Genomic DNA, 72,089 nt, shown 5'->3' with positions numbered 1-72,089 from the left:
AGAAGACAAGACGACTGGGTGAGTGCCTTACCAAATCTTCTCCAAGCATACAATAACAGTATACATAGTACAACGGGGTGAGAGGTGAGAGAGAACCCCCAGTTGTGTACTTAACTATTCTGTGTGTCCCAGCCAGCAGCCTGTGTGGAGCAAGAGAGAGGAAGGAAGTCTACTTACACCATACTTACTGTATGTCGTTTCCGCTGTAGAGGTGAGAGAGAACCCCCAGTGGTGTACTTAACTATTCTGTGTGTCCCAGCCAGCAGCCTGTGTGGAGGAAGAGAGAAAGAAAAGCTTACTTACACCATACTTCCTGTATGTCGTTTCCGCTGGAGAGGTGAGAGAGAACCCCCAGTTGTGTACTTAACTATTCTGTGTGTCCCAGCCAGCAGCCTGTGTGGAGGAAGAGAGAAAGAAAAGCTTACCGACATCATACTTGCTGTATGTCGTTTTCCGTTAAATAAGGGTTAAATAACTTTAATTCATATTGTTTACTCATTGCCTCCTCGTTTTTAGCGGGGAACTGGCTTATCTGCTGCTCAGAAACTGCTTGCATAATATTTGCAAAGTCTATGAATCGCATGTATACACAAAAGGCTAATATTTTAACAAAAAAAATGTTGGCTTGTAAATAGTTTGAAAACGGTATTAGCCGAATAATTAAGTTGCTAATGCTAACCATTACCAAGTTACCTGTTGTCACTTTTGTTTGTCCTCTTGAAAATAAATCTGTAAGTTTGGCACATTTGGCAGCATCCTCCTACAATGGCTTTTTTCTTCAACCTGTTTTTTTACGCCCTCCTCCTCTCAGACGCGTTTTGTTACCGTAGCGCCGGCCCAGCCTACCGGAGAAAAGTTTTGGAAAAGACGTGCTATGGACCGAACCAACTCTATGGGAGGGGAGGGGAAAACTCCTTCACATGGTACAACCCATGCAGAGGCTGCGCGCTGCAGTGTCAATGCGAAACGTGTGAAGTGTCATTAAAGAGAAGACAGACTCACTAACGTGACAAATGTAAAAAAAAAAAGAACCTCGACCGGCCCAAAAGTGAAGCGGCCCACTGGGAATCCTCCCGGTTCTCCTGATTACCCACTCCGGGCCTGATCTTTGACATAAATCAAATACTGGTGCTATGTTCATCAGGTTCATCAACTATACACTATGGGGCAGTTTCCTGGACAGGTTTTAGATTAATCCAGGACCAGGCCTTAGTTATATTAGGACATTTAAGTATAAACACGTTATATTCTGATATTAAAAACATTACTAGTGTGCATCTTGAGACAAAACAATGGCACTTGATATCTGTTAAAGGGGTGGGGGGTGTTCAACAGTATTTCATGCATTCTGACTTATTAACACTGTTTAAGCGTTGGTTTTTCTAATGCTAAACAAATGCAAAGCGTCAAAAAAGCAGCCGGACGTGTCACAGAGTACCTCCGCGCCGAATGCACCTCTCCAGGGCCTGCACAAGTCTCGGATAGATGTCTCCTCGAATACAGGTCCAGCCGACAGGTTCAGGGGTAAGCCATATGTACCACTTATGTTTATGGGCACTTACCCTGGAAAACCAGTCAATCAGCAGGAGAGCGAGAACCGAGGACGCTAAGTTCCAGGACAGCTTTGTTCTTTTTTATCAAGACTCAACAATGGCACGAAAGAAGCTTGCCCCTGGATGCAAAGAGAAGAAAGCCAGCATCACGGAAACAATGGATATAGTTTGTTTATCCAGGGTAGCAGCAGTGTGTGTGCTTGTTTAACGCTGGATTTCATTGAAAAGTCCCAACCGGGTCATGAATTGCATATGGTAAGCAAGACCTCTGTGTTATGTTGGAAATAGACGCGTAAGTGCACACTACATAAACGACACGAACACACAGTGAATCATAAGTTATCCAGTCAGTGTTGTATGTTGCATGACTTGTGACTCGCTCCTACCGCAGCTCGTAACTCCTCTTTCCAAATTTTTTCGTACGTTTTCAGAAAGAAATATAGCTGATCTATCTTTTTTAAATCTGATAAAACCAAAGATTCTGTCGCGATATGAAGGATGCAGTGGCAGCTGGTGATGTCTTTTTTTGAAGCGCACGATGAGAAGTTCGTAATAACATGTATGTAGCTTGTCATGTGTGTGGTTCGTCATTTCAAAATATGTGTTCGGCGCTGTGAGAGATCGTGTGTGCATCACGTGTCATGCCAAAATAAGTTCCTGCTGCCTTGAACTTGAACTTGAAAGGAGACGCTCGCCTGTGCCAGATACTCGCACAATCTCATGCGTAATCAGAGTTTACTGTTAAGGGAGTGTGTTGCGTGTATTTAGGGAACGTGAGCGTCTCTTTTATCATAAATGGTTTTGACGCGTCTCCTGCAGGCACTTATTTTGACAAAACACGTGATGCACACAGGATCTCTCCACAAGCATGACACACATTTTGGAAAAGGGAACCACACACGTGACAATCCGAACACTTATTTTGAATTAGCGCATCCTCGGAAGTGCAGTCACGAGCCGCCACTGGAAGGATGTAATACTACTCCATAGGCACCCCAGATGAACACCAGACATGCAGAAACAACGTGTGTCAAGGGATCTTTAAGATATGTCAGAGCAAGATGTTTTGAAAGTGAAACTGACATGTTTGTCAAGTATGTAACGCATTCTTGAAATGTGACCTGCATTTAACCCATCCAAGTGAGTGTTGAACACACACACTTCAAGTCATAAACACACACATGGAGGAGTGGGCAGCTATGCCTACAGCGCCCTGCTAGCAATTTGGGTTCAGGTGTCTTGCTCAAGGGCACCTCAGTCACAACCTGCCAGCTGCGAGACACAAACCGGCAACTCTTGGGTTCAAGCCCGACTCTTTAACCACTACTGCCCCAAGTTTTTAAATGAAGGCTAGGATAAGCCCTGTCTGGGAAACTGCCCCTATATATTTATTTAACTTTAATATCTCTTTAAATGTAAACCCTTCTGATATCTAAAGAGCACAGATCAAGATTACAACATTAACAAAGCATTTGAGTTTGGGAATTAACAGAGCCCTCACTATGTAGAGATAAAATCTACTGTCTACGAGTGCACTTACTTTCTATGTTCTATTATAAAGTCCATAGAGCCAAAGGTCTCCATAGTTACCTACCACCTATGTATATAGCCCAGCCCACTGCAGTGATGACCTTTCAGTCAAACACTGGACATGCATGGGGCAGTCTACCAAAATATTTAACTTTCCAAAGCACCCGCAGACATAAGGCTTATGGCTGTGCTTTTCGTCAGAGAGAAACAAAAGGAAGGAAATTATTGATGGAAAATACATTAATGATGTCCTAAACAATACAAGCAAAAGCATATAGCTTGGAAAGACTAATAGGTGTCTGTATGCACAGTATTTAATACTTATCTACCCTATCGTAAACTTACACACTATAAATGTCAAAACGTCTCTTCTTTACTTATTCACAATTTGAATCAGGCATAAAAACATACTTAGCAAATTAGGTTTACACCCTTGTTTCAGAGATAAATCATGTAAATTTGTAGGCCTATGGACAGTATGCACCTCCATGAAGATGGCCAAACAGAAGAGGATTGAGTTTTGATGTCTAAATCAGGCACTGTGGGAGTTGAAGAAGGTCAAGTTCAAGTTCACTGTCAGTGACTTTTTAAGTTAAAATGTGTTATTTAGCATGACATTGTTTCACCACAGCTGTTTTAAATCTACCTGTATCTCTTTCCATCATTTTTCCTGTAGTTACGAATAATGGTGTTTTTTCCTATGGTGTAACAAGATTGTTTCTTTTCTTAGCATTACAGGTTGTACAGCACCACCAAGTGGTTTGAGAGGAAAAATGTAGGAGTAGAATTACAGGAAAGCCCCAGCACATGCCAAACCACAATGACAGAATCCAATCATACTGTGAAGTTGAATGTTTTCTTAAGCAGACAAATTACAGAAATCATTGAATCTTTCAAAGACAATATTGAAAATGATGAACAAAAGTAACAGACATTCTTATGTCATTCTTATTCTTATATATAAGTGAATTTGAAAGTGGCACGGTTGTTGGTGCCAGACGGGCTGGTCTGAGTATTTCAGAAACTGCTGATCTACTGGGATTTTCACACACAACCATCTCCAGGGTTTACAGTAAATGGTCTGAAAAAGAGAGAATACAGTGAATGGCAGTTCTGTGGGCGCAAATGCCTTGTTGATGCCAAAGGTCAGAGAAGAATGGCCAGTCTGGTTCGAGCTAATAGAAAGGCAACAGTAACTCAAATAACCACTCGTTACAACCGAGATATACAGAAGAGCATCTCTGAACGCACAACACGTCGAACCTTGAGGTGGAAGGCCTACAGCAGCAGAAGACCACACTGGGTGCCACTCCTGACAGCTAAGAACAGGAAACTAAGGCTACAATTCGCACAGGCTCACCAAAATTGGACAATAGAAGATTGGAAAAACGTCGCCTGGTCTGATGAGCCTCGATTTCTGCTGCGATATTCAGATGATAGAGTCAGAATTTGTCATCAACAACATGAAAACATGGATCCATCCTGCCTTGTATCAACGGTTCAGGCTGATGGTGGTGGTGTAATGGTGTGGGGGATATTTTCTTGGCACATTTTGGGCCCATTAGTACCAATGAGCATCGTTTCTGACCATGTCCATCCCTTTATGACCACAGTGTACCCATCCTCTGATGGCTACTTCCAGCAGGATAATGCGTCAAGTCATAAAGCGCAAATCATCTCAGACTGCTTTCTTGAACATGACAATGAGTTCACTGTACTCAAATGGCCCCCACAGTCACCAGATCTCAATCCAATAGAGCACCTTTGGGATGTGGTGGAACGGGAGCTTCGTGACCTGGATGTGCAGCCGACAAATCTGCACCAACTGCGTGATGTTATCATGTCAATATGCACCAAAATCTCTGAGGAATGTTTCCAGTACCTTGTTGAATCTGTGCCACGAAGGATTAAGGCAGTTCTGAAGGCAAAAGGGGGTCCAACTAGTAAGGTGTACCTAATAAAGTGGCCGGTGAGTGTATTTAAACATTGGTTACACCAAAAAAAAGAACATGGTAATTACTCATGGTAATTAATATGCCAAAAAAATGGTTACTCAAACAAATTATGGTTGATTTTTGTATATGAATATAAATTTGACCTCACTAAAAACCTCAAGGGGCGGTTTCCCGGACAGGGCTTGACCTAGTCCCAGACAAAAATGCTGACTTAATTTAAAAACACCTTGCACTGACATATCCTAACATATATCAGTGCCATTGTTTTGTCCCAAAATGCACACCAGTATTGATTTTTTTAAGGTATGTTTAAAAACTACTTAAATGTCCTAATAAGGCCTAGTCCTGGATTAATCTAACCCTGTCCAGGGAACCGCCCGCAAAACTTCTAAGCTTTGTTTATACTTTATCTGGACTGTCCAGCATCAAACTAATGAATAGGACACTTGATGCTAACACAGAAGTTGACATTGAATATTTACATTTTTGCAATTCTAATTTATTAAAACATCTGTTTTTATTCTCTCATTTCATATTTGGTTTATATGAGATCACAATGATTTTGCAAATTAAAGTAAATATTTTGAAGCTTTTTAACCCAGAAATGACACTTAATAACTTAAAATATCATTTGCTAAATAAGTTCATCCAACTTTTCACTTTTTACAGTGTATATCTTAAGCAGACCCAGATTTTACTGATCTAAGCAAGATCTATTTAGATGTGTGATATCTATTTAAAGATGTTGGGATAAGCAGTAGTGAATTTGGCCCCAGTAACCCTTCTGAACAAACACTGATATCTCCCTGTTAGTCTTGCCTCTGCTTTAGCTTTCTAATCCCTTGTGATTTCAGTACACATTTAATAAGAGCCAGGTTTTCAAGACAGAATGTGGGTCACTGCCATTTGAGAAACCATCTCTTCACATACATCTCTCCCCTTTGGTTATTACAGCCTGTCACTCCTGTGTGGCCACACCTTCTGCTGTGTCATTTCCATGTGAGGACCCTGCCATTGACACCCATTGGATAGTGAACAAATTCATATGCATAAAATTTGCTTTTGGCGTTCTATTGGTTTCTGTGAGTAGGTCACCTCCCACAGGACCTCATGAATGCTGATCACCTCTACAGATCATATTTCTTTTCCTTAGTGTTTATTAATAAATATAAACAGATTAAAAGTTGCCTGGGAGACCTGCACCATATGTTTAAGCTCAGACGGAGAGAAAGGCCAGACTCTCTTGCCTCTTGTTCAGTTTGCTACCAGCTCTTTAGTTCAGTTCATTTCATGGTCATTGTTCTGGAACCTCTGTATTTAGGTTGAGGTAAGTTTATTTATAAATGTATATATTTATTACAGGTTTCTACTTAGTTTTAACATATTAATTTTGTCAAAGGATCCTAATTTAACTTCTGCAGCTATTCATTTTCTGCCTGACTGCACAATGTCCTTATAGTGTTTCTTTCACAATTTGTTTCTATTCAAGAAGATGGTCTTAGAAAGATGCAAGGTTTTATTCATGTACACTACTGTTCAAAAGTTTTCAAACGCTTTGTCCTTTTTTTTAAATTTATATTTACCCACAGTTTAGATTAATAGTGAACTCATCAAAACTATACAATAACATTAAATGTAATTAATTTAGGAGTTATGTTGTGACCAAAAGCATCAACAATAAATCCAAAATGTTATATTTTATAATCTGCCTAACATTTGTACTCTTGGCTTTTATCAAGCATTTTTTCTTAGGTCTCACTCTGAGATATTTTATATTATTTATATATTTACGCATTTGCTATGCAGATACTTTTATCCTGACAAAGTATACATTTTTATTAGAGATGCACCGATGTTAAGTTATTAGCCGATTAGTCAGATGCCGATAGTATAGTGGTTAAACTAGTGATGTTTCTTTACATTTTCTATAAACTGTTTCATCAGACGCACGTGCGTTGTCGCATCTAGGCAGAACTTAACTTCCGGTCTCTGTTTGTTTAATGGTCTGGGGGGCGTTTCCCAAACAACGATGTAACTCGTTGCTGAACGACCATAGTATAGTGCATCATTGGAGAAATGAATTACCTTGTCATAGTAACTTTCTCGCACATTCGTCGTTTGAACCATGTTGGTTTAACACAGTTGATGATGTCACGTGGGAGGTGAAGTACTAATTAATGTGTGCAAATCCATTTAATGTCAGATTATTGCTGAAAATAACATATATTGCATCGGAAGACTGATTTTGTTATCGTGATTTAGTTATCTGTTGTTTATTTTCAAGATATTTAATTCATGCGCAAGTTCCCTTTTACGTCACTCCTCCCAGCTCGTAGTTTTCAAATGCAGCGCTTTCATTCTGTTTACAAATTTAAAGACGTAAAATAAAATTGTAATATATTTAGAATGATGGATATAGACTGTTCTACATGTATTTTGCTTATTTTGTTTAAAAGCATGATCAACGTAAGTCTACATATGATAATAACAAGGAACGATGCTTCTAACGACAGGTGAAGAGCTGTCGTTCCAACGACACAAGTTAACGGTGCAGTTTGTAAATGTTCATTTGAACGATGGTTTCGGGAAACACCAAATCGTTGAACAATGTTAGTAACAATGAAACTTACGATGTTCGTTGGCTAATGATGCTTTTGGGAAACGCACCCCTGGCTAGTGGCTAAACTGAACTCTGGAACAAATAGATTGTCAAATCTTGGATCACTTATGTGAAGGGAGCAGTGGTGGCCGGTGACTTCTCTTCCGAGGGGCGTGAATTCAAAATATGTGTTATGAGTGTCGTGTGTTGCTCGTCATGTCAAAATATGTGTTCGTTCTGCATGTGAACCATGTGTATCACGCGTCATGTCAAAATATGTGCTTGCTGCAGACGCATCAAAAGGATTTATGATAAAAGAGAGGCTCACATTCACAAAATACTCGCAAGACACTAACTTAACACTAAACTCTGATTCCACATAAGATTAAGCGAGTATCTAGCAAACATGAACGTCTCTTTTATAACAAACCCCTTCGAAGCATCTGTAGCAGACTTGTATGCTGACATGTCGCATGATGCACATAAGTTTACGCGTAAAACACATATTTTGACATGACAAGCCACACACATAACGAGATAAATACATGTTATTAAGAGCTTTGCATCATGCACCGTTGAAAAAGAAGTCATCGGCTACCACTGAAAGGGAGGCAGCCAGTTTGTAGTTAACATTGTATACATTATGTAGTACACATTTTTTTACTGCATTTATATATAGCTTTTAACAGACGTATGGCCATCCAAAGAGCTTTACATATTGCCTCACATTCACTCACACATTCATACACCGTCTGTAACGTTTTTCACAGTAACGTTAGCTCAGTGTCCTTTTTTTATACGATTTAGCTATGATATATGACTATGGGAATCCTTGTTGTTTATTTAGTTTGTTATCAAAAATAAACTCTACTATAAAAGGACTTTATTGTTAATGATTCTTTGCAGAGTTTACCGGAAATTAAGTTTGTTCCACGAAAGCTGTTTGTTTATGTGGTTACTGCTGAAACCATCTATAAACAGAGCTCAAATTCATTGCATGTTTCCAGTTTCCTGTTTTTTTTCCAATATTTGGTCCAAGTCATCCATAAAATAAAATAAAAATAAATGTTAGGGTTTCTTTAGTTATGTTGGCTCAATGATAGTTTTGAATACAAAATATTTTTAACTGTTTAAACATGTACCTTCAGATTAAAGAAACATTTTAGTCAAGTTTGTCAATACATCTTAACGGCAGTGTTTATCTACATTCTGTTTTGATTACAGTTGTTTTGGTCACTTCACAACACATGCTCTTTTCCAAAAAAACAAAAACAAACAAACAACAGGTGATTGGAAAGAAAATGTTAGTGTTTCAAATATAGAGCATGTATAAACATGATGAAGGAATGAACAGTTGTCTGAGATGAGGGCTTTGAGGTCATTGGCACTGTCTAATCTAATGCTCCGGTCTGGAGGTTTCTGCTGCAGCTGCTTTCTGTGCCCCAGCGATACAGACATGAAGCAATGTCCACCAAGAAGTCATGCGGTGGGCTTTTAAGATCATAGTTCGTTTGGGGAAAGTAAATGTTAGCAAATGTTACTTTTCTCTGGTTTGAAGTGATCCAATTCCAAGCATTGAGAGTATTTAGTTGCCTATTTGTACAAACATTTTATGAATTTTCTAGTTATAAAGTTTGCTAAATGCAAACTGTAGGTGTCTATATATAGACTATATGTTCTTTACCACTGACTATATGCTTATTCGCAGAATTCAATTTAAGGTCTTTGTTCGAACACTATGTATAAATATGCTTCATTATCACTCAGCTGTTCAACAAGTTTGCAGCTGTCCCTGAATGACGTATTAGCTTCAAATTTCCCCTCACCAACATCAACACCATCACAAGAATGTTAATACTTTGCCCAGTGTATTGAGTCTAGCATTTGTGAAATTCAAGAAATGCCAAAATTGCTTCATAGATTTACCCCATTTCATCCCTGGTTTTGATAGGTGAACATATACAATGGAGGATCATGAAATGAACTTTGAGGAAGCTTATGGATCTCCACCAGAGAACGAGGGAACGTGTGAACCTTTATTTATTAATGAGGAAGATGAAGATTACTTTGAAGATTGCTTGGAAGAGATTGAAGCAACTCTTACTCTGCCTGTAGAGCCCATGAACTACTCACCAAAATGCAGAGAAGTTTTGCAAGCTGAGTTTAATGGACTTATGCAACAGATGTTGGCACAATTAGATGTTTTTGAGGCAACCCATAAAACCACATCTACATCAATGGATGTATTTTCAGAACCAGAAAACAAAACTGACAGGAATGCATACATAAAAGCGATCGTATTCAAAGAGCCATTCATTCCTGAGGAAATGAAAACTATGTTTCAGGTCAAAAATGATGATCTGGGCGGTCATGTTGAGACAGCACAAGAGTTGTCAACTTCCATGGACATAAAAGAGCTGGGAGCAGCATTTGAGGCGTGTATCGACGAGGTGGGCCAGTTGGAGCGCAGAAGAGATGAGCTGGTTCGGGAGCTGCTGGACCTCGAGGAGCCCATGGCCCAGGAGTTGCAGACTTTGAAGAAGACTCTAGGGAAGGAGCAAGGTTTTCTGTCCAAAGTCAAACTGGAGAAACATAGGCTTCAGGAAGAGACTTTAATGACTAAAAGAAGGCTGTTTATAGTGGCTCGAGAATGTGCCCAGAGACAAATAGAGCTTATAGTACAACATAATGAGGTGGAGCACCTTAACAAAGCTCAGGTAGTGTTGAATAAACCATGCAGGGATTGGGGTGGCCTACAATTCATACATATCACTACAATTAAAAAATCTCCAGAAAAGATTTTAGATTATGGTTAAGATTTGTTCTTGTTAAATAAACCATAAACTTTTAGATCTTTCAGTTCATAACCTTTAGGGCACAAGATACTTTTTATAAAAAATCCTGATAATTCACTCACCCCCATGTTATCAAGGATGTTTATGTCAGGATCTGTAGGACAGAACCAGGCACAGACAACAGATGAACACACTTTTATTAAACACAAACAGAAAAACTGGAGAGGTCTGGAGACGAGACAGGGAACAGCACATGGCCAAAGTCAACAAACAACAATGACCATGTGCTACACCTAACATACATGGGGCTGTCACAATCCTGACACAAAGCTAAAACAAAATCATGACCATTAAGCCAGGATTGTGACAGTATCTCCTCCCAAACGGACACCCCAGGCATCCCTCAGGGGAATACAGATAGACGAGACATGACAGACTGACACAATGACAAGGACAAAAAACACATAGCACAACATAACAGGGGATTGGGGTGACATAGTAAAAACAACCCTCCTGAAAAAAACAGCATGGACCAGCATGGGAATTATGCTGGTTTAGCTGGTTGTCACCAGCATACCAACACCACAACATATGCTGGTCTTGCTGGTATGACCAGCATGGGATGCTGGTGCTAATTCTGGTTTGGTGCTCGTTTAGCTGGTGCTAATGCTGGTTTGGTGCTGGTTTAGCTGGTGCTAATACGGTATGCTGTTTTTTTCAGCAGGGAACATCCATGGGGGAACAAAAAAGTTAAAGGGGGAGGCCCAGACAGGGTGGGACTGGACAGGCTAGGAGTCTTTGATCAAACGGGTGCAGGACCAGGTCGGGAACAGGGAGTTTGCGCAGGTTTAACAGGGGGTAAGGAGAGGCAGGCTTGGCAGGGGCCGTTGCAGGAGGTACAGACAGTTGCAGGGCAGAGGCAGGAGTGACAAGGGGAGAAAAAGGGGGCAAGGTAAGGTTCCAGGGTATCAAGGGAGTAGGAATGAAAACAGGCTGGGGCAAACCAGAGCTAAGAGGGTAGGGAAGAGAGTCCAGGGAGGACATGAAGAGTAAGGCAGGGGACCAGGCGGATGAGGAGGGTAATGATGGTACGGGAAGCTGATGCTGACAGAAATGCAGAGACAGGGGAGGCTGACGCTGACAGTGATGCCGAGATAGGGGAGGATGACGTTGGCTGTGGAGACGAGACAGGGGCGCTGCAGCTGGCTGAGGCTCAGCGAAGGTTGCAGGGGAAGATTGCGGCTGAGGGAAGGGTGTCCCCTTCTTCCTTTTCTTCTTGGATGGACACACAGAGCTTGTGGATGGCTGAGGGGATACAGCAGTGGCTGTAGCATGGTCTGGGAGGGCTGCCGCTGGCATGGCCAACTCCGCAGAGGAGGTGTACAACCCCGTGTTCCATGATGTCCGTCTCCCACTATTCCCACCGTGGCTTACAGGGGCGACAGAACCTTCAGCAGATTAAGGTGTAAGGAGCAAGGTCTTCCAAGAATGCAACGACCAAGATGCGATCCTCTGGAATCAATGACATTGGGGCTGGAGGTGCGGCCTTGGGCTCAGACGGGTTCATAACGTACCGGACCATGTCCACAAAGCCCAAGAGCCTCAGCAGCTCCACCTTCCTGCAGTTAAAGGGCTAATTGAAGCAGCTATTAAAAATAATTTTCAATTCTGCCTCGTTGGAACCCCTTTTGATGTGCTGCCCCCAGGAACTCCAGGGTAAAAGACAGCACATCCATATCCTTCTGCTGAAGGCAAACAGTAAGTGGGCATGGTAGCTGTGATGGGTGGTCCAGGACGGGTCCATTGCTGTCTGCTGTGTTCTAGCTGGCTGGTACATTTTGTCAGGATCAGTAGGACAGAAATCAGGGGCAGACAACAGATGAACGCACAAGACTTTTATTAAACAAAAACAGGAAAACAAAAAAAACACTAGGGGGAAAACAATAAAACTTTGCAAACAAACACAAGACAGACTAGACTAAACTAAACTAACAAACAACTTGACATTAAACTAAAGACTTGTCTTTATAATTCACTAGACTCAACAAGACTTGACATTAAACTGGGAATATACAAAACGAACAAGCACAGTACATCAAACACAAGGGCATTAAATAGAGGAGAACTAATGAGGACAACAGTTGAGGGCAGTGAACCAATAACAAGATTATTAATGAGGAGACGTTGGGTGGGGTCTGGAGAGACAGGGGAAAGCACATGGCCAAAGTCAACAAACAACAAGACCATGTGCTACATGACATAGATCGGGCTGTCACGATCATGACACAAAACTAGAACAAAACTATGACTATAAAGCCAGGATCCTGACAGTTTATGTCCTTCTTTGTTCAGCCGAAAAGAAATTAAGTTTTTTAAGGAAAACAATCCAGGATTTTTCACCATATAATGAACTTTAGTGGACCTCAACAGCTCACAGCTTCAATTTAAATGCAGCTTCAAATGGCTCTGGACGATCCCAACTGAGGCATAAGGGTCTTATCTAGTGGAAAAATTGTTCTTTTTGGCAAAATAAAAAACTAGTTGTGTGACGCGCCATTGTGACCTTACGTATTACGTAATCATATCAAAAGGTCAAGGATTACATATGTGAAATACACACTAGCAGACCATTTTACAGGAAGTTGTAGTAAAAAAGTTTTTTTTTTGCGAAAATGATAATCATTTAGACCCTTATGCCTCAGTTGGGATCTTTTAGAGCCCTTTGAAGCTGCATTGAACCTGCATTGAAATTGCATTAAAACTGTAAACTGTTGATGTCCAATAAAGTTCACTATATGAAGAATAATCCTTGAATGTTTTCTTCAAAACACTTAATTTCTTCTTGAATGAACAAAGAAAGAAAGAAATATCTTGGATGACATGGGGGTGAGTAATTTTTTATAAAAGTGGAATATTCCTTTAACTCTTTCCCCGCCGGCATCATTTTTTCAAAAAAGTTTAATGCCAGAAAATTATCTTCTTTAAATATATGAACATATAATATATCAAATGAAAGAACAGACCCTCTTCTTTCAAAAAAAAGTTTCATACCACCTTGATTGGCTCTCTTTTTATAACCTCTCAAATATAGGTAGGTTTCTTCAAAAATACAAAATTTTGAGCAAAAAGCTGAAATAATTTCAGTTTTGGGATAGACTTTTAATAGAGATCAGACTGAGAGCAATCATTAACGCATACACAGAATTTTAACTGTTTGCCATAAGGGAATACTTCCGGGTTGGCAGGAAAGCGTTTTCTCTTAATTAACAAGTTAACTCGTCAATGGTGGGGAAAGAGTTAAGGATGTTTTAACAGCATTTTAAAGTGTTACTAAACCACCTGAATTCTATTTCTGTTACAAATCTCTTACTCAGGAGGAGCTAAAAGCCCTTGTTGCAAAAATGACTGAAGAGATCACTAAGCTCAATTCAGATCACCAAAATCACGTGCAGGCCCTGCAACAGCAGCAGAACAAAATCACTCGGGAATCCACCAGAAAGAAGACACATTCTTATGTGACACAGGGAAGACGGGCCTCTTTCGACTTACAGCAATACCTGCACGGAGGGATAAAAATTCTCGAGGAGTTTTACGAGCCCCGGTTAATGTCCCTGTTAAAGAGGCGACAGGCCACAACAGAAGCCATTAGCAAAGCTAAAGAGCAGTGTCAGGAGCTAAGGACCAGGCTAGGGCCACTGAGAGAAGAGGAACATATGCTGAAACTCCAGAAGACTTGTCTGGAAGAAAGAATCCAATTAATGGAGAATCAGAGGAGGGAAAATGTGGAACAATATCGGGTACGTAATAGGTTTGGGATTTTTCGCTTAGATTTGATTTCTTCAGATATATTTTAAAATGTTATTTTAGATTGCATGGTATTGAATGTTTAAAGTTCTGTATTTAGGAGACAGTTGACCTCTTAGAGGAAAACAGCCGACAACTGAAAACTGAGCTTCAAATCCAGATAAGAAAGACAGAAGAATTGGAGATGATGAAGAATGACATTGCTAGAGAACTGCTCTTCTATAGGCAAGTACAGGCACTTAAAGTGCCTATTACAGTTTTCTCGATTGCTTAAACACTATAACCAGGTTTTTAACTAAAATTTAAAAACCATAATGCATTTTTTCAAGAAGCACAATAATTTTGCTGAACTATAAACATTACTCCCCTGCTTTAACACATGAGTCGGATTTGGTGAACTGTTACTTCAAAACTATACACACAAATCCCTACATTTCTCAGTGCTTACACCATCTGGTCATATGGAAAGCACTAGCATTCAATACTGTTCACTCAAGTCAGCACAGCTTAGGCTCAGTTAGCAAACAATTACCAAGGTGGAAACACTAAGAGTCAAAATTAAACACATATCAATCAGATCCTTCAAAAGATAAAAGGGCCCGAATCAGTTCACTGAGCTTTGAAACAATGGATCCACAGAGAAATTAAGAAATAGGTCGAGGAGAAGGAGGAGAAAGAGGAGGAGAAGGCAGAGAAAGAGGGAGAGGAGGAGGGAAAGATGGAGGACATGGTGAGGGAGGAGGAGGCAGAAGAGGAGGGAAAGGAGGAGGATGTGGTGAAGGAGGAAGAGGAGTAGGACATGGTGAAAGATGAGGAAGAAGTGAAGGAGGAGGGAGAAGACCTGGTAAAGAAGGAGAAAGAGGCGGAGGATGTGGTGAATGTGGAGGGGGAGGAGGAGGATGTGGTGAAGGATGAGGAAGGGCAAATGGTGAAGGAGGATGGAGAAGACTTGGTAAAGGAGGAGGAAGAAGACTTGGAAAAAGAGGAGGAAGAGGAGGAGGATGTGGTGAAAGAGGAGGAGGGAGATGAAGGGCAAGGTGACAAGCAGTCTCAGATGAAATTCGAGCCACTATTGCTGACCATGGAGGAGGAGGACGTGGTGAAGGAGGAGGGAGAGGAGGAGGATGTGGTGAAGGATGAGGAAGGGGAAATGGTGATGGAGGAGGGAGAAGACTTGGTAAAGGAGGAGGAAGAGGAGGAGGACGTGGTGAAAGAGGAGGAGGGAGACGAAGGGCAAGGTGACAAGCAGCAGTCTCTGATGAAATTTGAGCCACTATTGCTGACCATGGTATGACTATGAGAGAGGCTGAGCAACGAGTGCAGGCTAATTTGAGACCATCACCTCCATCTTCAGAGCCTTCAGGGAGGAAACTGGTAGATGTACTTACAGTAAGACTGCTCTGTACAATGCATACACTTTTGGACTATGCTACTGGAATAAAGAAATGCATAAAATTGCCTTTCATACAGATAGACATATCAGTAGATGAATGCCAGGGGTGAATCATGCAAGAGGATTTTACCCTCACTGTTTGGCTATAGGGCCAATATAGTCTGTGATGTGGATGTGATTCTCTGGCCTGACCCAGAACAAAGATGTGATGTTGAGGCGGAATAATTAAAATATTTTTTACGGTTGTCCTGTGCAGCACATGAATGAATAAAAATGTGCCAATGCATACATTGATTGTGTTTTTTTTATGGTCATGTGAAAAGTTTTTGAGGGGGAGAACAACAAGCAACTTGCCAGTTTTGAATATATTGTTTTGATTGTATTGTACCAGTGTGGAATATATGTACTTGTAGTTTGTGTGTTTTTGAAAACACTGTTTTTGTGTGTGATGTCTGAGGGAAAAGTTTGGTTTTTCAGTAAGAGTGAATGGTTTTGAGTGTAGAGCTTCATTTTGACCTGAAGATATGATGTTTGGAGTATTGGATGAGATGTTGTGGATTTGTGTTTACTATTTTGAGAATATGAGGCATAGTTTCAAGAAATGTGTTTGAGCAACCGAGAAAAACTATAAATACCAAATGTGTTCTGATATATTGGAAAACTGGTTGACTTACATTTTAAGTATAATCAACTTGGATTTACAAGTTCCCTTTGGGAAGTCGCATCATAGGTGGCCATGTTTGCAATGCATCCGGGCATTTTTTTCTGTCATGCAAGACTAAAGTCCTACTTTATACAAATATATCTGAAATTGTGTCTTACAATCACAATTAAACAACTCCTGACATCAATATTTTTTTTCTTAAAGGAATAATCCACTTTCATAAAAAATCCCAATAATTTACTTACCCCGATGTCATCCAAGATGTTTATGTCTCGTTTCGTTAGATAGGACCCTTATGCAAAACTGTATAACTGCATAAACTGCATTGAAACTGTGAACTGTTGAGCTCCATCCTGCAATTTGACTGAACAAAGAAAGACATAAACATCTAGGATGACATGAGGGTGAGTATATTATCTGTTTTTTATATAAAAGTGGGGTATTCATTTAAAGGGACCATTTAAAATATCCGCCAAAAAAAAAATCAATTCATACTCCACACTCCAAACAGACGGGGGCAGTATACCTCCAGAAAGTGAGTTGGTCTATTTTAATTTAGCAGCGGCAAATTTAGCAGTTTGATTTACATTAGCAACTAAGTTATCATTAGTCACAAAAAAAAAACATTCGGTCTCATTAAAATTGCAATGTTTTCCGCTACGTTTCGTGCGTCCATTTAGTGTTCATTATCATCGAAGACATTTCAAGCTTCTTAGCTAATGTTACATTTTAGCATCAGCTTGGAAGATAACGGGTGAAAACCGGATCGGATCCGTAGAGCTAACTATTAAACGCTAACAGCTAAGGATGCGCGATAATTTGCATGGGATAGTCATTGCCCTTCTCGTCAGTGAAGCCGGTTTCATGATTATAAGTGAATCCCCATCAGCTGCTTTCAGATGGAGCCACATTTACTGCACAAAGCCGTAGTTCATGTACAAGCTGAGCATAGGTTATCGCAATGCCTATTATAAGTGAACTTCTAGCGAAATACTAACAGCATCTTACTTACCAATCGAAAAGAAATGTTGTCATTTTGGAGTCGAACCTCATTTCTTTCATGTCCATTAGTTGTCTCCAGCGATGAAAAGCAGTGCCAGTATTTACTCTGGTTCGGTTCCTTTATTTATCATATTTTATTTGTGATTCCGAGCGCGTCGTTCCCTGCAGCAAATGGTTGTGGTAGTGGTAAATGTCTCTTGCTTTAGCCATTCTTCCGCTCTCTTGCCTGAACTGAAAAACGTCCGAAAACCCTATTGCAAGGCAGGAAGGAATGTCCGAATCCATGGCTGTCCGAATTGCATTTCTCTGAGCTGCCTTCATGCGTCTTAAGTCAACAAGTCAGCTTGGAGGGCTGTACTATGGCTGTACTCCCACACACGCGACTTATTCGTGTATTGCAGTTTGGCTGGCGGTTATGTGCGTGGCCCGCATACCACCTCCCATGGTTGAAACTGGTATTACAACACCAGTCGGGCTGTAGCTAGTAATTTAGCATGCTAATTCAGATTGATATTTCTGCAGCACTATACCTTGTCATTTTTTTAATGACATCTTTGCCCTTATTTCTTCTCATTCTTTTGATGCGTGTAGCTAATTTTCTAAAATCTTTTACCTCAATTATTACAAATGGCACCTTTAAGCTCAAATTGCGCTAAAACACATTTTCAAGATCGTTTTGGCTACATCCCAAGGCCTCATTACATCAAATTTTATCAACTGATGATTGGTTCTTTTAACTGGAGGGTGGGACTTCAGTCACCAGGGCGACCATATTGAGAGTTGGATTACCCCCTTTCAAAGGAATAAAAGTGCTCTATTGTTATCTTGTTATCTAATATGATTGTTTTTAACTTACTATTATTGATCTTGACTAGAGGTTAGATGCTGTAACTTAAAAATCTTTACTTTTTTACAGAGAGAGCATAGAGGGCCTCTGCAAGAAAGAGAACACGGTGATGGTGGAAAAAACCTAAACTTCCAATTATTGTGTTATTGATGATTATTTATATTATATGCCTTTGATATCCTGTTTTCATAGTTGTTGTTGATATGCATATTGTTTTTTGTTTTTGTTTTCACATTTGTTTTCAAATCCAAGCTGCCTGTTTTCACCATCACCTAAAGAATAACCACAGAATGGACATGCATGTAGATGAAGTCCACAAACATCAATGAAAGTCAACGTGAATGTGACATGTTTGTTAAGTATGAAACGCATACTCTGAATATCAGGACCAACCCTGTCAGTTTCTGAGAGCTGTAATCAGATCTTAATTCGACAGGTTACACAGCACAAAATGTTCTCTAAATAGCTGTGTTGTAAAGTACATTAGCCAATTGGAAGGAGAAATAAAGCTATATATTATTTAGTGGTGCCTGTGAATGCTTTTTCTTATGAGTAACAAAGGTGGGCAAACACAAGGACATATTTGGGCACTGCAAGACCTCTCTAAGCATACTGATGGGGTGATGGCTGAAAGGATAGAGGTAACAAATTGGATTATGCACATTGTTAAATTTATGTCTTGTTAATAAGGTCTGATATAAACATGTATGAATTAAAGTTTTGTTTACGTGACTCATAGGCTACCGGACTGCAGATTAGATTACAAAAATACTAACTCTGTCACAGTGATAAGTGCTTCTAAAGCTTAAAGGTGTTAAAATAAGACATGTTAATGATTATGTTATGGACAATACATGAACCATAAAATTTGTAGCTTAACAATAAAGCAATTCTGCAAAGTAAAACATGCTTCTACAGTCTCTCCTTATTGGATTTCATTAGGAAAATGTCAATAAACATTTGAAGGATTTAAAGCATTACTTTTGGAGTATTTTTTGTTTTCAAGTTTGTATTCAAGCAGGACCTCGGCTTGAAAGAGGGAGGGTTGAACATGGGCCTGACTCGAAACTATCTGACACAGCAGATAGTGACCATTGACTTCTATAGTAGGAAAAAATCTTATTCCTACTATAGAAGTCTATGGACACTCTTTGCTGTGTGTTTACCATCATTTATCAAAATATCTTCTTTTGTGTTCATCAGAAAAAAAATACAGGTTTAGAACAAAAAGAGGATGAGTAAATGATGATAGAGTTTTCATTTTAAAGTGAACTCTCTCTTTAATTTATTTACAGTCACATAATTGTGTCTTATGTTTTTTCTCACACATTAATTAGGAATTAATGTGTGAGAAAAGCTCAGTTGTATAATAACAGTTTAGTCCAAGTACTGATAAGCAATGCAATGAAATTGATTCTGATATAATATACCATAAGGTATTTTGATATTGCAGTTAAGCTTACATTTCATTAATAAAATGACAAGGAAGATAAAAACTACTCGATTAATTTGTGTTTCCTTATATCTCAATTTAAAAATATGTTGGTGGCTCCTCCTGGTATAGATTATACCTAATTAAGAAGGTTGCCAAATGAAAAGTTTGGGAACCACTGGTCAAGTGCTTAAGTAAAATATGTTTAGTACTTTAATGAAAACAGTATAATGTGATGCCGGAGCAATACAGACATAGGTACATTCACTGACATTGAGTCTTTACATTTGGTTTAAACCAGCATTGTGACAGCCCACAGCCCCACACCATGAAAAAAAACATCAACGCTGTGACAGATGAGTGAAATGTTGATCGTCTTCTCTCAACAGTACAGTAGGAGGCGATCCAAGAGGGTCTGGCTGCAGACCATGGGCGAGTGGAGCTCCACTCTCAAACAGGAAACACGTGACCTCCACTAGCGGGCAAGCGGAAATACGTCACCTCCACTTGAATTTATGAGATGAAGATGGCGTCGCCGGGAGAACTTTAATTCAGGTAATTTACCTTTCTACACTGAGAAACTGACGTTATTGTAACCTGCAATCAGGCCAGCTGACAGTCTTGCCTGGGCCCGGGACAAGATAATCTTGGAGGGCCCCTCGGCACCCCTACTTTTTACTGGTAACAAGACATTTGGCATTATTAGATTCATGACCCACGAATATTGCATTATTATACATTGTATTCAACATTTATATAGTAAATAAATGTAGTACTGACACAAAATAACTTGTATTTATGTAACGTCAACCCCCTTTGAAAACCTCTATTTTCTTCTGCTCTTTTCTACTCTTTTCTTTTCTTTTCTGAGCACCGGACTTGTGCTGAGTCTGACCAGATATTTTGAGCGTACTGAACTTCAAATCAAATGACATCATAAAATTTTGATCAGTGGCCAAACCATTTTTGTGTTGGGCTGGGGGTTTCTTGACCACTATTTCAAGTATAGGAAGAAAACAAATAAAACGTTTTTTTATGTATCTCAAATACAGTCACCTCCATAAATATAGGAACAGAAGCACATTTTGTGTTATTTTAGATATTTACCAAAATGTATTATAGTTAGAGTCATATTAGGGATATTGGCTTACAGTGCACACTCTCAGCTTTATTTTGAGGGTATTCACATCCATATTGGCTGAAGGATTTAGGAATTACAGCCATTTAATATGTAGCTCCCCCTTTTTAAAGGGGTCAAAAGTAATGGGACAGTTGACTTAAAAACTGTTTTAGGGACAGGTATTGTCTATTTGTTAAATAATTTCCTCATGAATGACAGATGTTAAAGGTCTGGAGTTGATTTAAGTGTGGTATTTGCATTTGGAAGCTGTGGCTGTGAACCCAAATCATTTGATTCAGGGACATCTCCATGCAAGTGATACAGACCATAATTAGGTTTCAAAAACACAACAAATCCATCAGAGAGATGGCATGAACATTAAGAGTGGCCACATCAACAATTTGGCACATCCAGATAAAAAAACAACACAGTGGTGAGCTTAGCAACATTAAAATCCTGTATGTCTAAATGGGATAACAGTGGTGGATGATCGCATTATCCTCTCCATTATAAAGAAAAACCATCATAACTGTAACTGGAATACATTTTGGTAAACAGCTAAAATAACACAAAATGTGCTTCTGTTCCAATATTTATGGAGGTGACTGTATTAGATTTTTTTCCACAAATATGCCTATTTTCTTTATTTTTTAGGGGCCAAGCACCGAAGGTGCTGAGGCACCTATTGGAACTGTCAGTATTATTATTCTTCATCTTCTTCCCCAATGGGAGTCTATGGCAGCCCTATGAACCGTACGTAGGAAAATGATGAAATTTGGCACAGTTGTAGAGGTGGTCCTGAACAGTCAAGTGACCAAAAATGGGGTCTCTAGCACTAACTCTATAGCGCCACCAGCAGTGCACAAATTCAATGTTCATATGGTTATAACTGCTGATGCGCTTGATCTATGAAAATTCTACTTAGTACACGTGATTGCTCTCCTCATGCTTGTTGTTTTTAATACCTTAAAGTAAAACTCCACCCATTACAGTAGTGGCCATTTTGAAATGTACAGTATTCTGTTTATTCGCTACTCCTCCTTCAAATTTTGTTCAATTGTTATGAAATTTGGCACAGGTGAACTTCCGAGTGAGCCGCACAGAAATGACCGAACAGAATTTTGATATTTATCTTTGTTCAAAAGTAATAAATGCGCAAACTTAACAAGGATGACGCAAAAATGGTTCTGAAGCTGTAGCTCGGTCATTCTTTGATCAATTGAAATGAAATTTGGTACACTTCATGTGGACCATGAACTTGGGGTTCATGCCAAATTTGGTGACAGCGCCACCTATGGGTCATGAGATATGAAAATAGGCTATTTTTGCCCATAACTTCTGAACTGTTTGTCAGAAAATTATGATCTTGATGTCTATGGATTGCTTACATCATGCCGCATCTGTCGATGTGTATTATGCCGGGTTTGACCGAACCGCCTGTCCGCCATTTTGAAATTTCACATTATTTGTTATTTTTTTTAACTATTGGACATATCCGCGCAAAAATTAGTAAGGAGCTATGACATGATGTCCTGAACAGAGGCGGACAGAGTACACAGGTTCATTACTTGAGTAAGAGTACAGTTACCCCTTGCTAAATTTTACTCAAGTACAAGTAAAAGTACTGCAGTCAGATGTCTACTAAAGTAAAAGTAAAAAGTACTTGTTTTTAAAAGTACTTGAGTATCAAGAGTACATGAGTAAATTTTTACATTTTGCATTACTACTGCCACAGTGCACATTGAACCACATAAGATGATTGACAGCTGTACAGCAAATGATAGAGCTCTGAGGTCAAATCTGACACACATCTCACTCCGTTCGCTCTTTGAGCTCTTCAGATCGCATAATTCAGTGGAAAATGAATAGAAATCTTATTCTGTAAGACTAAATATTTTACTAACATGTGATAATTAATCATTATTTCTTCAAATATGCGCACCATTGTACTATACTGCCCTACAAAGCGAAAGCGCAGTAACTACGCTTTTGGTCAAAATTGAGTTAAGGGTTAAAATGGGCTATGTGAGATCTGTTGTGTCTTGTGACAAAGTCTCCTGGTTAAATTTTGTCCCATTTCAGAGAAATGTGTGTGCCAAAATTGCAGTAACATGTTTGACTGGCTGGTGTAAAAAACTTTAAAGCCATTTTTCTCAGTTTCAGTGTTTGCGTAGATACTGCACTTAGCCTTTGGAGGGCAGTATAGCCCTGGTGGATTCTGTATATTTTATGTATTTGAATACAAATAAACCGGAGAAGACGAGAATGAATGTTTGATGATTTCTATTCAAAATAACAAACGTTTCAGATTAATTATTTTGCACTCCTGGCATAAATTAAGAAATTGCAGTCACTGCAAACCAGTTTAATAACAAACAGTGGTCAAATGTCGAAGCTGGAGTATTAAACCTGTCTTCTGATGCTGAGTTTGTCCAGATCAAGTAAGAGTGTGATGTTTTGAAGAGTAATGAATTTTGAACAACAATAATCCGGGATCACCAGTGATCCCTGCCGCTCTCAAGGGGTTGAATTTTTGTAAGCGGTGATGAAGCTCTGTTTTGGTAATCACAGCAAACACTTAAAGTGAAAACTATCATTAACTTGTTTAGAAAATTAAAAGAGTCTGGCGAGGTGGAGCCACGGGTTGTCACATTCCCGGGATGGACCTGCTATGTCTTCATCCATTGTTTCGTCCATGATTTCTTCTCTTATCTAAATCTGACTCTTGAGACTTTGGCGGAAAGCTGAAGGTGATAGCTGATAGGCTGTCCCAATCAGTGGCGCCTGCACAATCCAATCACGTTTGAAAAAAGAGAAACAACAAATCGAGGGTTTCTGAAATTTTTCTTTTTTCCTTTTTTTTTAGAAGAAGTAACGGGTACTCACAGTTATGGATAGAAATGTAGTGGAGTAAAGATTACAATATTTGCCTCTTAAATGTACTTGAGTAAAGTCATGAGTACTCCCCAAAAATAATACTCGAGTAAAGTACAGATCCCTCAAAATTGTACTTAAGTACTATACTCAAGTAAATGTACTCCGTTACTGTCCGGCTCTGGTCCTGAAGGTACCTAGGAAGTCAGAGTACAGCGCCACCTAGGGGTTATAAACTATAACAGTTCTTATGGAACTGCTTATAACTTCTGAATCCTTTGTCTGATATTAATTTCTTTGTGAAATTGTTTCACTGGTTTATGCCGAATGCAATGATACCTTGTTTGTCATTTTCCAACATTCTGTTCATGTGTTATTGTAAAGCATATGGTAGATGATTTTTTCGCTACTCCTTTTACAAATTTTGTTTATTTTATGCCAGGTACTGTTCGTATAATGTTTGGAGCAATCCGCACAGAAATGACTGAACAGATTTTTGATATTCTGTTCTCTTTCTTAGAAATACCACTCCAAAGTTGACCGTGCCTGTGACGTTGTCTATTTGTCATAGTAAATTAATGTGACTGTATATTACATTGTATAGCATTACTATACAGAATGATCTCCTTGTCTTCAATCTCACTTGAGCTTTTTGATTCTCATATACATTGTATTTCTGTTAGTTCTGCTCTGCACTGTCAGTTCTGCATCTGTGTTGATTGGCATATGTCAATCCTTGCAGCACCTAAGCTGTTTTTTGCTGCCCTTTGAGCTCTGTTAACTGAGTTGCGCATCTGGTTAACCACATGCCATGAGATTCTGAGGTCATGGGTTCGAATCCCATGTGCAGTGGTATTTTGGTTTGTGATTTTCATACTATACATTGTATTTCAGTTATTTGTGCTCTCTGTTGTCATTTCTGCACTTTTGGTAATTGCTGGATATCAATGTTTACAGCTCTAAATCTCTATTCTAAAGCTTGGACACACCAACTCAGTGGTCTAATCGTTTACTCAGTGGCGCATGCGGTAAGTGCTGTGCTTTGGGAACCTGATTACCTGGGTTCGAATACCAGCTCTTACTTTCACTTATTGAGATTTCCTTTTGCGTTTCCTTTAACACGTTCTTCTCGACCTGTCTGGTTTTCCACACGTGTTATATTTTTGCCATCTTTACTGTTGTTGCTCCGCACTGCAGTGGTTCTGCTCTGCATTTGCTTTGCTTCGGGTTCGGCCTCTGTATTGCGCGCTTTCTGCGCTTTGCACAGTTGCTGCGTCGTGTGGTTTTTGCTGTGCTTTGGGTGCTCATTGTGCTGAAGGTGCTTGGCCCCGCAATTGCTGCTTGCAGCTATATTTAACAATTGCAGTGTTTCCCAAAAGATTTTGACAGACTGTGGCGGTGATGACGTCACACGCCGATTAGCATATATGTGGCGTAATTGCGTCGTGTTTTACTCTTTTTATATTGCATTTTAACATAACTGAATGCTATTTTTACATATTATTTGTTCTGTTGTCTATAAAATAGTGACTAAACAGGACCCAGTAACGACCCAGTGATTCATTGTTAATGTATGTTAATGTCAATGTAAATCCAATCAGCTCTTTCTTTAACTGCTGCTAAAAACGCGCCCTCATCTGACAAAATCATCATACATTTACATTGAGGCTGTACTGATGTTGCTCTTCTCATCAGTGTTGTTGCGTTATGAGCGCTTTTTTATTTTAAACACGAGTGGTAGTTTTGTTGTATATCATCGTGTATAGCGCAGACAATTTGTTGCAAATTCAGAATATGAGAGAATACGGTTAGTGTTACTACAGAACACGTGCACGAGCATACCGCATCATAGGTAGGGAGAGAGCTCAGACACAGACTCACACCAGAACGGGTATGTCAGTGTGGTAATGCTGACCTTTTGTTAAGTCACTCATGATGAACTCGATCCGCCATCTTCTCTATCCGTGATTGTTGACGTTTACGCGAAAAAGAAAGTAAAAGGAACGCGGAGTTAAAATACTTTTGACTGTAGAGAGAGACGCGCTGCTTGCAACAGGAGAGAGAGGGGAGGGGTGCGCGCTGTTGAGGCGCTGCATGCAACGAGAGAGGGAGGAGGGAGGCGCGCTGAGCGCTTACTACAATGAATATACTAAAATTAAAATGTAAATGGTAATCATGAAAAATCTATTTGTGGCGGCCAGTGTTGATTCTATGGCAGATAAATCAATGTATGGAAAACACTGAATTATTTCATAGGTTCCAGTTCTGGGCCCCCCCTCATCCTGGGCCCGGGACAACAGACCCGTATGTCCCCCCCTGTCGGCGGGCGTGCCTGCAATGTAAGCAGAAAACAAACGAGCGAAACGAATAAACAATTTATATATTTATTTTTTACTGACGAACAATTTATGTCTCGCGAATGTTAACGTTTGCTGATCATGACAACATATTCGTAACCTATGATTTGATGGCTTATTGTGTTAAAACAAAGTAGTAATGAAAGTACACGATCGTTTTGTATATGTGTGTGTTGCGTTTGTTGTTTAACGTGAAAAGTAATACAAGGAGGCTGTTTTCACCTTTAATTTCTCACTCCTTTATAGGTAGCATTATGTGGAAAGTATGATGCAGATATTTGACAGTTTTTGAAGGTACCTAGCTACACTCCCAGCAAAAATGACGATGTTGCAGTGGCTACTGACATTTTGCAGGCATGTGTTCATAATCACTTTAATGTTGATGAAAATTGCTTGTAATGTCTCTGTAATAAATCATGTTTCATATCTGCAGTTGCCAGAGGATATTCTCCAAAGGGTCTTTGTTGTTCTAGAAGATTGCTGCTCTGCAATCCGGCTGGCTTTAACAAGACAGAGATTCAGCAAACATTGACAGTGTTGGACTTTAAGGCGTCCATTGCATGTTCATAATTAGAGGAAAGACACGGTATTAAAATTAAACTATTTATTGATCAGATATGAAAACGTTTTACAGCACGCTGGGTCATCTCAAGCAATGAACAACCAGCTCAAAAAGTAACATGCATATTTATAAAATATATGACGTCGATCTTTCTTCTTAGAATCTCCACCCACAAAGGCCGTTCCCCTCGTACATCTGACTCCATCACCACACCCAGTTTTAGCCTGCAGGAGAAGATAGACACACACAGACAAAGAAAAAACAAACTGTTCTCCGCTCATTCCTGAGAGCCATGCAGTCCGTCACTTCCTCCCCAGTACTCCTCCACTTCACATATGATTGACTTCACATAGAATATAATAATGCTTTCTTAAAAACAAAGCATTAATAAAACATTCATTTATTCATAAAGAACATAAGCTGTAAGATGAAAGTGATTATTATGTAAAACACATTTCAATATCATGACATCATTTCATTATTCGTAAAATTGGTTATATGAATAAGGCACACATTAACTTCTTTAGATAGATAAACACATATTAAATCTTTTACTGCAATACTACTTCTAAGCAAACACTTTAATCATTATTAAAAAACCATCTGTTAGGGAAGAATACACACACACAAAGAACAAGCGCAGGAGATTCTGTTCTTCAAGGTTGAGCTGCCATCCCCCATTACGTTATTCTGTATGCAACCTTCATTTCATTGGTTAATACACATTTATCAAAGACAACATCATATCTTTATTACATCAATTATTCAATGATTAATACTGATTAAGTAAGAAATATATTGCATATTTTATCCTGTGAATATTAAAGCATTAGTTAATACATGGTTGTCTGTCTGCTTTTCTTCTTTAAGCCTCGCTCTTTATCTTGACAATTTCCAGACATACATTCATCCTCCTTGCAGTTTTTACACAGCACACAAGCTGCTCCCCCTCAGTACAAACACCTCATTTTACATAATAGCTCAGTGCATATATGAAACACACAGTGTTTGTAGAATAAAATGATTAATTAAAGAAATATAAAATAGAACAAAATCAATTTCCACAGTCCTTATTTGGACATCTTTGTAACTTCAACACTTTTGGCAATCATCATGAAATGTAGGCAGTAAATATGTAAAACATAATTAATCAACAACACAACAATACTCCATTGTTCATGAATTGGTTAAATGCATTCATTAGTTAAACATACTAATTTTCACTTTCTCTAAATATAACATAGTTATAAAGCAAACAACTTGTTTATTGAAACCATCTGTTCTGTGTGTTTTCCCTTCAGGGCTCTGTTATCAGCGTTTGCTGATTCCTCCCCCAACCGAAACCATACAGACAACTTTCTTGTACTCAGCACAGAAATCATTGTCGTAACAATACACATAAATTAAGATTATAAACAGCACGATTAATAAAACAAAATCAAATCCCACAACAGCCAGGAGCATTTTCAGCACAAGGAACACTTCAGCTGGCCTTATAGTGAGTTCAAAAAGTGTGGTTGCTCCATTTTGTTTTTTGTGGGTATAACAATTAGGCTATTATGTTAATCATACTTCCTTTCATTTCCATAACATGACATTTTTGACTGTTAAATATGTGTTAATTCATTGTCTGAATTGTGTCACTTAATATGCTGTTATGATTGTGTTTTGATACTAAACAGGTGTAGTGAATTGGAATAGACTGTCAGAGAGACCCCGGGGAATTTACAGAAAACCTTAAACCATCTCTGTGTGCAGCCGCCTACAGTGCAGCAAGTTTTCAAAGACTATTTGTAATGACTTGTAAGAGACGGAAGCAAACGCAGGTGAAAAATATAACAATGTTTATTAAATGTAAACAAAGAGAGAGTATTCAGAGTCAATGCGGAAGTAATCCAGTCCGGTGTTGTTGAAGGCAATGGTGACGATGACTACGGTGGAAGTTGGTGATTTGAGTGCGATGTTGGTGGAGTGGTGAGCAGTGGTGAAATCCAGGCTGACACGGAACATCCACACGAAGACGACGACGACAATACACATCCAACTGTAACACGTAATCCAGAGCACACGAAACAACCAAGCAACACGGAGACTGAGCAAACATAAGAATCTGGCAGGGAACAGAAAGTCAGGTGAGTATATATGGAGATGATGTAATGATGAACAGCTGGAGCGAGACAATCAACACACAGGTGAAAGGGATTGCTCTAACGAGCACATGGCAGGGGTAAGTGAACAACACACACACACAAACATGACACGGAGGAAAACAATGGATTTTCCTACCGTGACAGTACCCCCTCCCCTAGGAACGCCCCTCGGCGTTCCCAGCCTGCTTTACCTGTTGATTGAATTCATCAATAAGGCGGTGATCCAGTATGTCCCGAGCAGGAACCCACCTTCTCTCCTCCGGACCGTAACCTTCCCAATCCACCAAGTACTGAAATCCGCGTCCCCTCCGTCTGGAGTCCAGAATACGGTTAACCGAATAAGTGGTCTCCCCATTAACGATACGAGGCGGAGGGGGAACCGGGGCAGGCGGATTAAGACGGGAAAAAATCACCGGTTTAATTTTGGAAACGTGAAAGACGGGGTGAACCCTCCTGTACGCAGGAGGAAGGCTAAGACGCACTGTTACCGGATTAATGATCTTGGTAACAGAAAACGGGCCAATAAATTTGGGAGCAAGTTTATTCGAGACGGAACGCATCGGAATATTCTGGGTTGAAAGCCACACTCTTTGACCGACGACGTATCGGGGAGGCTTCAACCGGTGGCGATCGGCCTTAGCCTTGGTGCGCGACCTTGCCTGGAGCAGAGCTCTGCGAGCTCTGGTCCAGGTGCGGTGACACCTCTGGACTAGTGCGTTTGCGGAGGGGACCGACACCTCGGATTCAGTACTGACAAAATTAGGTGGTTGGTACCCTAAACTACACTTAAATGGAGACATGCCCGTAGATGACACCGGCAGAGAATTGTGTGCGTACTCCACAATTGAGAGTTGCTGACACCAGGACGAAGGATTCTTGGAAACCAGACATCGCAACACCCTTTCGACGTCCTGATTGGCTCGCTCGGTTTGACCGTTGCTCTGGGGATGAAACCCGGACGAAAGGCTAACAGTCGCCCCTAGCAATTTGCAGAACTCTCGCCAAAATTTGGACACAAACTGGGGACCCCTGTCAGAGACCACATCTGTCGGGAGGCCATGTATACGGAAGACGTGGTCAATGACAGCTACCGCTGTTTCCTTGGCTGATGGTAATTTGGGCAAGGGAATGAAATGAGTCGCCTTCGAGAACCGGTCCACTACGGTCAAAATCACCGTATTACCCTTAGAGGGTGGGAGGGCGGTAATGAAATCTAGCGATATGTGGGACCAGGGTCTCGAAGGGACAGACAGCGGCAAAAGTAACCCATCTGGAGGACGATTGGAAGGGTTACCAACGGCACAAACCGAACAAGCCAAGACGAAGTCGTGGACGTCACGAGCCATACCAGGCCACCAAAATCGTTGCTTGACTAGAAACCTAGTTCTACTAACCCCTGGGTGACAAGCAACACTGGAACCATGACCCCACTGGAGGACGTCTGACCGTAACCCTTCCGGCACAAATAAACGGTTCGGTGGGCAGCAAGCCGGGGGCGTTACCCCTTCTAAGGCTGTCAAAAGCTTCGATTCGACCTCCCATCTGAGCGCGGAGATAATGATTTTCTCCGGTAAAATGGGCTCGGAGTAGCAGTACTATCGGAACGCTCAAAAAGACGGGATAAAGCATCGGGTTTGATGTTTCTGGAACCCGGCCGGTAAGAAAGTGTAAAATCGAAACGACCGAAAAACAATGCCCACCGAGCCTGCCTGGAGTTAAGTCTTTTGGCGGTTCTAATGTATTCGAGATTCTTATGGTCCGTCCATACAATGAAAGGTACACCCGACCCTTCAAGCCAGTGACGCCATTCTTCCAGTGCTAGCTTGACCGCCAACAACTCTCGATTGCCAATGTCATAGTTAACTTCCGCAGGAGATAAACGATGAGAATAATACGCGCAAGGATGAACCTTTCCGTCTGAGGATGCGCGCTGGGACAACACTGCTCCTACCCCCACCTCTGACGCGTCGACCTCCACTATGAATTGACGTAAACGATCAGGGGTAACGAGAATGGGAGCTGAAACAAAGCAGCTTTTCAGTTTGTCAAACGCAACCTCAGCTGCATCTGACCACCTGAACGTCAAACCAGGGGAGGTCAAAGCGGTCAGAGGTGCGGCTAGTTGGCTGAAATTGCGAATGAAATGCCGGTAAAAATTGGCGAACCCCAGAAATCTCTGCAGGGCCTTGCGAGACTCTGGGGATGGCCAATCTACCACAGCCTTAACTTTCTCAGGATCCATGCGAACACCCTCAGTCGAAATGATGTGTCCTAAAAAAGAAACAGACTGTGCATGAAAAACGCATTTCTCCGCCTTGACAAAAAGCCCATTCTCTAGCAACCGCAGAAGCACTCGTCGTACGTGTTGCAAATGTTCCTGGAGAGACGAAGAAAAAATCAATATGTCATCCAGGTAAACATATATGAACTGATCTACCATGTCTCGCAACACGTCATTAACGAGTGCTTGAAAGACTGCCGGCGAGTTCGTGAGACCGAAAGGCATCACGCAGTACTCAAAATGGTGTGGTTCCCAGATGTGATGTGATGAGTGTAATGGGTGCTGTGGTGTGCTTGATAGTGGGTAATGGATGTCCATTGAGGGCGAAGGGCTCAATCTGGTGGGTGAGTGGAATGAACTGTAGCTGAAGCTTACGTGCCAGAGAGCTATCGATGAAATTGCCCTCCGCCCCTGAATCCAGAAGAGCGTGCCCAGTGTGTGACTTCGTGGACCACCGTAGTCTCACCGGGAGGAAGATAGATGTCATAGAGGTCTTCTGTGCGGAGATCCCGCCCGATAGTAGCCTCTGCCTAGCTATCGGGCGTGGTCCTTTTACCGGGCACCGATGACATTGGTGACCCAGCTCGCCACAGTACATGCAAAGTCCCAGGGATCTCCGCCGCATTCTCTCCTCCCGGGGTAACCGAGCTCGACCCATCTGCATGGGCTCCGGATCTGAGATGGACCTGCATCTTCCCCTCTCAACTGGGACGTGGCGTGAGTCCTTCTTCTGGCTGAAATGGACAGGCGTGCGTCAACCCGGATCGCCAAATCCACCAGCCCATTAAGAGAGGTAGGTAACTCCGCCGTAACGATCTCTCGCTGGATCCGATCCGCCAACCCATGCAGAAACTGATCCCACTGCGCCTCCTCGTTCCACCTGCACTCCGCCACCAGGGTCCGGAAGTCGATGGCATAGTCCGAGACCGACCGCTCCCCCTGCCTGAGTTCTGTGAGGAGACGGGCGGCCTCCTTCCCGGCGACGGAGCGATCGAAAACCCTCTTCATCTCTTCGGAAAGCGAGGCGAACGAGGAGCAACAGTTGTCCTTGTTTTCCCATACCGCCGTTCCCCAGAGGGCAGCCTTGCCTGTGAGTAGGGAGAGAGTGAAGGCCACTTTCGTCTCTTCGAGGAGAAATGACTGGGGCTGTTGGGCGAAATGCAAAGAACAATGAGAGAGAAAAGTACGGCAATAGTTGGGCTCACCAGAATACTTCTCCGGGATAGGAAGTCTCGGTTCCGGGTTGAAACTACCCCCTGGAGGTGATGATGATGCGGGCGGTATGGGTGGCGCAGTGAGAGGCGTGATGTTATGAGATCGCTGAGAGAGCTCGGAAACCTTTGCCACCATTGCCTGGACGGCCTTCCGCATGTCTTCAATGGCTATATCCTGATGATCCAAACGGGCCAGAGATCGCTGGAGAAACCCCTCCAAAGCGGACCTTGGTTGTTCTCCTGCTGCTTCCATGTTGGCCAGATTCTTCTGTAATGACTTGTAAGAGACGGAAGCAAACGCAGGTGAAAAATATAACAATGTTTATTAAATGTAAACAAAGAGGGAGTATTCAGAGTCAATGCGGAAGTAATCCAGTCCGGTGTTGTTGAAGGCAATGGTGACGATGACTACGGTGGAAGTTGGTGATTTGAGTGCGACGTTGGTGGAGTGGTGAGCAGTGGTGAAATCCAGGCTGACACGGAACATCCACACGACGACGACGACAATACACATCCAACTGTAACACGTAATCCAGAGCACACGAAACAACCAAGCAACACGGAGACTGAGCAAACATAAGAATCTGGCAGGGAACAGAAAGTCAGGTGAGTATATATGGAGATGATGTAATGATGAACAGCTGGAGCGAGACAATCAACACACAGGTGAAAGGGATTGCTCTAACGAGCACATGGCAGGGGTAAGTGAACAACACACACACACAAACATGACAAGGAGGAAAACAATGGATTTTCCTACCGTGACACTATTTGGCTGGCTTCTGGGAAAATGAACAACATGGAGTGCTTTTGGGGTTTTACTCCTCAGATGACCACCCTGGCTACTGGAATTGCTTCATACAGCGCTTTTCCATTGCATAGTACCCCACGGTTTAGTTTAGTTTGGGTCGGGTCAGCTCACCTCACTTTGGCGTGGTTAGCTTTTTAATTGAGTTTAGTATCACTTCGCAGTGGGAGGAATTATAGGCGTGTCGTTATATTTGCGCTGCATACGGCTGTGACATCATACAAGAGAGAGCGTCCTTGTACATTCCCATACATTTATTTATTTATCAGTCCGCCACAAAATTAAAATTGGCCACCACAAATAGATGTTTACTTTGCACATCGCGTTTAACTACGTATGTCTCACATGACAGTTTCTGTTCAAACACCCGTGGCGTCTGTCGACGGCGCTCCGCTGAGCCTCAATGAAGTTGCATTAAAGCATAAATAATACTGATGGCACGTCGCGAACGTGCCGCCACAAAATTAAAATTGGCCACCACAAATAGAAGTTTACTTTGCACATCGCGTTTATAACTACCTCTGTCTCACATAACAGTTTCTGTTCAAACACCCGTGGCGTCTGTCGACGGCGCTCCGCTGAGCCTCAATGAAGTTGCATTAAAGCATAAATAATACTGACGTGCACGTCGCGAATGTGCCGCCACAAACTGCAAGTCTGGAAAAAACTGTTATGTGTTCCGGATTCACAACCTGTGGATGTTTTTAATCGCTAAAAGGGTGTTTGGAAACTTAAAACAGAGCACAGATGACAACATGTTTGCTCGAGACAGCGCAAGCTAGCAGCAAGCTTAAGCTAAAGCTAATATTTTACATAATAGGATGACGGCGCCGATGACGATTCTCTCAGACCAATCAGTGAACTACAGTGTTTACGCGTCACGTTTGGTATCAGCTCGGGCCGCTTGGAACCCCAACCGAGGTGGTACGAAAAAAAGTATCGGGTACTACGAGGTGATCCCAATGGAAAAGCTCCCAAAAGTAAGCTGACCCGACCCAAACTAAACCAAACCGTGGGGTACTATGCAATGGAAAAGCGCCAATAGACAGAATAGGTGTGTGTGTGTGTGTGTGTGTGTGTGTGTGTGTGTGTGTGTGTGTGTGTGTGTGTGTGTGTGTGTGTGTGTGTGTGTGTGTGTGTGTGTGCAGGCACAGTGTGTCTTTACTTTAACACTTGTGGTCACTTTAAGTTCATGTATATTGTTAAAAAAGCAAAAGATGGTTTTTGTATTTACTCAAAAACAATTAAAATTGGGAAAATTGTGGACTCTTCATTTTTTCACTGTAGCTGATTTGTATATGAGCAATTCCTTGCAAATGTCAAACTTATCACGAAAAGTAACGTTTTTAATCACACTGGTATCTCATATGTCAATACATACATGGTTTAAATATAGTTTGTTCATTGAAGATCCATCCCTTCCCCATTTTTGGGGGTATTATTGCTCCTGGGTAATGCCTTTTAATTTATAGAATTCTTACAGTGTATTGTCTCCCAAAACCAGTGTCCTTTTTGTCACAACCAAAATGCATACATGATTCCCTCATCTAAAATAGAAAATTTAAGTATAGACTGATAGCGGTTGTCTGGACTCTTAACATTTGATATTTAGAAAACTTTAAAAAGGTTGTTAAATGTATTGGTAATGACTGCATTCTATTGAGTTTTCACTACAAATGTCACATCCATAACCCTGGGATGACTCATGTTGTTATTTAGCTTTAAATGCAAAATTCTGATTTCTAAATTAATTTTGTTTATAGTTTTCATTTTAATATAAATTCATTCATTTGATGTTCACATCTGAATATCACAACATAATGTTTGAGTCATTCTCTGAGATGGGTGCCTTTTGGGTCATACTTTTTTTAGAATATATACCTTAAATAGTTATATTTTTGTTCATTTCATGTGATAGTGGATTAGTCAAACCTTTAAGAAAATACATTTTCCCACCTCAGGCATGAAATTCTAATCAATATTGAGTGTTTTTTCCACTTGGACTTGGACCCTGTTTAAATATGATTTAAAACGATTTTCAAGTAAATTCTTGTAGAAGCTTTTCAATGAGATGTCCCTTGTTTGATATCATTTATTGCATGTAGAATTTTTTTTAATACTCACCATTTGAATACCAAATCAGGTCATGAAAACTGTATCTAACATTGGTCTTCATATCTTATCACAAAATATGCATTAACATTAGAATTTAATCAGGCTTTCATATTTTTTCAGACTGTCCTATAAATTCTGCACACAGCAAAACAAACATTGACCTAATTTGTCGTTTCATCACCAAAATATTAATAAAAATTATCAAATAACAGGGTTGAACTCAGCATAACGGGGTTGAAAATGATAACAGGGTTGAAGTGATGATCATCATTTAATATAGCATGGATTTCTTACCTGTAAAATTAATGATATCACATTCAATAAAATTGTATTTTATTAAAGTTGGCAAAAACAAACAAACATTTTAATAAGTATTTAACATTAAATCAAAAGAATTAAGGATTAATTGATCAAAAACATCAATCGATCTTTCAATTTGGTTTTATTGAACATAAAATACCATAATCGATTATTTCTAACAGGTCACATAACAATATAACAAGTCTACAATTGAGTACTCTACTAAACAGTGTCAAATTTTCAACCCCGTCACAACGATTCAACCCTGTTATAATAAAAATGTGACGGGGTTGAATGTGACGGGGTTGAAGTTTTTGCCTAACAGTAGCTGTAACTCCGTACTTAACTAAGACAGTAGCATCACATGGCATTTAGGAAATCATACAAGTTTAATGTTTTGCAAAAATATTATTTAATTTTTCTTAAACCATTGTTTACTATCATTTAGTAATACAACAGAGTTGAAATGTTGAGCCTGACAATCTTAATCTGACAGTGAAAAGCATGAAATAAATGTAAGAAAAGATTCTGACACTTGCCTTTCTTTGCAGCATGTTCTTCAAGAGACTTGTGTGATATCACTTTCTGGGTGTGATGCCACAGGGATTGATCCGTTATTTTTTATAGGGGGGTAAATAGTATGGCGTGACGGGGTTGAAAACAAACTGGAGGACGTGTATAAATATTGCAATTTCATATATAATTAATGCATTTTTATATACATATGTATATTTTAGTTAAAGTAAACCCATGTATGATTAAATTAGCAGTAACTATTTTGCATTAATTGCAGTTTTTATGTGTTTGATATTCAATGAAAATGTAATGATGGTTAGTGAGGACATGCAAGTATGCTTGTTGTCTACTACTTAGGCAACCCATATCTATAAATTAAAATAAAATAAAAGCATTTTTTGTTGCATTATAATGCAAAGGCACCTGGTTCTATTAATTGACAGTGTTAAAATGCATTTTGTGATTTCCTTTAATTAAAAATCTTTGAAGTAAGTTTGGGGGACTTAAAGGGCACCCAATTCAGAGAATCACTCGTTTACTTTATAAAATGTATGGAGTGTTACATTGGTAGTTGAACTGTAACGTTATAGTTAAAAACAAACATGAACAAAAGGCAGAGGCACTCAAAATATGGGTTTTAATTCCACTGCTATGTTTAAATGTCTAGTGCAAATTGCTGGAGAGAAAGCATTCAGCCCCTTCGTGTCATAAAAACCGTAAAAGCTTAGTATACCGCTTCGGTACAATTATTTTAACTATCACACACTGACATTTTGTGACTATATAAAATGTTATGTATCATAATTTTAAATGTACATACAGAAATGTTATTTTTGGCTTTCATGAATGTGAAAGAAAAAAATATATTTCATAAACCTTATGTTTCTGTTAGTCAAAGTTCACATTCATAAATGTACATTTTCAAAGTGCAACCCCCTTTTTTTTTTAAACATGAGATGTATTTTGAATTTTCTAAAAACCTGAAAGTTATTAGAACAATGGCTGTATCACTTAATCTGGACTGAAAGACTGTTGGACTCTGGCATATTATTTTATTGTTATATGACAATGATGACAATTTGTGTTTGTTTCTTTTTCTGTTCTTTCAAGCATTTAATAAAAAAACCCAATTTTTTTAAACTACTTTTATTATGCGTGAAGATTAGGTGACGCATTTCCGCTCGCCCGCTACTGGAGGTCACGTGTTTCCTGTGGAGCTCCACTCGCCCGTAGTCTGCAGCCAGACCCTTCTCAGACGATCTGAAGTTCTTTAGTCCACCGATAAACCAACTAAAGAAAGAAAGAGTTTGCGTGTTAAGTGTTGTCTTGTCTCGGTGTATTTTAGTGTTGAGATGTTGATGATGAGAGATGTGAACGCGATGTGCTGTAAGTCAGTAGGAACTGATATGTCCATGCTGGATATTGATGATTTCATCACAGAAATCTCGCAGCTGAAGAAAGAGGTGGCGTTACTGGAGGCAAAGCTGAGAGGAGATGAAGGAGTGAAGAGAGAGGTTTGTACAGCTTAAAGAAAAAACACCGTTATTAAGTATTTTACTATGTTCTGGTTCTTACCTCAACTATAGGGCTCGCAAAATCGCTAGCCTGACGTCCCGGGGCTAATGTGCTTTGTAGTCGGGCTATCAAAATGCATCCCCGCCCCTGCCCGTCGGGCTATCTTGACTTATAGGGAGGAAATATATATTTCAATGCTTATGCATTCTATCACAGTATTGGATGGGTAATTGTGGTGTATGAAATTAAGGCATCGGGTATTTAAATTGCGTTTGAGCGCGCGCTCGAGTTTTACTTTCGCTGCAAAGCCGAGCTGTAATCGGGCCTTAAAAGTTAGGCCCGAAATGTTCGGAGCCCGACAGAATGCAGCCCGAACCCGAACGTACATTTAGATTGACAGCTTTTTAAAAGCCCGAACCCGTTTACAGCCCGACATTATTTAAATGTGCGCACACACACAGCTTTTGTCAAGAATGAGAAATTTACACAGGTTTTAACATTATTTATTCATGACTAATAATCTACACGCCACTTGGAAGTTGAAACAAAAGCCCTATTCGGACGGGATTAGTTTTACAGGGGTAGATGGCGTAATGTAATTTTACCACAGGACGTCGGTAATATTAATGGTCAATTCGGACGGGATTAGAAATCTCAGTAAAACATTCAGAAGTGGGAGGGGTAACTCCTTTGCGCAGCGCGTCACCTCTCGTCTTCACGTGCACGTTACCTTGCCTCTTGATATCAGATGTGCAAACAACATGAAACAGACAAGGAAAACGCGAAACACTGTGATTAATTTCAGTTTGGGGAGAACGTCAGTTTCGTAAACAGTTCCGCGAATCTGAGAAGTGAATTTGACTTTTTTTTTTTAAAGTTTGTGTCGTGTTTTATTCAGAAACTGACCTGCCACTGACTTGTTTCCCGTCTAGAACGCAAGTAAATGCTTCTTTAAGCGCTTCTATATTTAAAAGAAACCCGCAAATTGAAAGGAAATGACGCGATTTACGTGGATATTTACAGCTGGTCTATTCGCACTGGATTAGTATTACCTGAGGTAATTTCTCCGGACCTTTTTACAGAAGGTAAAAGACGCCGTAATCTTTACTGACATTGTCCGTAATGATTACTGACATAGAGCATTCGGACTGGACTAAAATCACAGAGAAGCTCTGATAAAAACTTGCTTTACCCCACCTCCCTATGTAAAACGAATCCCGTCCGAATAGTACTAAAGACAAAGAAACAATTTCTAGTGGGTATACGGCGTATACCTGCGTATCACGTAGACTACACCACTGTTTTTTTTTTTTATTGAGTACAAGAATATAAAACACATTAGTCTATATCCTCTGTCTAAATTATGTAAGACTCGATTCATATTTAGGGCGTTTTCACATCTGTAATTCGGTTCATTTGGTCCGGACCAAAAGCAAAAAATGTTACATTGTAACTTTTTTAGCAGATTTGGTTCCATTTCACACCACACTGAGTGCTCTGATCCGCACCAATTGAAACGAACCAAAATTCTGTCATGTGATAAGATCACGAGGCTGAATCTAGCTTCTTATTCGCAGCTTCTTATTGACGCTTTTCGTTCCACCTTAAAAGACGCGACCCTTCCGCGTTTGCAGTTTCTTTTTCACGCACAGCTTAGGGACCGTAGCGCAATATCTCTTATTCGTGCTGTTTTGAGTGATCATGTTTCTTTTGTTACTGTGAGAGTAATATACATTTGAAAATAAACAGAATAACAGAGTCACGAAAGAACACGGATAGTCAGAATGCAAAGACACACCAACATGTTGTAAATCTACATTGTTAAACGTGTCATCTTTGGATTGCATTAATGGATCATCTTAATATATATGTCTTTGTGATGTTTGTGTGGGTGGGTGCTTGCGTGTGTGTGTGTGTGTGTGTGGATATGCGTGTGTGTGTATGTGCGTCTGTGTGTGTGTGTGTGTGTGTGTGTGTGTGTGTGTGTGTGTGTGTGCGCGCGCGCGGGCGTGCTTGCGAGTATGCGTGTGCTCGCGGGTGCGTGCATTTGTGTGTGTGTGAGCACGCGGGTGTGTGTGTGTGTGTGTGTGTGTGTGTGTGTGTGTGTGTGTGTGTGTGTGTGTGTGTGTGAGAGAGAGAGAGAGAGAGAGAGAGAGTGCGCGAGGGTGTGTATGTGTGTGGGGCCGCGCGGGTTGTGTGTGTGTGCGCGGGCGTGTGTGTGTGTGTGTGTGTGCGTGCGGCGCGCACGCGTGTGCGAGTGTGTGTGCGCGGGTGCGTGCTTGCTAATGCGTGTTTGTTTGAAGTTTGCAGATGACTCTAGAAATGATTAATCTATACATACAGAAGCTTAGAGAGCCTGTTGCTTCAAACTGTGGAGATGAGAGTAGATTTCCTGAAGAGCCCCTATCACTCCCTTTCAACATTTTCAAATTTACTGTGCCAGAATTTTTTTTCCACAAGACATCTTCACCTTAAGCAGTTACAGTAGCACATTTGCTCCGACCTTGCTGTTTTAAAATGCAGTATTGTATAGTGCAATATCCCACACTAGGGTTTAATAGGGTTAACTGTGTAAATACACAGTACAATATACATTATATACAGTTTTATATACAGTACTTATAGATATTTGTAAATAACTCTCTCACTTGCTTCTTATCTATATTATTTGTTTTAATTTCTAATTTTACATTAAATGTTGCTATTTGCTGTTTATCTATATACTGTTTGTCTGTAAGTACCAAACTAAAATACATTTCTTGTGCAAGTGTGCATAATTGGCAAATAAAGCTTATTTTGATTCTGGTTCTCTGATACTTATTGTAGCTGTTTATACTTTACAAGACGTAATGACACAACATCAAACTCAATGTGCATTTATTAAACAAATTATTTCTCATTACATAGCACTCTCAAATTACTTTAAAGACGAATTGCATTGTCAGCTGAGTTGTTGGCACTATATCTGAGCTGTTTCCCGGGGGGCGTTTTAAACTTTCACTACAGGGTCACACCCAGTGCTGCTGTCTATCCTCGTGAAAAAATCTGATTTATTTACAGGAACATTTTAAAGTTATGGTCCCATAAACTTGGCATTTTTGACAATACAGTTACAGACACTGCATTTTAACCATATTTGAGATGCAATATCTCAGTTGCCCTCTGGGGTGTGTTTAATATTTCAATGCAGGGTCACACTGAGTCCAAACGTCTATCACCATGCCAAAAATCAGACTTATTTACAGCAGCTTTTTAAAGTTATGGTCACATAAACTTGGTAATTTTGACAATCCAGTTAATAGACATTGCATTTTAAACCATATTTGAGGTGCTATATCCCAGTTGCCCTCTGGGGTGCGTTTAATATTTCAATGCAGGGTCACACTCAGTGCCCCTTTCTATCACCATGCCAAACATCAGACTTATTTACAGCAGCATTTTAAAGATATGGTCCCATAATCTTGGCATTTTTCGCAATACAGTAACAGACACTGCATTTGAACCAAATTTATGGTGCTATATCTCAGTTGCACTCTGGGGTGCGTTTAATATTTCAATGCAGCGTCACACTCAATGCTCCTGCCCATCAGCACACCAAAAATCAGAATAATCTACAGCAGCATTCTAAAGCCATGGTCCCACAAACTTGCCATTTTTGACAAGACAGTTACAGACACTGCATTTTAACCAAATTAGAGGTGCAATATCTCAGTTGGCCTCTGGGGTGCGTTTAATATCTCAATGCAAGGTCACACTCAGTGCTCCTGCCTATCACCATAGCAAAAATCAGAATAATTTACATCAGCTTTTTAAAGTTATGGTCTCATAAACTTGGCATTTTTGACAATAAAGTTACAGACACTGCATTTTAACCATATTTGAGGTGCAATATCTCAATTGGCCTCTAGGGTGCGTTTAGTATCTCAATGCAGGGTCACACTCAGTGCTCTTGCCTATCACCATAGTAAAAATCAGAATAATTTACAGCAGCATTTTAAAGTTATGGTCCCATAAACTTGCCATTTTTGACTAGACAGTTAAAGTAATTACACTTTAACCAAATTTGAGGTGCTATATCTCAGTTGGCCTCTGGGGTGCGTTTAATATTTCAGAGCAGGGTCACACTCAGTACTCCTGCCTATCACCATACCAAAAATCAGAATAATTTACAGCAGCATTTTAAAGTTATGGTCCCATAAACTTGGCATTTTTGACAATACAGTTACAGACACTGCATTTTAACCAAATTTGAGGTGCAATATCTCAGTTGGCCTCTGGGGTGCGTTTAATAATTCAATGCAGAGTCACACTCAGTGCTCCTGTCTATCACCATAGGAAAAATCAGAATAATTTACAGCAGCATTTTAAAGTTATGGTCCCATAAACTTGCCATTTTTGACAAGACAGTTACAGACACTGCATTTTAACCAAATTAGAGGTGCAATATCTCAGATGGCCTCTGGGGTGCGTTTAATATTTCAATGCAGCCCCACACCCAATGCCCCTGCCCATCAGCACACCAAACATCAGACCCACCCACAGCAGCACCTCAAAGCCATGGTCCCATAAACCTGCCATTTTTGACTAGACAGCCAAAGTAATTACACCTCAACCAAACCTGAGGCGCTACATCCCAGTTGCCCTCTGGGGTGCGTTTAATATTTAAGTGCAGCGTCACACTCAATGCTTCTGCCTATCAGCATACCAAACATCAGAATAATTTACTGCAGCATTTTAAAGTTATGGTCCCATAAACTTGCCATTTTTGACTAGACAGTTAAAGTAATTACACTTTAACCAAATTTGAGGTGCTATATCTCAGTTGCCCTCTGGGGTGCGTTTAATATTTCAATGCAGGGTCACACTCAGTACTCCTGCCTATCACCACACCAAAAATCAGAATAATCCACAGCAGCATTTTAAAGTTATGGTCCCATAAACTTGGCATTTTTGACAATACAGTTACAGACACTGCATTTTAACCAAATTTGAGGTGCAATATCTCAGTTGGCCTCTGGGGTGCGTTTAATATCTCAATGCAGAGTCACACTCAGTGCTCCTGCCTATCACCATAGCAAAAATCAGAATAGTTTACAGCAGCATTTTAAAGTAATGGTCCCATAAACTTGGCATTTTTGACAATACAGATACAGACACTGCATTTTAACCATATTTGAGGTGCAATATCTCAGTTGGCCTCTGGGGTGCGTTTAATAACTCAATGCAGCGTCACACTCAGTGCTCCTGTCTATCACCATGCCAAACATCAGACCTATTTACAGCAGCATTTTAAAGTTATGGTCACATAAACTTGGCATTTTTTGACAATACATTTACAGGCATTGCATTTTAACCAAATTTGAGGTGCTATATCTCAGTTGTCCTCTGGGGTGCGTTTAATAGTTCATTGCAAGTTTATGGGACCATAACTTTCAAATGCTGTTGTAAATTATTCTGATTTTTGGTATATTGATAGACAGGAGCACTGAGTGTGACGCTGCATTGAAATATTAAACGCACCCCAGAGGCCAACTGAGATATAGCACCACAAATATGGTTAAAATGCAATGTCTGTAACTGTATTGTCAAAAATGGCAAGTTTATGGGACCATAACTTTAAAATGCTGCAGTAAATAGGTGGGATTTTTGGCGTGGTGATAGACGGGGGGACTTAGTGTGACGCTGCATTGAAATATTAAACGCACCCCAGAGGGCAACTGAGATATAGCAGCTCAAAAATTGTAAATATGCAATGTCTATTAACTGTATTGTCAAAATTGCCAAGTTTATGGGACCATAACTTTAAAATGCTGCAGTAAATAAGTCTGATATTTGGCATGGTGATAGACAGGAGCACTGACTGTGACTCTGCATTGAAATATTAAACGCACACCAGAGGACAACTGAGATATAACACCTCAAATATGGTTAAAATGCAATGTCTATTAACTGTATTGTCAAAATTGCCAAGTTTATGGGACCATAACTTTAAAATGCTGCAGTAAATAAGTCTGATATTTGGCATGGTGATAGACAGGAGCACTGAGTGTGAGGCTGCATTAAAATATTAAACGCACCCCAGAGGACAACTGAGATATAGCACCTCAAATTTGGTTAAAATGCAATGCCTGTAACTGTATTGTCAAAAATGCCAAGTTTATGGGACGATAACTTTAAAATGCTGCTGTAAATAAGTCTGATGTTTGGTATATTGATAGACAGGAGCACTGAGTGTGACGCTGCATTAAAATATTAAACGCACCCCAGAGGACAACTGAGATATAGCACCTCAAATTTGGTTAAAATGCAATGCCTGTAACTGTATTGTCAAAAAATTGCAAGTTTATGGGACCATAACTTTCAAATGCTGTTGTAAATTATTCTGATTTTTGGTATATTGATAGACAGGAGCACTGAGTGTGACGCTGCATTGAAATATTAAACGCACCCCAGAGGCCAACTGAGACATAGCACCACAAATATGGTTAAAATGCAATGTCTGTAACTGTATTGTCAAAAATGGCAAGTTTATGGGACCATAACTTTAAAATGCTGCAGTAAATAGGTGGGATTTTTGGCGTGGTGATAGACGGGGGGACTTAGTGTGACGCTGCATTGAAATATTAAACGCACCCCAGAGGGCAACTGAGATATAGCAGCTCAAAAATTGTAAATATGCAATGTCTATTAACTGTATTGTCAAAATTGCCAAGTTTATGGGACCATAACTTTAAAATGCTGCTGTAAATAAGTCTGATATTTGGCATGGTGATAGACAGGAGCACTGAATGTGACTCTGCATTGAAATATTAAACGCACCCCAGAGGACAACTGAGATATAGCACCTCAAATATGGTTAAAATGCAATGTCTATTAACTGTATTGTCAAAAATGCCAAGTTTATGGGACGATAACTTTAAAATGCTGCTGTAAATAAGTCTGATGTTTGGCATGGTGATAGACAGGAGCACTGACTGTGACTCTGCATTGAAATATTAAACGCACCCCAGAGGACTACTGAGATATAGCACATCAAATATGGTTAAAATGCAATGTCTATTAACTGTATTGTCAAAAATGCCAAGTTTATGGGACCATAACTTTAAAATGCTGCTGTAAATAAGTCTGATGTTTGGCATGGTGATAGACAGGAGCACTGACTGTGACCCTGCATTGAAATATTAAACGCACCCCAGAGGACAACTGAGATATAGCACCTCAAATTTGGTTAAAATGCAATGTCTATTAACTGTATTGTCAAAAATGCCAAGTTTATGGGACGATAACTTAAAAATGCTGTGGTAAATTATTCTGATTTTTGGTATATTGATAGACAGGAGCACTGAGTGTGACCCTGGTTTGAATAATTAAACGCACCCCAGAGGACAACCGAGACACAGCAGCCCAAAAATGGCAAACATGCAATGTCTATTAACTGCACTGTCAAAATTGCCAAGTTTATGGGACGATAACTTTAAAATGCTGCTGTAAATAAGTCTGACGCTTGGCATACTGATAGACAGGAGCACCGAGCGCGACGCCGCACCGAAACACCAAACGCACCCCAGAGGACAACCGAGACACAGCACCTCAAACTTGGTTAAAATGCAATGCCTGTAACTGTATTGTCAAAAAATGGCAAGTTTATGTGACCATAACTTTAAAATGCTGCAGTAAATAGGTCTGATTTTTGGCGTGGTGACAGACTGGGGCACCCAGTGTGAGGCTGCACTGAAACACCAACCGCACCCCAGAGGGCAACCGAGATACAGCAGCTCAAAACCTGCAAACATGCAATGTCTATTAACTGTATTGTCAAAATTGCCAAGTTTATGGGACCATAACTTTAAAATGCTGCAGTAAATAAGTCTGATATTTGGCATGGTGATAGACAGGAGCACTGACTGTGACTCTGCATTGAAATATTAAACGCACACCAGAGGACAACTGAGATATAACACCTCAAATATGGTTAAAATGCAATGTCTATTAACTGTATTGTCAAAAATGCCAAGTTTATGGGACCATAACTTTAAAATGCTGCTGTAAATAAGTCTGATGTTTGGTATATTGATAGACAGGAGCACTGAGTGTGACGCTGCATTGAAATATTAAACGCACCCCAGAGGACAACTGAGATATAGCACCTCAAATTAGGTTAAAATGCAATGCCTGTAACTGTATTGTCAAAAAATTGCAAGTTTATGTGACCATAACTTTAAAATGCTGCGGTAAGTAAGTCTGATATTTGGCATGGTGATAGACAGGAGCACTGAGTGTGACTCTGCATTAAAATATTAAACGCACCCCAGAGGACAACTGAGATATAGCACCTCAAATTTGGTTAAAATGCAATGCCTGTAACTGTATTGTCAAAAATGCCAAGTTTATGGGACGATAACTTTAAAATGCTGCTGTAAATAAGTCTGATTTTTGGTATATTGATAGACAGGAGCACTGAGTGTGACGCTGCATTGAAATATTAAACGCACCCCAAAGGACAACTGAGATATAGCACCTCAAATTTGGTTAAAATGCAATGCCTGTAACTGTATTGTTAAAAAATTGCAAGTTTATGTGACCATAACTTTAAAATGCTGCAGTAAATAGGTCTGATTTTTGGCGTGGTGATAGGCAGGAGTACTGAGTGTGACCCTGCATTGAAATATTAAACGCACCCCAGAGGGCAACTGAGATATAGCAGCTCAAAAATTGTAAATATGCAATGTCTATTAACTGTATTGTCAAAATTGCCAAGTTTATGGGACCATAACTTTAAAATGCTGCTGTAAATAAGTCTGATATTTGGCATGGTGATAGACAGGAGCACTGACTGTGACTCTGCATTGAAATATTAAACGCACCCCAGAGGACAACTGAGATATAGCACCTCAAATATGGTTAAAATGCAATGTCTATTAACTGTATTGTCAAAAATGCCAAGTTTATGGGACGATAACTTTAAAATGCTGCTGTAAATAGGTCTGATGTTTGGTATATTGATAGACAGGAGCACTGAGTGTGACGCTGCATTGAAATATTAAACGCACCCCAGAGGACAACTGAGATATAGCACCTCAAATTTGGTTAAAATGCAATGCCTGTAACTGTATTGTCAAAAAATTGCAAGTTTATGTGACCATAACTTTAAAATGCTGCGGTAAATAAGTCTGATATTTGGCATGGTGATAGACAGGAGCACTGAGTGTGACTCTGCATTAAAATATTAAACGCACCCCAGAGGACAACTGAGATATAGCACCTCAAATTTGGTTAAAATGCAATGCCTGTAACTGTATTGTCAAAAATGCCAAGTTTATGGGACGATAACTTTAAAATGCTGCTGTAAATAAGTCTGATTTTTGGTATATTGATAGACAGGAGCACTGAGTGTGACGCTGCATTGAAATATTAAACGCACCCCAAAAGACAACTGAGATATAGCACCTCAAATTTGGTTAAAATGCAATGCCTGTAACTGTATTGTTAAAAAATTGCAAGTTTATGTGACCATAACTTTAAAATGCTGCAGTAAATAGGTCTGATTTTTGGCGTGGTGATAGACTGGGGTACTTAGTGTGAGGCTGCATTGAAATATTAAACGCACCCCAGAGGGCAACTGAGATATAGCAGCTCAAAAATTGTAAATATGCAATGTCTATTAACTGTATTGTCAAAATTGCCAAGTTTATGGGACCATAACTTTAAAATGCTGCTGTAAATAAGTCTGATATTTGGCATGGTGATAGACAGGAGCACTGACTGTGACTCTGCATTGAAATATTAAACGCACCCCAGAGGACAACTGAGATATAGCACCTCAAATATGGTTAAAATGCAATGTCTATTAACTGTATTGTCAAAAATGCCAAGTTTATGGGACGATAACTTTAAAATGCTGCTGTAAATAGGTCTGATTTTTGGCGTGGTGATAGACTGGGGTACTTAGTGTGAGGCTGCATTGAAATATTAAACGCACCCCAGAGGGCAACTGAGATATAGCAGCTCAAAAATTGTAAATATGCAATGTCTATTAACTGTATTGTCAAAATTGCCAAGTTTATGGGACCATAACTTTAAAATGCTGCTGTAAATAAGTCTGATATTTGGCATGGTGATAGACAGGAGCACTGACTGTGACTCTGCATTGAAATATTAAACGCACCCCAGAGGACAACTGAGATATAGCACCTCAAATATGGTTAAAATGCAATGTCTATTAACTGTATTGTCAAAATGCCAAGTTTATGGGACGATAACTTTAAAATGCTGCTGTAAATAAGTCTGATGTTTGGCATGGTGATAGACAGGAGCACTGACTGTGACTCTGCATTGAAATATTAAACGCACCCCAGAGGACTACTGAGATATAGCACATCAAATATGGTTAAAATGCAATGTCTATTAACTGTATTGTCAAAAATGCCAAGTTTATGGGACCATAACTTTAAAATGCTGCTGTAAATAAGTCTGATGTTTGGCATGGTGATAGACAGGAGCACTGACTGTGACCCTGCATTGAAATATTAAACGCACCCCAGAGGACAACTGAGATATAGCACCTCAAATTTGGTTAAAATGCAATGTCTATTAACTGTATTGTCAAAATTGCCAAGTTTATGGGACCATAACTTTAAAATGCTGCTGTAAATAAGTCTGATGTTTGGCATGGTGATATACAGGAGCACTGACTGTGATCCTGCATTGAAATATTAAACGCACCCCAAAGGACAACTGAGATATAGCACCACAAATATGGTTAAAATGCAATGTCTGTAACTCTATTGTCAAAAATGCCCAAGTTTATGGGACCATAACTTAAAAATGCTGTGGTAAATTATTCTGATTTTTTGTATATTGATAGACAGGAGCACTGAGTGTGACGCTGCATTGAAATATTAAACGCACCCCACAGGGCAACTGAGATATAGCACCTCAAATATGGTTAAAATGCAATGTCTATTAACTGTATTGTCAAAATTGCCAAGTTTATGGGACCATAACTTTAAAATGCTGCTGTAAATAAGTCTGATATTTGGCATGGTGATAGACAGGAGCACTGACTGTGACTCTGCATTGAAATATTAAACGCACCCCAGAGGACAACTGAGATATAGCACCTCAAATATGGTTAAAATGCAATGTCTATTAACTGTATTGTCAAAAATGCCAAGTTTATGGGACGATAACTTTAAAATGCTGCTGTAAATAAGTCTGATGTTTGGCATGGTGATAGACAGGAGCACTGACTGTGACCCTGCATTGAAATATTAAACGCACCCCAGAGGACTACTGAGATATAGCACATCAAATATGGTTAAAATGCAATGTCTATTAACTGTATTGTCAAAAATGCCAAGTTTATGGGACCATAACTTTAAAATGCTGCTGTAAATAAGTCTGATGTTTGGCATGGTGATAGACAGGAGCACTGACTGTGACCCTGCATTGAAATATTAAACGCACCCCAGAGGACAACTGAGATATAGCACCTCAAATTTGGTTAAAATGCAATGTCTATTAACTGTATTGTCAAAATTGCCAAGTTTATGGGACCATAACTTTAAAATGCTGCTGTAAATTAGTCTGATGTTTGGCATGGTGATAGACAGGAGCACTGACTGTGATCCTGCATTGAAATATTAAACGCACCCCAGAGGACAACTGAGATATAGCACCACAAATATGGTTAAAATGCAATGTCTGTAACTGTATTGTCAAAAATGCCCAAGTTTATGGGACCATAACTTAAAAATGCTGTGGTAAATTATTCTGATATTTGGTATATTGATAGACAGGAGCACTGAGTGTGACGCTGCATTGAAATATTAAACGCACCCCAGAGGACAACTGAGATATAGCACCTCAAATTTGGTTAAAATGCAATGCCTGTAACTGTATTGTCAAATAATGGCAAGTTTATGTGACCATAACTTTAAAATGCTGCAGTAAATAGGTCTGATTTTTGGCGTGGTGATAGACTGGGGGACTTAGTGTGAGGCTGCATTGAAATATTAAACGCACCCCAGAGGTCAACTGGGATATAGCACCTCAATTTAGGTTAAAATGCAGTGTTTGTAACTATTGTCAAAAATTCTAAGTTTATAGGACCATAACATTAAAATGCTGCTGTAAATAAGTCTGATGTTTGGTATGGTGATAGACAGGGGCACTGACTGTGACCCTTTAGTGTAATATTATACGCACCCAAGAGGACAACTGAGATATAGCACCTCAAATATGGTTAAAATGGAATGTCCGTACTTGTATTGTCAAAAATGGCAAGTTTATGGGACCATAACTTTAAGATTTTTTCATGAGGATAGACAAGAGCATTGAGTGTGACCCTTCAGTGAAAGTTTAAACGCACCGCAAAAATCAGCTCAGATATAGTGCCTAGAACTGAGCTGACTATGCACTGAGTCTTTAAAATAAATCCAGAGTGCTATGTAATAAGCAATAATTTGTATAATGAATGGACATTAAAAATTGAGTTTTTGTTGTGTCATAACGTCTTGTAAAGTGTAAACAGCTACAATAAGTATCAGAACCAGAATCAGAATCAAAATTAGCTTTATTGGCCAATTGTGCACACATGCACAAGAAATTCATTTTAGTTTCGTACTTACAGACATACAGTAAACTTAAATGGCAAAAAAGCAAAATTTCATGTAAAATTGAAAATTAAAACAAATAATATAGATAAGAAGCAAGTGAGAGAGTTATTTACAGATATCCAACATACAGATATCTTTTTACAGAACTACTGTCTATAAAACTGCATATAATGTACATTATACAAAATGTATTTACAGAGTTACCCTGTTAAACCCTATGGGATATTGTAATATTCAATACTTTAAAACAGCAAGGTCGGAGCAAATGTGCTACTGTAACTGCTTAAGGCGAAGATGTCTTGTGGGAAAAATTTTCTGGCACAGCAAATTTGAGAATGGTGAGAGGGAGTAATAGGGGCTCTTCAGGAAATCTACTCTCATCTCCACAGTTTGAAGCAGCCAGCCTCACTTCTGTAGTAGATTCATCATTTCTAGAGTCATCTGCAAACATCAAACACAAACACACACACACACACGCGCACACACGCAAGCAAGCACACACGCACCCGTGCGCCCGCACACATACACGCACACTCGCGCGCGCGCGCACGCACACACACACACACACACACACACGCAAGCACACACACGTGCGCCCGCACACATACACACTCGCGCGCGCACACACACACACACACACACACACTCACAAGCACGCGCATACACACACACACACACACACACACACACACACAAGCACGCCCCGCGTGCGCTCACACACACACACAAACACACACACACGCAAACATCACAAAGACATACATATTGGGATCATTCATTAATGCAATACAAAGATGACACGTTTAACAATTTAATTTTACATTAACATATTTAGTGTATCTTTACATTCTGACACCATATTTTCTTTCATAACTCTGTTATTCTGTTTATTTTCAAATGTATATTACTCTCAAAGTAACAAAATAAACATAATCACTCAAAACAGCACGAATAAGAGATAATGGGCTACGGTCCCTAAGCTGTGCGTGAAAAAGAAACTGCTAACGCGGAAGCGTCGCGTCTTTTAAGGTGGAACGACAAGCGTCAATAAGAAGCTGCGAATAAGAAGCTAGATTCAGCCTCGTGATAAGATCAACATCACTCATTGGCCACATGTATTTGAACGTATTTCCTAAACGGCTTCACGATTGGTCAGAATCAACGTGCGGGGAACCCCCGGAAGTAAACAAAAGAAGCATAATACAGCAGACATCATGGATAGACGGCTGCGCGCTGTAATTATGTCTCCGTGGTTGCTATACGTAGTTTGTATACAGTACTCTAGACAAACTGTTCATTTTCAGAATGAATCGCGGATGCGGCTTGAAAACAACAGTTTAATGCACTACAAACGGCGAAGACAAAAAATTTCCGAGGCTCCGCCCGCACCTCCTCGCAACTCCAGGTATGTCCGCGATTTGTCATTGTGATAATATTGCTATTAAAAACTGTCAACAAACACTTCCTCATCCGATAATGCACTGCGGAGCTGACTACGGCAGCTAGTTTAGTCCAAAATGCGCAGTACTTTTGCAGTTAGGTCGCTTTGATCTCGGATCGTGTTCTCACCACAAACGAACTGCTCTAGAGTTCGTTTGAAAGCGTCTGCAAGCTGGTCTCGGTCCGCTTGTTTGGTCCGCTTTTGGTGCGCACCAGAGTTCGATTGCTGCATTCTCACCTGCCCAAACGAACTGCACCAACTAAGCAATTGAACTCTGGTACGATTCAATCGAACTAAACAAGGCAGGTGTGAAAACCCCCTTAGTTATACATTGAAAAACCTACTCACCAAGATTAGGCTACATGTTTTTGATGAGGAAAATCATTAAATCCACTGTAAATGAATTCAGCGCGATCCTGCGCTACTTATTTGAACTTGACCGCTCATTTACCTCACAAAGCCGGAGCGGAAGCCCGAGCCCGCCCCGAGCCCGTGTAAAATGTTAGAAATGAAGCCCGACGGGTCCCGTCGGGTTCGGGCAAAGATCTTCAGCTCTACGCAGTACGGGAAGCAATCCGATTTGTCACGGATTTGTTGTGCAAAATCCTCTTACTTCGTCCTGTCAGTTATTAACGTTACTATCCTCACGTCAAAAATAAATCTCTCGCAGCAAGCTTCAAAGTGTACTGGAAGTGAAGAGATTTACGAGAAAGGCTGCAGTATCCGCCTGTTTCTCGAACGCGGAAGTAAGTGATGTGACGTTTTTCCTTTCAGGTGTTGTGTCGAAGTCTGTTCCCCCTATTTTTCCCTTCAGTGTAGTGTTTTTCTGGCGTTTTTATCATGTTATAGGTTTTATTATTTATATACCTGCCCCTTTACCCCTGGATGACCAAAGTGCCCTTTTTGTCAAGGCCTTTTTTTGTAATTAAATGCCCTTTTGTGAAGGCCTGCCCAATCTAACTATTAGTAAAATTAATAAAAAATAATTTAGCCGCAAATAAAATTAGTCACATGATGACGTATTGACCTTTCATTGGACAGGACAATCTCTTTAGGGACGATAGCTCACAGCGCTAGCAGCGTCCACACGTGCAGGACACGGTGCGCAGTACAGGGAGGATCCCCCTCGAGCCGGCATTGAACCGAAGCGGTATGCTTGTAATATTATTTTTATTTTACAAGAACAACGTGAGGAGAGCATGCACAGCTTTTGTTTATTGCTGTCTGTGTGTATTAACATCTCTAGAACGTTAGATGCAAACAGGGCTCTCAAGTCTCACGCATTCGGCTTGAGACACACGCATTTCAGCCATCACACGTCATTGCATTTCTCACGCTGAAAAGAAAACATTCTTCCCATATAAAACAATGGATGAAGCAAAGGCAGGGACGTTCTGCCGGGAGTTCATACAGGTTGCTGTCTCGAGTTTTTAGGTGTGCTCAACTTCACGCAGCAATGCAAGAACCGAAACGCACATGACATCAAAGTACCGCGAGACATATTCGGGAAATCATACGGAGGAGTTTGATTTCAAATCGCTCTCGCGCTGTTCTAATGTCATCCACCTGTCACGCGGAGTTTGTTGGAAGAGCAAGATCCGATGAATACGGTAAAAAAAACTCTTAATTTTTGTATCATATTGAATTTACGATTCCTGGGGCCGTATTCACAAAGAATTTTAAGGCTAAAAGTAGCTCCTAACTGGCAAATTTAGGAGCAACTCCTAAAAATAATGGGCGTGTCACTACTAACTTTAGGACTCCTAATTTTTTTCACTAAAAGTAATTCACGAAGCATTTTAGCCCTAAAAGTAGCACCTAAGTCTGGGACAGCTTAAAAGAAGTCGAGAGGACTCACTAAGACCTATTCACAAAGGATCGTAAAATCGCTTAGATGCTGATTAACACATACATGGACAGTTTCACCAACTCAAAAGCATTGCCTTAAAAGCACACTTTAATGTAAGCATATTTTTATGACATTTGTTTCATAATTCATTACATTCATGACAAGCAGGAAGTTTTTAGAATTACATGAAACAATAATGATATATATATTTAATATTGTACGCCAACCTGTTGCCATGCTTGCCCGTTTAAAGGCTGCAATCTCAACCCTTGACTGCGATTGTAATGCATACCACCGCCTCTCGCAGTCGTCCGGGGTCCCCGACATAAGCGGGAATGCTGCATTGATCTGCAAACAAATCCTCTCCCATCAGTGATGCGCGGATCATTTCGGTTCCGAAATGAGCGGGTGCCTGCGGTTACGAGTCATCCAAAAAATGTTTTTTATGATATGCGGGTCGCGGTCGGTCGGGTCGTTTGAAATAAGAATGCCAGTTAACTATTTTAAACAATTACAACTTTAAATAAAATGCGGGCCAGGGAGCGGGTCGGGTATATTTATTTTTTCTTTTTTGTTATTTGAAAACGTTGGTCGGGTGCCGGTTGTTTTGTACATTGACCCGCGTATCACTGTCTCCCACGTCTCACGGTTAGTTTTGCTTGATATCTCAGTGCCGAATTTCCCTTTTATTATGTTTCTTTTTTCCAGCACCAACTGGGACAGCAGCAGTAGCTGATCCTGCATCCAGTTGGGCTTTCTTTTCCGTTTTGGCGAGTTCAATGCAACTTCATTTATTTATTACATTAGGCTTCTTCAATATGGGCAACATTTCCTTGCTTTAATTAGTCTATTTAGGCTAATAGGATGTAAATTAATCAAAGTGTTAATGCAATGTCGTTTTTTATTATTAGGCAATTGTCGGTTTTCATTTGGGTATTAGGCTACCTTGATATAATTTAATTTTATTCACGACTTTTCTTTTATATATGCATTTCGATGGCATTACTATTATTATTTTGTGTAGGAAACAGACATATTTCGATGTTGTAATTGATTTGGTGCGTCCGCGTTATGTTCCGCATGACAGCCCTGTCATCTAACAACCAATCACCGTGGTCATTGCGAGTCAGCTCGTGCATGAGAATTGACGTCATCCATAGCAACGAAGACTCACTCTTAGTTTAGGAGTTATCATTTTTCCTTACTAAAAAGTAGGTCTGAAAGGCGTTGTGAATAACTTTTAAGAGAAAACTCCTAGCTAAAATCTTTTAGTGCGATTTAGGAGTACTCTTAGTGGTAAGATAAAATTCTTTGTGAATACGGCCCCTGGACTCGCCTTTGATAAAAGACAATGGGAGCTGATGTTGGGTAATATAGCCATACTCGTGCTAAATTATTAACTCAGTCAAAAACTCTCCAGCTTTGCAACCAGTTAGTTTACCTGAAAATAAAGTAAAGTACTAGAGGCTTCATGAAATGAATAAAAGGAGAGATGAATGTCATTATTTTATTTCCCTGTCATCAAGGCATCAAAGTGTGCAAAAACACAACACAAACACGATTCAAAAGCTAAAATATGTAGGCTACTCTCTTTGTATACAAATTTCGAACAGGATTAGAATTGAATAGAATTATATTTTAAATATGACAACAAAAACACAAGCCTGTAAACGTAATATCTTAATGTCACAATGCAATATATAATATCATATAATTTCAAAACTGCATATACTGTTGACACAAACAAACACAAAATGAAATGCACTTTAAGTCGTTTTGGATAAAAGCGACTGCCAAATGCATAAATATATAGATATAAAACTCAGTCTATATAGATTTTTCTGTCTCACTCTATTTGCAAGGAAAATAAAGAAAAACGTTAGACTTAAAATCATTTTTCTATTCTGTATTTCTTTATTATTTGTTTCAGTTGTGTGCTTGCGTGTCAGCGAGCAAAGTGCCCTTTTTATTCTTTGAGCACCTGCCCCTCCAATGGTCTCTGCACGGCCCTGGTCTGGTGTGTTATTTGAACAAACCATAATAAACATATTAGACTGCTCCATGTATTGAGTATTGTTTATGAAAATATTATTACATGGCTTCTTACCCGGGGTGGGGACATGAGCTTATGAAATTATTTGCTTACTTTTTAAGTATTTGCTTTTTCATTTAAAACATAGCAAAAGTACGCGCAAACACATTATGAGCTATTATAAACATAAACAAAGCAGATTATGTTGTATATATTCTGTACTGTAAACACATTTTTGTAATAATATAGTAGCAGAATAAATAAATCAGCATATTTTTATCAGCGTAATATTAGTTGTTTTTAAACAATTATTATATTTATTGATTACTGGTAGTTTCTATGAAAGGTTTTACTGGATGGATTTGTAAATACAGATCATGAGTGCATGTGCGCCACATACACATTCAGCTCTTGTACATGGGGTTAAAACAAATGTTTTGTAGAGGTTAACTGCGTTTGTATTAGCTATTATGGCAACCCCTAACTGCACAAATTATGTCAAGTCTTCTTGAATTTCATCATAGATATGTACACTAGATGTCGCCTTGGCTACAGCAGTTCATTGGACCGAATGCGTCAAATAGAGCCACCATCTTGAAACAGGGGAGCCCCACATCAGCGTCAACGGAAATAAAATCACCATAAATCGTCATAAATGCGATTTTCTTGGTTTTCTTTTGGTTCGTTTCAACAGTCATACATTTATTAAGCATTAAGTCAAGAAAAAAATTAAAGTTTTAATATTATGAAAATCTACTTTTTCTAACTATAATGCATAGTGCTAGCAGGCCTAACATCCATACGCAGCACAAAAGTCTGGCATCGTCCATGAATTCGAAAAACAGGCGGAGATAGCAGCTTTACCTAGATACTTCCTATGACAAGACCCCTGTTCCGAGATGGCGGAGGTTTTGACGCATGCTTAGAACTCCAAGGCGACATCTAGTGTATATATCTATGGGATTTCATAATAAACATTCAGTCAAAACGGTGTGTGCACCTCTACCTTGTAGCGCAGTATCATCACCACTACTGAGAGTCCTGACTACTCCCCCTCTCGCGCAAACCTCCGTCAATATTACTGCGCCATATAATCAGTGTTGGGAACGTTACTTTAAAAAAGTAATTAGTTATAGTTACTAATTACTTCTCACAAATAGTAACTGAGTTAGTAACTGCGTTACATTATTATAAAAGTAATTAATTACCAGGAAAAGTAATTACTGCGTTACTTTAAAAAAAAAATTCCTTTGAGCTTGTTGTACTTGCCATTGCCCTGTCGCTGGTGTTTTCGGAGTGATTGATGCGCGATGACCGGGCTGCATGTCTGCTTTGAGATGGGGCACAGTCAGCAGCAGGACCACTGCTTGTTGAGAAGAGAAAACAACGCTTATTTTCAAGTCAGTCTACAAAAGTCTCCAACCACGCCAAAAAAGATAGCTAGATTTGTCCTATAAAGTCGCTAAAGTGATAGAAAGTTGCTAAATTTAGCGACAAAGTGACCTAGTTGCTCAGACTTTTTAACACTGCTGCTCGCTCCTCTGACTCGGACTGCGCGTGTGGGAGGGCCTTTTTGTGAACTCTGCCTCTGGTTGGCTTCCGATGGAAATTAAGCCAATCATCATCCGTTATGTTTATCACAACACACACAAGAGAAAAACAGTGTTTGGCTGAGAGAGTGAGCATACGCGGCTGAAAATCACTACAGTGAGATCAATTTTAGTAACGCGCAACATTTTAATGTCAGTAACGATAACGGCGTTATAACGGGGGAAACAGTCATTTATTTGATTACTCGTTACTGAAAATATAACGCAATTACTAACGCCAATTACTTATAACGCCGTTATTCCCATCACTGCATATAATATAGTTTTCATTTTTATTAACTTAACAGTCTTTAAATAGGGAAAACATGGAATAAATGGGGCTAGGCTAAATGCTAACAAATGCACATGCTGTACAAAGATTAAGTGTATGCATTTAAAAAAGATACGTCTGTATTAATTAGGGATGCACAATAATTTGCATCTGATTGTCATTGTACATTTAGTGAAGCCAGTTTCGTGATTAGAAGTAAATCACCATCACCTGTTTTCAGATGGAGAGGCATTTACTACACAAAACCGTAGTTCACTGACAATCGGGGCAATTTTGCATTAATTAAATGCAAATATCGCCTCCGATATTTATGCGATAAGGACCAGCTTGTCAATGAACTACAGCTGCTCCACCTGAATAGCAGGTGATGGCGATTTACTACTAATCAAGTAACCAGCCTTACTGAAGAGATTCACATGATATTGCATGCAAATTATCGCGCATCCCTAGTATTCATTTGTCTAAGGTGAGGTAAGAAGAACATGGTAAAATATTGAGAAAGGGTGGTGTTTTTCTTTTAAACGTCATTTACATTAAATAATTTATAATCTTACACTGAGTGTGTGTGTTGTGTTGTCAGGATGTGGATTGTTGTGAATCTTCAGTGTATGTGACTGATGGATGTCTGGATTCAGTGTGGATGAGCAGAGATCAGAGCCGCACACCACAGCCACTGCTGGACTCTAAACTCTCTGAAGAGAAATCCAGACACACACAGGACTCAGAGCTCAGTCTCACTTTACTCTCTTATACTGAGTCAAAGCCCACAGACGCTCAGGACACTGTGTGTGACAGTAATCAGGGCTTACAGGATGAGGAATCTACTGATCAAACCTCCACAGAGTCTCTGGATTCTGTCTGTAACGCTGGAGAACAGCAGCAGATCCTGCAGACCACACTGAAGATGTGTTCAGTCAAACTGATCGACTGCAGGAACCTGATGATGAAGATTAAAACAGAACCCACAAAAGAGGAAGATCACACCGATAAAGATGAAGACAATCATGCAGATGATTTAATTTCACCAGGTATGTCTCCTTAATTATTGTTGTATTTATATATTAATAATTTATACTTTTTTAAGTGTCATGTCAGACTGTTTTATTAAATGCGTTTTTTTGTCAAAAACTCACAACAAAAGACCTAAAAAAAGGACTTAAATCTGAAAGGATTAGGATATCTTTAATACCTATTATACCCCAGGGCCGTAGCTAGAGTATTCGGGGCCTCCTAAAAAAAATTGACGTAGGCCCCCACCACCCTCTCTTTATAAAATTTATTGTACAATATGTGTGCCCACATGTAATCTAATAGGAGTTTTTTTTTTCAATATTTTATTATGTTTTTCCCTCAACTTCGACGAATTAAGGGCCATTTACATTATAAATATAACATCAGGGCTCCAGACTAACTTTTTTCATTAGGAGCACACTGGCCCCCAACTGAAAATTTTAGGGGCGCAACCAGAAAATTTAGGGGCACATACAGTAAATCAACATGCTAACCAAATATTCACATTTCTACTAAGTAATACACTGTATTACTAATACATACTTTGATGATAGGTGCAGAAAGTACAATGTGCTGTTTTTAATTCAGTGTCACATGACAAAAAAAAGTCAGATTTACTGGTCGCACATGTGCGACTGGATGTAAAATTCAGTGGCACACTCTTGAATTTTGGTGGCAAAATGCCACCATTTGGTGGCAGTCTGGAGCCCTGAACATTAACGATAACTATATTAGCTTCCACATTATAACGATAACTTTATGCTAATTCCCTCACGCGCGGGGCACTCGCACAAATACTTGCCTTTAATGACATTAACTTTTATTTGATATTTCTTGTAATAAAAACTGTTGCAATTGTTAACATGTAACTGAATATGTAAATACGCTGTTCTTGTTGCTTTTACAACGCGGGTACCCAGCAGCTGTCCTCAACACGCTGCGTTTTGTGTAAGTCTAAACAGTGAATTTAGTTTGTGTAATCTAAGTTAATATCTTACCTTTTGGCGTAGTCAGTGTGGTAGGAAAAAAGCATTACGTAGTTAATTTCAAAGCAACTCCGCTTTTGATATTGCACCTTGATTATAATGTAAATACGTGAACACATGAATGCTGCATCTGGATACAGGGAAATACTGTATATTCAAGTGAATCGCCATCATTTAGAAAGAACATTGCATTTATGTATGAATCAAGATGGTGATTCTTTTTTCGATTAATCATGCAGCCCTTACTGTCAACTCTTTCCCCCCAGCGGGAGTATGTAATGTTACAGATCAACTGATCAATATTTAGGGTTGGGAACCAGTTCCGTTTTTTAAAAGGAACCGGAACCGCACACAATTCGTAAGTTTCGGTTCTAAAAGCGGTTCTGATGCGATGCACGTGCAAAGCGCTTCATGTCTTACCTCATGAATATTAATTACGTTGAGCCACTGTTTATAGTCACTTGCGCAACCAAATTAACGCAGCTTACCACAGAAAACACTCGCGCTGCTGAGTTAAGCTTTGTATACTTCGTGTTTAAACATGTCTAAAAGTCAAAAGTGTGGATTCTAGGGCTGTTGACAGTACAGTGCGACCCGCGATGCTGTGCATTTCACAAACTATGATAAATATAAAGTACAGTCTCATCCAGCGAGATGTCTTGAAGTTCGCGTGAAAGCGAACGGACATAAGACTCAAGAGTAAGTGCGCTATAATCTGATATCAGTGATGGCTTGGGGGCGGAACAATGAGGTAAGATATTCTCTCTTGGTCAAGGTTGCGAAAAAGTATCAATCTGTACTACCAGTATAGCAACATGCATTTTCAGCACTGTGCAGACATTATAACCTAGGGCTGGGCGATTTGGCCTAAAAATAAAATCTCCGATTTTATTTTTTTTAATTCGACTTCCGATTTTTTCCGATTCCCCCCCCACTTATTAAGAAAAGCAATAAGTACAAACAGCAGACAACTTAAAGCAAATTTTGCTTTTATTTAATCAAAAGCAAGACAAATGTAACCCCCATTTTTGAGATGAATAATAAATAAATAAACACCCTCTTGGAATCAAAGTCCCAGCTGTGTTTTAAGTCACACTTTGTAGTCTAGAGACTAAAAGGAGACAAACATTAACCTTGAGAGTAGCACCATTTTCGAAAGCATTAAAAATACATTAAAATCTGAGTAAAACTAGACAGTGAATTTTTTTGCCCAAACAATGCAACAACATACAGGGATACATGGCATGAACATGCACTGCATTTACCCTTTAGCAGAATAAAATATTTCAAACCAAAAACAGAAAAAATACTCTGTCTATAATTGCACTTTGCATAGAATTTTAAATAACAACATAAAGAGGCAACACCTCTGTCTTGGGTAAAATACTAATGTAAACAAAAATTTAGCAGAGTATAAAATGTGCAAAATAAACAATACATCAACTCCAACTGAAATTGATAAAGTGCAAACCTTGCTTTAAAAAAATAAACCGTGCCATTTGTGTCCCTGAATGTATGAACAGAAAAGAAAAGTCACATTTTGGTTGAGGTGCAGAACATGAGATATGTGCTTAAGTTGCTGTCAATAACATTTAAACATTTTTGGCAAGAAAAATCAGCCTGTCCACTGCCTCTGGCTTGAGGCAAGCTCTGCTGCATGTGACAACTCCTCCACCCACACTGAAAAGCCTCTCAGATGGGGCACTTGTTGCAGGGATACTGAGGTATTTCTTGGCCAGGTGACTGAGCCTTGAGAAGTTGGATTTGTTGCTCTTCCACCACTGCAGTGGATCAGTGTCAGGGTCTGCGTCTGGCAAGAGCAGATAGGTTGCCAGTTCAGTCTCTATTTTAGCTTCTTCCGACTGGTCAGAGGTTGGCACAACAACACTCTTCTTGAAGAAGGTTGCTAAGGTCTTTTTCCTTTTGGGGTCTGGTTGAGGCCTTGCCTCTTCCTGGTCCACCTGCCCAACTGGATCAGGCTGTGGTGTGCTTTTGTCAGTGGGAAAAGACAGAAGTTCACTGACAGCTCTTCTTTTGACTTTCTCCACCTTGTCCGGGTCGATGTAGGATGTCCGGAACCTTGGATCCATCAGAGAGGCCATGTCCAAGAGCTCATCCTTGACAGGATCACTGTATTTGTCAACAAGGTATCCCAGTATGTTCCTTTTTTATTGTTTTGGTAAGCTCTGTGTCATTGTCCTCAGGCTGCAAAAGACTGGTTTTGAACAGATGGATGACAGGCTTGATGTATGAGACACTGACATACATTTCCCCTGATAAGGCATCCGTAAAGTCTTGGAGTGCTTTAACCGCCTTGTTTACTGACTCCAAAACCTCTATGTCTTGCCAAGAGGGCACAAGATGGCGGCTTTTAACATCAGACCCCAGGACACGGACTATAGCCTTCTCCTGTTCCAGGAATCGCTCTATCATCTTTTGGCGGGAGCCCCATCTGGTTGGGGATTCTGTTGTTAGCTGATGAGAGGGAAGGCCAAGCTCTGACTGAGCTACACCCAGCTCTCTTCTTTTCTTCCAGCTATAGGAAAAAGCAGCGACTATCTTTTTGCAAACTCCAATGGCACGATCTATGCGGGGATCCTTAACACCATTCTCTGTATGATAAAGAATAAACAGTGGAAATGAATTATACACGAGTGAAAGGAGCAAGATAACTCACTAGAAAATGTCTTGTTGTGATGTCCTGTTTTAGAATAGGAATGCTAATACAAGATGGCCTTCATTTTTATAGAATATAGTGGTCGAAGACACCATCTGAAGATAAACTTAGGTGTTTAAGGTTAGAATAAGCCCTTAAACGGGCAGACTGGAGTGATGAAATCATCTGGAAATGTATTAATAATTAATTTAGAATAGAAAATAATTAAAGATGTCCAGTGTTCTGTCGAAGTCTGTTTCCTCTGTGTTTTTATAGCGTTTTCATCACGTTACGTTTATAATTTATTTAGAAAGATTAAAGATTTGAATGGGTTAAACTGAAAAAGCAATTATATCACCATTTATTAAATATTTAATAATTTTTCAGTTTTCTATTATTTATTTTTACCTTATATCTTAGCCTATGTCTTCTTCCTAAAATTATTATGTTTACATACTTAATAAATATATAAATAACACACACACACACACACGATGTGAAGTGTTATTAAAATATATTAAAACAGGCCTACGCCTATTTGTATGTAAACATAATGGTTTTAGAACAAACACGTAGGCTACAAATATAAGGAAGAAATAATAGAAAACAGAAAATCATGATATATTTAATAAATGGTATTATATAGAATACATGATACTAGTATTGCTTTTATATGCACTTTAGCGATTCATACAGTAAAACTAATTGATTTACAAATAAAGAACGATACATATATATATACACTACTCGCCAAAAGTTTTGGGACACTCACTCTTTCTTTATTTATATTTTTTCCATATTAAAGAATAATAATAAACTTGTCCAAACTAAGGCATAAAACAAATGTAACTGTGAGAATCATGTTGGTAACTAAAAGCATACAAAATAAATCAAAACTGTTATATTTTATTATCTGAAGTGCAGTCACCCTTTGTCATCTAGCTTGACTGCGATTTGGATGAGGATAATATGTGCTCTGTCAAAATTGAATATTTTATTTTACTTATTGTTAGACTTACCAATAGCGTTGTGTAGTTTGTGTCCAAAGCACTGGAGGTTTGGCCATCCGTTCACTCTCAGGGCTTTAATCATATTGGTGCCGCTGTCAGTTGTCATGCAGCATAGACGATTCTCAGACAGGTTCCAGCAGTCGAGAGCGTCTCTCAGTCCCTTGGCAACAAGTTCACCGGTGTGGTCCTCGGGAAAGTATGACGTTTGGAGGGAAATACTTCGCAAATCCCAATCATTGTTAATAAAATGTACGGTTAAACTCATGTAAGGTTGCATAGTCCGACTGGACCACATGTCGGTTGTTGCTGAATAAAAGGACAGCTCCTCCAGTTCTCTGCTGACTTTCGCTCGTGTGATGTTGTACAGCTGGGGCAAGGCGACTTCACTGAAGTACTTGCGACTGGGTAGCTCGTATCTGGGGTCTAAGGTTTTAATCAAATTAATAAACCCCGTCTTCTCTACGGTATATATGGGTACCATGTCTTTGGCTATGTACAAAGCGACCGCTTCAGTGATTGTTCTCCACCGTGCCCCTTTCCTCTCATATGCGGTGCCTTTTGAAAAGGATTCCGCTACAGTTAGCTGTTTTTTAGCAGTTTGTCGGTCGCTGGGGTTTTGTTCGTCACGGAGAGACTGGCATTTTTCATATTCGGCGGGATGTCTCTGTTTCAGGTGTTGGAATAGGTTTGTGGTGCTGCTGCCTTTGACTGCGATGGGCTTTAGGCAAATGTTGCAGCGCGGAGTCTCTTGCTCCACGTCTGTCGCAGCAAACCCATACCAGTTCCAAACAACAGATGATTTTATTCCTTTCTTTGGAACAAACTTCCCACTCTCGCCGGTAGACATGTTGTCGCTTGCTGTTGCCGTTTCGTGTGTTTGTGCTATGAGGCTATGATGATGATGTTGTCGCTTGCTGATGCTGTTTCACGTGTGCTATGATGTTGTTGATGTTGCTATAATAACGCTACGGAAGCCCCGGGCAGCCAAAAATGCGCCATTACAAAAAATCGAATTACTTATTTTTTAAATCGCCCACAACAAAAAATTCGAATTAATTCATTAAATTGATTTTTCGCCCAGGCCTATTATAACCCCAAAAAGGTTCCTCACTTGAACTGTGTGTTGTTTCACGGATGAAAGTGATAAAATAAACATGCACATAGGTGCCGATCCCGTGGTCGCTCCGGGGCTCGAGCAGCACTCACCAAAATGGCCATGCACATTATGCTCAATTGCCTCATTTCGCATCTATAACCACGCATAAAACATGATCGCGCCGCTTTCCTCCAAAGCACGTGGACGCTCCAAAGCGTCTGTCGTTGGTAAGTAACCTAAGCATTGCTTGACAATGTGACGAGCAGCCTCCGGCGGAAAAGAAGTCGGCACATATGAACACGCATGTTTGTAAAGAATCGTATCTAATCCTTGTTTACATTTTTATATTTCAAAATATATGCATTCATTATAGGCTATATAAGCCTATATGCATCAATGCACGCATTCACATACAAAAATTATTACTTGTACAGCAGCCTTTTCAGGATATATGACAAAACACTTGCTCCAGCATATGAATATTAAATCACAGGGCTCCAGACTAACTTTTTTAACTAGGAGCACAGTGGCCCCCAACTGAAAATTTAGGGGCACACACCGTAAATCAACATGCTAACCAAATATTCACATTTCTTCTAATTTCCAGTGTATTACTAATAAATACTTGATGATAGATGCAGAAAATACAATGTGCTGTTTCAAATTCAGTGTCACATTTTATTGTGCACTTTTGGAAAATAAGGTCAAATTTACTGGTTGCACATGTGCGACTGGATGTAAAATTCAGTGGCACACTCTAAAATTTTAGGGGCAAAATGCCACCATTTGGGGGCAGTCTGGAGCCCTGAATCATGTTTGAGAATTGCTGCTGCTAATAGTTCACTTCAACAGGTACAATCTTACGAGGACTACAACAGGAATAAATGATATAGGCCTAGTGACTGAAAAAGTGAAAATATGAATCACTTTACATTTAAAATATTTTATTAGTGATTAATAAACACACATTGAATTGTTTAAGTATTGTGCATTATTTTTTATTACATGGAACCGGAATCAGAACCGGAATCGTTAGGCAGAACTGGAACCGGAAAATTTCTAACGATTCCCAACCCTTTCGATAATGAATTTCAATATTGTTTTTTTAAATAGATTTTATCAATTAGTTGTTGCAGCCCTAGTTGCATTGTAAAATACTGCACTTTTACACACAGGAAGGATAATGCGTTTCTTTACCCTGGAGCTGGGTGGGGGTAGAATATTAATCCTCTCAGCTGTTTTAATTGTATCATGTTTCTTTTAGATGTGAAGAGTGAATCATGTTCCGAGGGAGAAACATCCTCAACATCAGAAGAGCGACTGACAGCACAAACTCTTTCCTGCATCACCTGTGGAAAGACATTCAGCTCACAGAGACATTTAGATAGACATGAGAGAAAACACACAGAACAGAAACTCAGCTTTACTACCTTACAAGAGAAGAAACTTCATCATTCAAAAGATCACGAAGAGAAGAAGGAGCAGCAGCAGTTTCACTGTGAGCAGTGTGGGATGATTTTTGACTTCTTATCTCAGCTGGAAGATCACATGAAGTTACACAATGGTGAATCGCCTTTCTGCTGCACTGAATGTGGAAATTACTTCAGCACCAAACAAAGTCTTGATGCTCATCAGAGAATTCACACAGGAGAAAAACCATACGAGTGTCCTCACTGTGAGATGAGATTCAGAGAAAAAAGCTGTCTGAAGAAACATGTGTTTATACACACCAATGAGAGACCGTATCAGTGCAGTAAATGTGACAAAGCCTTTAGGGATTCAGCTTCATTAAAATCACACCAGAATATTCACTTTAAAGAGAAACGCTATCAATGTTCACACTGTGATAAACGTTTCTGTTATGAATCTAAACGTATATGCCACGAAATAATTCACACTGGAGAGAAACCTCATCGCTGTAGTGTCTGTGGGAAGAGTTTTAGGCGACGTGATCATTTAGTGAATCACCAGAGTATTCATACAGGTGAAAAACCTTACAAATGCTCTCAGTGTGGGAAATCGTTTACTCGTTTACCTAGCTTAAAAGCCCATCAGAGAATTCACACCGGAGAGAAACCTTACGTCTGCTCACAGTGTGGAAGGAGCTTGAGTGATCTTAGATCTTTAAAAGCCCATGAGAGAATTCACACTGGAGAGAAACCTTATCACTGTAGTGTTTGTGGGAAGTGTTTTAATCGACATGACAATTTAGTGAGTCACCAGAGAATTCATACAGGTGAAAAACCTTACAAATGCTCTCAGTGTGAGAAATCGTTTACTCATTTCCCTAACTTAAAAGCCCATCAGAGAATTCACACTGGAGAGAAACCTCATCACTGTAGTGTCTGTGGGAAGAGTTTTGTGCAGCGTGAACATTTAGTAATGCACCAGAGAACTCATACAGGTGAAAAACCTTACAAATGTTCACACTGTGACAAGTCATTTGCTCATTTAACTCACTTAAAAGCCCATCAGAGAATTCACACTGGAGAGAAACCTCATCACTGTAGTGTCTGTGGGAGGAGTTTTAGGTGGCTTGAAAATTTAGTAGTGCACCAGAGAACTCATACAGGTGAAAAACCTTACAAATGTTCACACTGTGACAAGTCATTTGCTCATTCAGGTGCCTTCAAAGCCCATGAAAGATTTCATACTGGAGAGAAACCTTACGTCTGCTCACAGTGTGGAAGGAGCTTCACTGTTCTTAGTTCTTTAAAAGCCCATGAGATAATTCACACTGGAGAGAAACCTCATCGCTGTAGTGTTTGTGGGAAGTGTTTTAATCGACATAACAATTTAGTGAGTCACCAGAGAATTCATACAGGTGAAAAACCTTACAAATGCTCTCAGTGTGAGAAATCGTTTACTCATTTAACTAACTTAAAAGCCCATCAGATAATTCACACCGGAGAGAAACCTTACATCTGCTCACAGTGTGGAAGGAGCTTCACTGATCTTAGAACTTTAAAAGCCCATGAGAGAATTCACACTGGAGAGAAACCTTATTACTGTAGTGTTTGTGGGAAGTGTTTTAATCGATATGACCATTTAGTAAATCACCAGAGAATTCATACAGGTGAAAAACCTTACAAATGCTCTCAGTGTGAGAAATCGTTTACTCATTTAACTAGCTTAAAAGCCCATCAGAGTGTTCATACAGGAGAGAAACCTCATCACTGTATTGTCTGTGGGAAGTGTTTTAATCGATATGAAAATTTAGTAAGGCACCAGAGAACTCATACAGGTGAAAAACCTTACAAATGTTCACATTGTGACAAGACGTTTGCTCATTCCGTTTCCTTAAAAGCCCATGAGAGAATTCACACTGGAGAGAAACTGAAATGAGTCTTCTATGGTCTCCATTTCAAGGTTTTTATTAACATAATGAGAATGTTGTGAAACTGCACTGTCTGTGTTTAGTATAATAACACCTTCTAGATCTGCTGCTATCAAGGCCGTAGCCAGGATTTTTCAAATACCGAGGACAACCCCTACATTTTTTATGCCCATATGCCCTTCTCGACTCAAGTTGCCCTTCCGAGGTGGAAAAAAATAAATTTACTTTTACTTTTTAAAATAAACTTTCACTTCGTTACACTATGCGGTGTTCCTTCGTTACTGTTTTTGTGTATTTTATTTTTAAATTGCCGTCTCGTGTTTCTGGGCCATTCGCGACTCGTTTGAGTCGATTCCTTAAAAAGTATTGCAAATAACTGAGTCTTTTCAGTCATTCTTTGCAAAGCAAATGGGCCAAACGTTTTGAATTTGTTCGCGAATCAGTTTGAATGAATTCAAAAACTGAATCATCTGATGAGGTTTTACTCGTAGCCTATGTAGATTGAAACACGCTGAAAAGGATGACGTGGATATGAATTTACTAATCTTTTAACTAAAAGCAAAACTTCACACATGTAACCACCATTATATTCGCGTGACCTGTTCGTCGTCAGTCACAAATGCGCGCAATCTCCAGAAACACTGTAGCACAGATTGAAGAAAGTCCAAGATGATTGACGTCTGATTCGCTGTATACTGTACTGTATGATGTAAGTGATTGTCACAAAACACAAGTGACATGACAAGAAAATATGAGTTTTGTATAAAATCAGTTTGTATCATGTGTGTAAACTGTCGAGACCATCATAGGAGATTACTTGATATTTCAGCTATAAGCTAAATCAACATTGAGACTAGAGTTAATTTTATAGAAATGCTTGTCTATTCTGTGTTTGTATTCTTTGATTTGTACCGTTTGTGTTAGATCCTCACGTGCAGAATGTTTTTATTATTGTGTTTTTTTATCTTTAATCATTTATTTACATAATCATCATGATCATTAGTTATTATCCATTTAATTATTGTATTTGATTATTTAATATTATTTTATCATTATCAATTTAATTATTATCAATTTTATTATTACATTATTGTTTATTAATTCATTTATTCATTATTGTTCTTTATTCATTATTCATTCATTATTATATTTCTGTATTTTATTATATCACTCATTAATTCATTGTATTTCTATATTTTATATGTCTCTTGGTGGTTCAGTTTCACATTTGGGAAGTTTCAGCTGTTCTGTCTGTGTGTAAACAAGATAGATAAAGAGAATGTTTATGAAAGCCCAAGGTCTAAGGGATGTTACAGCTGAGCAATTTTGGTTATAACAAGTGCATGCTGTATTCCTGGGGTAGACGAGGTTTGAACATTGAGGCATATGCAACTGAAACTATTGTCCATCAATAAAACTCTGTTCTATTTTATCATCTAAAACCTCCGTCTCACGACTCTGTTTACTACTCTGTTTATGCTCTCCTCTAGCAACGATTGATAAGCCTTATATCTGACAAATACTTTAACAAAGTAAACTTATATTTTCTGACGTGATCTGGTGTCCGGGGCTGGATCGTTTTTATTTGTCTGTGGTGTGGAGACCAGATCTAACAGTTTTGGCGTAGTCGGCAGGATAGAATAACAAGTTTTGTTGTCTCTATCCGAACGAGGAGTCGGGATTTTTTATCTCGCACATCCAGATGGAAATGTTTCCAGACCACTGGCTTCTGACTCCAAGCCGCGAGTGACGATGGGGATTAACCTCGGCTGGTCCGGTGTCCTCTCTCCTGACTCATCCACTTAAGCAAAAGCAAAAGTGAGTGTGTTCTGTTCTGACATTTTTGAAAATTCAGTACGTACTGTGTTGGTAGCTTGTCTACTGGTCAGATTATATTACTTTGATAATGAAGCAGTCAGTTAATAGTTAAAAATCAATAAAGCTAGATGATATAGTTGAAAAGCTAAAACAACAGCTGAAAGAGTGCTTTAAGATCAAACAAGCAGAAAAAGAAAAATTCAGTTGCTAATATAACATCAAATATAATATAACATCAAAAGTGTTGGGCGGTCTTTAGGTTTCCAAGATAAAGGTAAAAATAAAGACATATTAAAGAGTAAAGACGTATCTAAAGAGTTAAGAAACGTGTAAAATTCAAAAAATGAAAACCCGAGAATCGAAGCGTATCCCTTGGATTTTTGTCACTTTGTCTAAATGTAGAAATTGAAAAGTGAAAATGTAAAATCAAGACAAACATAACAGATAAAGATTCAAGAAGTTATGGAGGGAATGCTGAAGGGGTTATAAGATAGATAGTCAAAAGTTAAAGCTCAGTTTGAAAATAAACAAAAATCTAAAATGGCTTATGTTTAAGTTCAGTGGCGGCTGGTGCTAAAAAATTTGTGGGGGGCGCAAACACACTCAAAATCAAACTTTTACTGTAATGCAGTACTCTTAATAGCCATTTATCAGGTGATGAGCATAGATATCATATAGAAGACTAGATGCCCTATTGGCCGCTGGGGACTGAGAAATACGGCGGCCATCTTAAACCGGTCGTACTCCTAGTTTCGTTGCATGGCAGCAGATAAGATGCCAGAGCACTGTGGAGCATTTTCCTTTTCTAATCGGCAGACCATCGCAAATAGATCACACAGGATTATTTTCACAAGTACTTTTTAACATTGCGGTACTATTGGTTGTATTTTGTGAGAATATTACCAGAAAATTGAGAAAGAGCCAGGATTATTGATATTACTGTACTGAAATCGTAGCCAGCTAACGTTCGCTATGTTTACTGCACCATCCGCTGTTCACCCTGCAAGGGGAGGTGGGGTAAAGTAAAGTAATTACAAGAGTTTCTCTGTTGTGAGTATTGTGTAAGGCGCTATATAAATTTATTATTATTATTATTATTATTATTATTATTATTATTATTATTATAAGGTGCTGTGAGCTGCGTGATCCGCCGAGCTTTAAAAAGCTAAGATGTCAACAGTCATGCACGTTGTGCGGGAGGATCTGGAACAGAGGATGTTTTCCTTCGTAGGGAGGACATTGAGGAGACTCGGTTTGGAATCGATAACTATCAGTCTGAGTGACTCGTTGTCATTTGTGTCTGTGTTTTTAAAGATAAGGCTCCACCATGTTGCCAAACTCACCTCTCTTGAACTACAGAAAGGGAGCACGGGAAAGAAGCTCAAAACAGTCCTCTTTCAGGGGTGTGGGGGTGGGGGGGTTACAAATCATTTTAAATTGTTTCTTCACCTTATTAAAAAGTCTTATTTTACTGCAACCATCTGTTTCTGCATCTTTGTCATATTTATAGTGTGTGATTTATAAAATATCTTATATCCTACACCACATATTTTGATTTTTGACTCACTTTATATCTTAAATCAGAATATTTTATTTCTGTTTAGTGAATATTCATTCATTCCTACTATGAACATTAAGTGGCGCTGTCCACATTAGTGTTTGTAACACTAATATTATAAACCTAAATCTTGACAAACTATATATTGTTGGAAACCTTAAAGAGTATAATTTTCATATTTCATTACCATTTGGGGAAAATTATGACATAGTGAGAGTCAGTTTCTAAAATGTTACGAGCCCACAGGTAGGCCAAATTTGTTTTTGCATATAACACTAAAACCCTACTCTAAACCTAAAAAATCATGACAAGCTATAGCTATATCATCGGAAAGCTCTCAGAATGTAGTTTTAATATTTCAAAACCTTTTTGCATGAATAATAATGCGGTGACAGTAATTTATTAGTTTGTGAGTATACACGAGTACAAGAGTGTAGCAAAATCTAGTGGCAGTTGTTGGTTAAACCATTAAAATTGGTTTAAAATTGTGACACAAACATCTTTTTTTTTTGTGATTTTAACTTGAAATTTGGATCACAACTACTTGAGACATATTGCTTCATGTTAACATTATTTATTGTGTGAAACATTAACTTTTATGTAATTTTATTTATAAATTAATATGTTACTGCATTATTATATATAATAAAATAAAGGTAAACGGCTATAAAAATATTTATATTTAATATTTTTACTTTCTAACTCATTTGTGAAAAACCCTAAATTGTCTTCTTTAAAACAAGACCAAGATTAGGTTTCTAGCCCAAAGAATCCCAGAGAAATATTCATTTAAAAATGTACATCACATTGTCACTCTCCACTCAAACGGGATTCGCGGCACAAAAGGGGTTAAAATACGCCGAACCATGTGTCCTGTATCATAGCTCCATGAATGACCTTTGCAGCAAAAAAAACCGCGTGAAAATCTGTTCGGTATTCACTGAGATATGATTAATTAAATGCGCTGAAAGCTCATTCCACCAGTCATACAGATTACACTGAGTGGAGCGGGCGATCGATCTAAGATGGCGGCCCCATGTCTCGCCGCGCCAGTAGGCAGTAGCGGTCGATAGGGCGTCTACCTATATGATGTCTATGGTGATGAGTATCATTAGCATTTAATGCTGAAAATGTTACAGTTGAAATCAAACGCACGAAATAAATGTACTGTTATGAATCTGTAATTAACTAATATCAAGGTAATCATTCACACGCACTCATGCACGCACGCGCGCACTCACGCACACAGAGAGAGAGAGAGAGAGAGAGAGAGAGAGAGAGAGAGAGAGGTGGGTTGCGATCACTGATCTATATAAATGACTGGATTGCGCATGACGTCACAACTGTGAAGCCACCGCGCCGCCATGTTGGTATACCCAAACATTCCATTAAATCAATGGACGCGATCAGA

General features: G+C 39.5%; 3 protein-coding genes and 1 long non-coding RNA gene across 6 annotated transcripts; 2 read left to right on the top strand and 2 right to left on the bottom strand.

Annotated features, from left to right (window-relative positions):
* The first annotated feature begins 6,208 nt into the window (after positions 1 to 6,208).
* sync (syncoilin, intermediate filament protein) lies at positions 6,209 to 19,049 on the top strand. 2 transcript variants are annotated; one of them, XM_055220381.2, is made up of 5 exons: positions 6,209 to 6,365; positions 9,589 to 10,354; positions 13,807 to 14,229; positions 14,337 to 14,461; positions 18,212 to 19,049. In XM_055220381.2, exons 2-5 carry the CDS (start codon positions 9,602 to 9,604, stop codon positions 18,267 to 18,269), a joined length of 1,359 nt encoding a protein of 452 aa, XP_055076356.2. In that variant the 5' UTR covers positions 6,209 to 6,365; positions 9,589 to 9,601; the 3' UTR covers positions 18,270 to 19,049. The 2 variants fall into 2 exon arrangements, with proteins under 2 accessions (XP_055076356.2, XP_073714180.1); XM_073858079.1 differs by lacking the exon at positions 6,209 to 6,365 and adding an exon at positions 8,912 to 9,123.
* Positions 19,050 to 37,223: 18,174 nt separating this feature from the next.
* On the top strand, positions 37,224 to 68,744 carry LOC129455190 (uncharacterized). Of its 2 annotated transcripts, none has more exons than XM_073858064.1 (3): positions 37,224 to 37,385; positions 57,787 to 58,234; positions 65,404 to 68,744. In XM_073858064.1, exons 1-3 carry the CDS (start codon positions 37,224 to 37,226, stop codon positions 67,308 to 67,310), a joined length of 2,517 nt encoding a protein of 838 aa, XP_073714165.1. In that variant the 3' UTR covers positions 67,311 to 68,744. The 2 variants fall into 2 exon arrangements, with proteins under 2 accessions (XP_073714165.1, XP_073714164.1); XM_073858063.1 differs by having other exon boundaries at positions 65,230 to 68,744.
* LOC141351410 (uncharacterized) lies at positions 37,239 to 37,930 on the bottom strand. The gene is made up of 2 exons (XR_012359670.1): positions 37,447 to 37,930; positions 37,239 to 37,355 (listed from the first exon to the last, which is right to left on the bottom strand). It is a non-coding gene; the product is annotated as an uncharacterized lncRNA (long non-coding RNA).
* On the bottom strand, positions 61,343 to 63,941 carry LOC141351392 (E3 SUMO-protein ligase ZBED1-like). Its single transcript, XM_073858080.1, has 2 exons — positions 62,879 to 63,941; positions 61,343 to 61,815 (listed from the first exon to the last, which is right to left on the bottom strand). The coding sequence occupies exons 1-2, from the start codon at positions 63,714 to 63,716 to the stop codon at positions 61,343 to 61,345; spliced, it is 1,311 nt and encodes a 436-aa protein (XP_073714181.1). The 5' UTR covers positions 63,717 to 63,941.
* Positions 68,745 to 72,089: the final 3,345 nt, after the last annotated feature.

This window comes from Misgurnus anguillicaudatus, chromosome 20 (assembly GCF_027580225.2).
Source record: "Misgurnus anguillicaudatus chromosome 20, ASM2758022v2, whole genome shotgun sequence".
In the NCBI taxonomy this organism is placed as follows: domain Eukaryota; kingdom Metazoa; phylum Chordata; class Actinopteri; order Cypriniformes; family Cobitidae; genus Misgurnus; species Misgurnus anguillicaudatus.
This window is presented reverse-complemented; position numbering and strand designations above follow the sequence as displayed.

Excerpts from the sequence above, each read along its gene's own strand:
- LOC141351392 (XM_073858080.1), bottom strand. The coding sequence starts at position 63,716 with ATGTCTACCGGCGAGAGTGGGAAGTTTGTTCCAAAGAAAGGAATAAAA. Across the intron at positions 61,816-62,878 it reads CAAACTACACAACGCTATTG|AGAATGGTGTTAAGGATCCC; the intron begins GTAAGTCTAACA and ends TTTATCATACAG.
- sync (XM_055220381.2), top strand. The coding sequence starts at position 9,602 with ATGGAGGATCATGAAATGAACTTTGAGGAAGCTTATGGATCTCCACCA. Across the intron at positions 10,355-13,806 it reads AGCACCTTAACAAAGCTCAG|GAGGAGCTAAAAGCCCTTGT; the intron begins GTAGTGTTGAAT and ends TCTCTTACTCAG. Across the intron at positions 14,230-14,336 it reads AAAATGTGGAACAATATCGG|GAGACAGTTGACCTCTTAGA; the intron begins GTACGTAATAGG and ends TTCTGTATTTAG.
- LOC129455190 (XM_073858063.1), top strand. The coding sequence starts at position 37,224 with ATGTTGATGATGAGAGATGTGAACGCGATGTGCTGTAAGTCAGTAGGA. Across the intron at positions 37,386-57,786 it reads ATGAAGGAGTGAAGAGAGAG|GATGTGGATTGTTGTGAATC; the intron begins GTTTGTACAGCT and ends TTGTGTTGTCAG. Across the intron at positions 58,235-65,229 it reads AGATGATTTAATTTCACCAG|ATGTGAAGAGTGAATCATGT; the intron begins GTATGTCTCCTT and ends TGTTTCTTTTAG.